The sequence below is a fragment of the Sabethes cyaneus genome, chromosome 2 (assembly GCF_943734655.1).
Source record: "Sabethes cyaneus chromosome 2, idSabCyanKW18_F2, whole genome shotgun sequence".
In the NCBI taxonomy this organism is placed as follows: Eukaryota; Metazoa; Arthropoda; class Insecta; order Diptera; family Culicidae; genus Sabethes; species Sabethes cyaneus.
Window position 1 is genome coordinate 215,292,596 of NC_071354.1, and position 72,089 is coordinate 215,364,684.

General features: G+C 41.2%; 3 protein-coding genes across 5 annotated transcripts; 1 reads left to right on the top strand and 2 right to left on the bottom strand.

The window, feature by feature from the left end:
• Positions 1 to 4,098: 4,098 nt before the first annotated feature.
• Positions 4,099 to 9,835, top strand: LOC128734132 (mediator of RNA polymerase II transcription subunit 24). Of its 2 annotated transcripts, none has more exons than XM_053828163.1 (7): positions 4,099 to 4,212; positions 4,277 to 4,430; positions 6,078 to 6,164; positions 6,236 to 8,353; positions 8,417 to 8,529; positions 9,139 to 9,630; positions 9,691 to 9,835. In XM_053828163.1, the coding sequence occupies exons 2-7, from the start codon at positions 4,317 to 4,319 to the stop codon at positions 9,788 to 9,790; spliced, it is 3,024 nt and encodes a 1,007-aa protein (XP_053684138.1). In that variant the 5' UTR covers positions 4,099 to 4,212; positions 4,277 to 4,316; the 3' UTR covers positions 9,791 to 9,835. The 2 variants fall into 2 exon arrangements, with proteins under 2 accessions (XP_053684138.1, XP_053684139.1); XM_053828164.1 differs by having other exon boundaries at positions 4,282 to 4,430.
• Positions 9,836 to 9,877: 42 nt separating this feature from the next.
• LOC128736636 (uncharacterized) lies at positions 9,878 to 17,428 on the bottom strand. The gene is made up of 4 exons (XM_053831123.1): positions 17,383 to 17,428; positions 17,122 to 17,308; positions 16,682 to 17,085; positions 9,878 to 11,118 (listed from the first exon to the last, which is right to left on the bottom strand). The coding sequence occupies exons 1-4, from the start codon at positions 17,426 to 17,428 to the stop codon at positions 9,878 to 9,880; spliced, it is 1,878 nt and encodes a 625-aa protein (XP_053687098.1).
• Positions 17,429 to 17,708: 280 nt separating this feature from the next.
• LOC128738373 (G protein alpha i subunit) lies at positions 17,709 to 40,144 on the bottom strand. Of its 2 annotated transcripts, XM_053833440.1 has the most exons (6): positions 39,598 to 40,141; positions 29,411 to 29,595; positions 29,061 to 29,347; positions 28,891 to 28,985; positions 28,633 to 28,821; positions 17,709 to 19,927 (listed from the first exon to the last, which is right to left on the bottom strand). In XM_053833440.1, the coding sequence occupies exons 1-6, from the start codon at positions 39,710 to 39,712 to the stop codon at positions 19,737 to 19,739; spliced, it is 1,062 nt and encodes a 353-aa protein (XP_053689415.1). In that variant the 5' UTR covers positions 39,713 to 40,141; the 3' UTR covers positions 17,709 to 19,736. The 2 variants fall into 2 exon arrangements, with proteins under 2 accessions (XP_053689415.1, XP_053689414.1); XM_053833439.1 differs by having other exon boundaries at positions 29,061 to 29,595; positions 39,598 to 40,144.
• Positions 40,145 to 72,089: the final 31,945 nt, after the last annotated feature.

The window sequence follows — 72,089 nt, forward strand, 5'->3', positions numbered from 1 at the left end:
CTAATACATGACACGTTTTTTCCGCGCGTTTACAGTAAAATTAAAAGAATGTAGGGAAAGAAAACGAGCGATGTAGGGAAATGTCATAAATGTTGCTCATATATTACGAACACGTCCGCCATTATGGCTCGTAAAAAGCTGGATAGAAAAATCAACTCTCACTTGGTTTGTTTACGCTTGCGACACTCGTCCTTTTGTTAGTTCTAGATGTACTAGCGTGTTTAAGCAGTTTCACATTTCGTTTCCCAACGATTACGATAGAAATTCGATCGGAGAATAAAATATTCGCTGCTTGCAACTGGCAACCAAATCAAACCACCAAACCCAAGTAACAACGTTATCTGAATTGCAAGATGGCTATTCACAGGTTGGTTTAAGACAATCAAAGCTGCATAAAGTAAGCACTCAAATGGTGTTTAAATAACAAGTTTAAATAAACAAGCTTAATAGCCAAGTTAATAGCGGATTTTTCTGCTAAAGAATCTGATTCTAAACAGCCATAAACATCAAACCGTTTTACGGCTGCTTAAAGGTGTTAAAGTGTAGAGTGGAAGCTTTCCTTAGGCTCACAGCTTTCAAACTACTTTAATGCTGCTTAAGTGTGTTAAAGTGGCTTTACAAACTTCTACCAAGTTTTCTTTCGGTCGAGTTTTCGGCTTACAGCACACATACATAGAATTTCGCATTCGGCTGGCAGCAGTTATCGACATTATCGACTGCTTCACGCTAGGCGGGCTAGGCTTCAAGTGTACCGTGGACCCCCCGTTCGTTTGACCGTTTTTAATCTGAACATTTTTTAATTTGTACCCCGCTGATTTGCACGACGTGCAAATTAAAAATGTTTCAAATGTCATTTTCAACATGGCATAATTTTCTTTCGCAGACAATGCAGTTAAACACGATTTGTTTGTACTGATCTAGCGTGTTTAATCTGTTTCACATTTCGTTTCCCAACGATTACGATAGAAATCCGATCGGAGAATAAAATATTCGCTGCTTGCAACTACCAACTAAATCAAACCACCAAAACAATAACAAAGAGCAGGGCGGCCAGTTCATACAAGTTTCAGCATATTTAGGGCTACTAGTTGTTCAAATGAAAAACTAACCCCGTTAGTTTGCATGAGGAATCGTTCAAACGAACGGGGGTCCACTGTATAGATATTCTCACTGTCTGTTCTGCAGATGTAAATGGGGCGGATCATTCGGTGAGATCTATGGATCAAAAGATGGTGGGTTCAATTCCTGGAAAAACATGCATTTTTAATTAGCTAGCTTTACTTATCCAGCTTTTTACGAGCCATAATGGCGGACGTGTTCGCAATACAGCCTGAATTCGTTAATTGGGCCACGACTGCACTCCAGCTGATTCGCTAATTGGGCCGACTGACAGTTGTTAGAAATTTCTAAACTCGAAAATTCCATACAATTTTGACATTCAAGTTGTCACATAGCCCAATTAGCGAGCACCCAATTAACGAACCGCCCAATTAACGAACCACCAATTAACGAAACTTTGCTGTACAGTGGACCCCCGTTCGTTTGAACGATTCCTCACGCAAACTAACGGGGTTACTTTTTAATTTGAACAACTGGTAACCCGAAATATGCTGAATCCTGTGTGAACTGGCCGCCCTGCTCTTTGTTATTGTTTTGGTGGTTTGTTTTAGTTGGCAGTTGCAAGTGCGAATATTGCATTTTCCGATCGGATTTCTATCTTAATCGTTAGCAAAACGAAATGTGAAACCGATTAAACACGCTAGGCCAGTACAAACAAATCGTGTTTATGTGCAGTGTCTGCATACATAAATGATGTCATGTTGAGAATGACATTTGAACTATTTTTAATTTGCACGTCGTGCAAACCAACGGGGTTCAAATTAAAAAGTGTTCAGATTAAAAACGGTCAAACGAACGGGGGTCCACGGTATTTGAACAGCATTTTTGACATTTCCCTAATACATCGCACGTTTTCTTTCCGTGCATTCCTTTAGCTGGATACGAATTAATGTTATTCGAAATTAAAAATATCGCGTTCGATAATGTTCACGGCAAAATAAAAATGGCGCGCTTTATTTTTTTAAATTTAAAAATAGATTTTTTTGGCTGCATAAACGTTGGTGAGGCGTTGATTAAGCGACTGGAAAAGCAGATTGCAAAACTATTTCTTGTTCTAAAAATAGAATTGACAGCATTGCGCAAATTGGCTATTTAAAAGTGCAAAAAAGCTTCTATTAAGCTTTATTGCAGCTTCGAAAGCAGATATTAACCTGAAGTTTGATAAAATCACCAGATTTAGATGTTTAGGAGCTGAAACCTAAACCTAAACGATCGTTCAGCCACATGTTGAATAAAATCAGCTATAAAAGCGTTTGATCAGCCTGAAATTGTTACTTGGAAAACAATAACAAAGAGTAGGGCGGGCAGTTCATACAAGTTTCAGTATATTTAGGGTTGCTAGTTGTTCAAATTAAAAAAATTGTTTGCACGAGGAATCGTTCAAACGAACGGGGTCCCTGTATTTATTTTGCAGAAAGGTGACCAGTATTATATCCGGCTTTTTACGAGCCATAATGGTGAACGTGTTCGTAATATTTGAACAGCATTTTTGACATTTCTCTAATACATCGCACGTTTTCTTGCCGTACATTCCTTTAGTTTTACCGTAAACGCGCGGAAAGAAAACGTGCAATGTATTAAGGGCCAAACAGAATGCTGCGTCAACGCGTCCGTCATCGTTATTCTGACAGTTTTCCCATGGGTTTACTGTCAAATTGACGCTGACGGACACGTTGATGCAGCATTCTGTTTGGGCCTTTAGAGAAATGTCAAAAATGCTGTTCAAATATTACGAACACGTCCGTCATTATGGCTCGTAAAAAGCTGGATATTATCATCAGTTATTCGCAATATGGTCTTCGGTGAAATGTTATCCAGCTTTTTACGAGCCATAAAGGCGGATGTGTTCGTAATATTTGAACAGCATTTTTGACATTTCCCGAATACATCGCACGTTTTCTTTCCACACATTCCTTTAGTTTTACCGTGAACGCTCGGAAAGAAAACGTGCGATGTATTGGGGAAATGTCAAAAATGCTGTTCAAATATTACGAACACGTCCGCCATTATGGCTCGTAAAAAGCTGGACACAAAAACATTATTTTCTCGTATATCCGGCTTTTTTTTGAGCCATAATGGTGGATGTGTTCGTGATATTTGAACGGAATTTTTGACATTTCCCTAATACATCGCACATTCCTTTAGTTTTTACCGTGAATGCGCGGAAAGAAAACGTATGGTGTATTGGAAACACCCCTCTGGCAGACAACGATGTTTTCGCCGCCAACGAGTGTGTGCGAAAATGAGATAGCATGTCAGCACTGCGTTTCATTCAACTGCCAGCAGCCTGATTTGGGCCCGCTGTCAAATTTTGAGCCCCCGACATGCTGTCGCTGACGTTTACTGCAGTTCGATATAGAGATGTCGATGGGGTGATTGGAAATGTATAAAATGCTGTTCAAATATTACGAACACGGATTATTCCGACCGCCATTATGGCTCGTAAAAAGCTGGATAGGATCGCATAAAGAAATCAATATTTTAAAAATTCATTTGCTTATTTTTCCAGAATATTTTGAAGCTAAATCACAGAGAAAAATCTCTGTGGCAAAATGTCTGATTTGCCCCGACATCGCTTATTTTAAACACTCATAATTTTTGAACCACGGAGAAAAAAATTTGGTTAAAAATATGTAACCGTTCTGGATGTTTGGGTGTATGATGTCGGTAGCAGCTAACTGGCACCTTTATCTCATTTGCTTTGCGTTGATGAGAGCTAACATCAGGCGGGCTCAGGAGTCGTGGGCCCCACTGACAGCTGAAAAGCTAACTGGCGTGAAGAGTAGCGAATATATGATTTCTCGTTTATACGCTAACGCTAACATGTTGGCATCGAAAACATGGCTGCCTGCCAGCTACTTGGTCGGTAGTCGGTGCGATGTTTACCTGTTTCAACTACCGAAATATTTCGAGTACCGGACAGTCGGTAAGTCCTTTCTAAATATTATTCTAGCATATAGCTAATCGCCGATTTATTTTGTTTGAATGTTGCTCTCCAATTTTTGACAAATTTTTCCAGATTTTCAGTGAAATTGCTTTTTAAACTGGAGCCGTTTTCATTCAAAACGTGAATTTGCAGAAACGAAAATAAAGGTAATACCAAATGACTGTTACTTTATTACTAGAATTTGTGCTAAACCGTTATTTATATGTACAGTTTAGATTCTCAGGTTTAGTTTCACCAAAGACGTTTCAGCATGATTATCGATGGCCAGAAATCCACTAGCAAAACTACGCTGCTCAAGTTGATGTTGATGCGTGCCTGGAAAGAACGCTGGACCGATTGTCAGTGGGGGATCAACGTAAAAACGGTGAGTCTAGTGTTCATCGTCACTTGTTTCCCGTAGAGAGGCTTCTAGTTCCTTCAGCAAATGACGCTGCCGTGGTGTCACCACGGTGGGAATGCAAATTTTTACCTTTACAATGTGATGCCCGTGCTCTTGCGTGGATGTGTCGCGGATGCCTTTCCCGGCGATTCGAAACTCCGCATTGGGTTGCGTCCCGGGTGTGATGTGTACGTTGAACATTCCGTTGATACCTTTGATGGGAATGTTAGCGCCTAGAATTGCTTGGGCGAGAGAAATTTTTTCGGTTGTGTAGATGTCCAGGCCATTTCGTTGAAAGCGTTCAGCGTCCTGTATGTTGAGAACAATGTTGATCGAACGCTGGTGACCAGGTATTCGAGTTTTTATGACGTCCCGATTGGACGATCCTTTCGGTATGTTTATCATTAGCGATTGGGGCTTCAGAATGATTCCTTTACCGTGGCATTTCGGGCAGATGAGCTTCTGGGTGGAGACGGTTCGTGATCCCTTACAAAACTTGCAGGTCGTATAAAGTTGGCCATTTTCTGTTTGTATCGCTTGCTTGCCGGTACCTTGACAGACGCTGCACGATCCTTCAGTGTCCTTTGGTGGAAACGTGCCCCAAGCGCAACACTTGTCACACTTGGTACCGATGGGAAGTTTGATTTCCCGTCTACTGCCTTCGGCAGCCTCTTTGTACGAGATACTAAGGACAACGTCTTCATAATTCAATTCGTTCACATTCTTCAAGGCTGTGGTAATTGATTGACGCCGGTTCTGAGTAACATTTCTAAAATGATGCCGGTAGTTTTGTTTACCAATGGCGAGACATTATTGTAGGTTGTAATTTACCGATAAAGTTCCGGGTTCAGTGCAATTACGCTGTCGCCTTTCTTGTATTCATTCATTAGTGCCTCGTATGCTTCGGTAATTTCTTTGAACTTTGTTTCATCCTCGGGTCGGTTCAGGTCGGGATGAAACTCCTTCGCTAGTGAGTAGTAGGCATTTTTTATATCTTTAAAACTGGCCGATCGTTGAACACCAAGAATACTGTAATAATCTTTGACTATTGCTTTCGATTCCTGGGGTCGCGCCGTAGGAGCTGTCGGCGGGCGAATGTACTTGAACTGGGGCTTAGAAGGAGCGGCAGCCGCTCCACGAATGTACCGTATTAGTCCGGAACCGAGCTTAAATTTGTCGATCATTGTGCGATAAAAAGGGTATTATTGAACCGGTCCAAGCCTTCCGAAAAAATTTAACATTGGATGACGTTGCTTCGCAGATGGCAGTGCTTGCTGGGATTTAAGAGCTTAGAGATAATTCAGAGTATTGCATTGCAATTAAAACAATTTAAACGAATATTTTTAATTTAAATTATCAATGGAATGCCAAACAAATGTTCTTTTCCAAAACCCTTGAAAAAATACGACAATCCCCAAAACATTCTTTTTAGCACTGTTTGAAATTAAGTAGGCACCATATTTTTTCCCGCCTTACCATATGTAAGATATAGGAGTTGTAAATTTTCAGCTGAAAATTTGAAATAAAATAAAAATTACTAAGTACGGTACCTATTAGATGCCCAAGCGTTGTTCGTAAATTTATTAAACAATGTTTCCTTTTTCTTTTTGATATTTTATCGTTGTAATACAGGTGCTGACGCGTGGTGTCAGCGGTGATGTCTACAACCTAGCGGATTGTATCGTACAGCAGGCCGTCGTGGGATCTGGCGCAAATACGGTTGGTCCTAATATGATCTCACAACTTATTGTATATGCGTCTCTAACACGCTCGTCCTATTTACATTCCAGCTGTTCCTGTCCTATTTGAAGCACTCGCTGTGCGCCCACCTCATCTCCTATGCAGCCGTTTTAAAGCGTATCTCAAAGTATGAACATTTTGAGATGTCTCACTGTTTGATCGCATTGCTTGAATTTCTCGAATCCATTATCGGAGGCGTTACCTGCCGTGGCAAGCAGGAGGAAAACCTACTGACCAATGCGATGGTTTCGTTGGTCTTTTGGTTGATGCAAATCTACGAGCACACGATCGAAACATTCAGCGAGAACCGCACATTGACGGCCGAACAGCAGGAAGTGGTCGAAAAAATGGCTCACGTCCTGGAGCGAATTGTTCAGAGTCAGTTTCTGCTGGGAGTTGTGTATGTTGGTCGGTTTGAAGATCCCGATATGTTTAGCAAGCTGGAAAAGAAGTGTGCTGGCATCGACAATATTACGGTTGCTTCTGGGTTCGTTCCCTTACCGGTCAGTCAGAAGAATACCACCGTTAACGATTACATCCGTAAGTTGGCTTGCATCGATTGCGAGACCTTAGATATGAAAGAATTTGATAGCAAGAGTGTTGAGGCGATTTCCTACTGTTTACAACCGCTAATAGCGATTGATTTCATCCTCAGTCCAAATTGCGACAACCAAACTTATGTGTCGAAATTTGTTGCAATTCAACGGTTGAAGGGATACTCACTGTCCCGGTTGTACTACGAAGTCATCCGTGCCTGTTTGGTATGCCTCAACAACGTGAATGGAACTTCCCGGGAGCTGTTTGTCTGTGCTTTCACATTCATCAAAGTTCCGCACATTTTGCGGCAAATTCATTTTCAATCGCGCCTATTGAATCCAAACGAGTTCGAAGATGCCAAACTTGATTATTCACCGGAAATTGTCGAAGCATTTGAACTGTTGCTGCAGGATGCTCCAATTTTAGATTTTGTGGACGCTAGATGCGTGTGTAACACGATCGAGTGTCTCCTGAATGAGATGCTGAAGCACCATCTGGTCAACGAACACTATCTGAAGATGATTGTTGAAAAAAGGGGCATGATTACTGCCGGACTGCAGAAGCTAGAGTTGACCACCAATCAGCATTCGATTGTGAAGTACGTTTATAGAGCAGAACCGCCTCTGGTGGGTATCCTGAAAACACTCAATGCCGATTATAACAAAAAGCAGGAAGCAATGCTGGGAGTTTTATGCCAAGTGTTGTCTGGTAACAGCCTTGAACTGATCCTGTCGGTGGCCACCATGGAAGGGAAACTAAAAACGTTCGTTTCCGGACTGATTAAGTGCAACGAAAACTCCAAGCAAGTGCCGGGAGAAATGGGCAAACCGGCTATGACTCGTGCCGCTCTGTTCGATGTAACATTCCTGATGTTGACCTTCATTGTGCAGCACTACGGATCGGAGGTGGTCCTGAATGAAAATAGTGAATCCTTCTTCGAAGATTGGGTCCGCAAGTGCATGATTGAGAAGCACAAATCCAAATCACCCATGGCAATGGTTAGGTTGTGCGACCAGAACAAGGTTGACGAGCTGATTGTGAGTCTCAATTCGCCGGAAGGACTGAAAGCGACTACGCTGAAGTGGCAAGATATTTGTGCTAACATTCCGGGATTGCTGTATCAGGTTCTGCTAGCGTGGGAAAACGAAACTCTTTCCACTGGAGAAATCAAGAAATTTTTGGATAGTCTGAAGTCTCGGTTCTGTTGTTTTTCAATCTGTGCAGCTTCTTGGCTGTGCGCTTACATGCAAATCGTCCGCCAGGACGAGCTGCTGAAGCCAATGAACATGGTACAGCAGTTTCAGACGGCCGTTAATAGCGAGGACATGTTGCAGCAGGAAAACCTCAAGGAACGGCTAGTATTGACCGTACAGATAGTGCGTAAAATGCAGCAGGACTTTCAACGTTTACCGGGAGCTAGTTTGAAGTTAAGAAGTATGTTCCAGTCACAAAACCTGGTATCGCAAGCTCCATTGGAGGAGCAATTTGAGGAGGTTTGGAAAAATGTGGTGGAGCTAGGCTGGTTGCCGATCGATTCAACATTGATTTTAGAGAATCTGCTCCAATCCTGTGGACCTTTTTGGTTGGTCGATAAGCTTGTGCAGCAGATTTACCACTGCAAGTATGTCAGGGTAAGTTGCGCTATGGTCTAAATATTGAGATCCTATGTAATATTATATTCTTATTACCTCAAGGATATGAAAAAAACTATGGACATCGTTTTTGCTATCATGCATCTGGATATCGAAAGATGCACCATTGCTTTACTGTCGCAGCTTGTGCCTATGATGTTGCTGAATAAACTTCAGTAAGTATAAACCGTTTGCTTTTGAACAATTTGAATGGACAAGAATAATCAATACAATCAATTGCATACAAGACAGACCGATATATAAGACAGACCGATGAACACGAAACACGCTAGACTGATGAACAAGACCGGACGATGGAGATTTCAGCGCACACCTGATGATCGAGGTGATGGGTCTAAGAATTAACAACATTACCACCTCCAGGAACATGGCCTAGTACCTTCCAGTAAACCTGGAGGTCATCAAATCAGACAGAAAAACAGATCGACCACGTTTTGATCGACTGTCGGCACTTCTCAGACATCATTGACGTCAGATTCTATCAAAGCGCTAACATTGACTCGAACCACTACCTAGCGATGGTTAAGATGCGCTCGAAACTCTCTGCTGTAGATAACCTCTGGTACCGAGACCAGCCTCGGCTAAATCTCGCGCGGTTTGACATCGTTACTTACTTACTTACTTTACTTATGTACTGTAGTCAAATGAGCATCTACTGAGTTAAAAAATTGAAAATGAAGCCTGGTTTCCAGTTTTGTCTGTTCACAAAAACAGCTCATATAGCATTTTTCATCAAAAACACCCGCCTCGCTTTTACTTTTCAGAATCTCAGAAATCATCGACCCGTTTTCTCGTGTGCTGGCGAAACTGTGCGTCTACTGCATCATTGCCACAATGGAAATTCCGGTACCACTGACGAAAAAACGGTCCCGTACGGCACTGATCGCCTCCGGCGAATCGGATGAACTTGACGCGCTCTGTCCGAATGCGAAAATGCGCAAAATTGGTTCCGAATCGTGTGATTCCAGCTCGAGCGACTTCATGCTGGAAAGTGCCCTGGCTGCCCGGGATGGGCCCGGCAACCTGAAGGAACCACTGCAGAGTTGCCTTCAGGCACTGTTCAAAACGTTCGCGCAGTACATTGTTTCGGACGAACTTTCGCCGAAGATTTTCTTTATGTTCCAGTTTCTCTCGCTGCTAGTCGAGGTAGGCAGCGAAAGAATCAAACCGGTTCTGAAGTTGATCCCGAACGGATTGATTCAAAACATGTTGAAGATTAACGCCACCGATGATATGACGGTTGGGTTTATCTTGAGGTTTGTATTTGTTTTCTATATTCCCCCTCAATAAATTAAATATGCCGTTTTATTCAACAGATTATATGACCTCAATACAGCATCGGGCCGACAATTTGCAATGTCAGATTTATGTTTATTCCGAAACATTCATATGCGCAAGGACAGTATAAAATTGTAAGTACCTACTTATTTATTTTCAGTTTATTTTTACAACTGGACAAAATAAAACATGTTAACAATACTAGAAAATTGCGATGATTCTGCTTCACCCAGTTCGTAGTTGATTATCACTCCTTTGACTGTGCTGGCTGGATCTGCTCGACCTGCTACTGCCTCCTGCACTGGCAATTTCCTGTACTGCCTCTTCCCGTCGTCGCTCTTGCATTTCGATCTCCCGATTAACCGTTTCTACTTGTCTTCTAAGTCTACGACGGTAGTTATAGAACCCTATACCAACGACTATTACCAGAATTGCCAAGCTGCCTAAAGCCATACCAACGATTGAAGCCACCGTAAGCTCAGCTGCATCGTTTTGGCTGACCACTGCCTCTATCGTTGTGTAGTGTTCCATGGTATGTCCCGCTATTTTCCCCGCACAAATCCATTGTCCCACATCCGAGTTACTGACAGTTTTCACAATCAACGAACAAAATCCATTCTTAGGATCATGGCTAGGGTTGGAGTAGTATTTACCTAGAATAGCATTATCGGAAGCAACACTTTCCTCGAGGCTAAAGGCTTCACCACTTGGCGGTACAAATCTACAGTACTGTAGAGGAGTATGTTTTGGAATCGAGGAGCATTCAATGAGCATCGCTGTTTCCAAAGTGGCATGCACGTAATCCTCCGTTCCAATCATCTGCGAAAGACTTACTCTAACGTTTATGTACTCCGACACTTCCAACGCCGAAAAGTTGCTACTACCAACGTGGCAACTCCACCGTCCTGCCATTTCAGTTGTTATCGGTTTCAATTTAATGCCGCAATCGCCCATTGCCAGTGAAATGCCACTGTACCAGTAGTAACCATCTTCGTTTGTCATTGAGCTTTCCGATACGGAATAGATCATTCCAGTGGGGTCTTTAAACCAACAATAATCGAGTGGCTTATTGGCATTGCACTGTAAAATCATGTCCGTCCCATTCAAAACATTCACATCTTCCACCGCTATAATAGCTAGTCCCACTTCAATCTCTCTGTTGTCAACGATGGCACCGGAAACCTTTATCGTTGCTTCATCCCCAAATCCAACTATACACTTCCACAGTCCGCGATCGATGGCGGCTGGTTCTTCGATCTCCAGTCCGCAGTCTCCGGCGGCGAATCCATTCCCACTGTAGCGATAGCGGTCCCAGCCAACTCCCTCCAGCATGTTTAGTCCCAAGCTGTCGGCCAGCCGCAGAAAGCGGCAAAATTTGATCATCTGTTTGCTGCTTACGTAGCGAAGGTTACACGTCAACACTTCGTACTCGGCTGCCCGGTGAATCGAGGTTACTATTTGCTCCTCTGAAAGAAAAAAGGACACTTGGGTTAGGGTTGGCCATAAGAACATTGCAAGAGGAAGAAAAATGGCAATTAAAGGCGTTATTCAATTCCTGAGAGGTTTTTGACAGAAAGTTTTGGTTTTGGACAATTATAAAATGTTAAGAAAACCATACATCTTATAGGAAATGAGCTATAATTCTTCCATGTCTTCATTGGAGTTAATGCAGCAAGGCCAGTGACGTGACATGGCAAATCTTAATTCACTGCTATTCGCGTTGAGACTCAAGTCGACAAGACTGTAAACTCAAATCGAGACATGTAACTCGAGCAGTCGTCTCCATTCCACTCGATCTTGGGTCACTCGTTACTAATTTGTCAGATGGCTCAGAAGCCGCGAATCGATTTCGACTTGGTCGAGCCATCTTGCACGTCAAGTCCCTCTTCTCCTGGTGCTGACGAAGTTGTTGAAGAGAACCGTTTTCGTCGCACTGCCATCCAGCAACATTACGACGTGCTTGGCCCACCGTAGCCTACCGAGTTTCACCAGACGTACCATGGGAATCTTTTCCAGGCAGTGCCTGTAGTTCGTGATTCATACCCCTTCGTAATTCTCCGCTTTCAGTTTTTACTTCGCCAAATGTCGTCCGCGCAAATATGCGTTTTGTATATTATCAGCTTCATACGCCGGTGTATGCTTCTTGTTCGTAGCGTTTGGGTAAAGTAGGCCCGATTTCCCGCTTGAATGCGCCGCTGGATCTCTTTTAACTAGTGTTGTTGTACGCGGATCTAAGTGTTTCCAAATACACGAGCTCATCTACCACTTCTAGGTCGTCGCCGTCGACGATTACCGTCCGTGAGAGAAGCTCAATTTTATGCAGGCATATCCATGTATTACCCTTTCTTTTTTGCCATAAGATTTAGGTCATCCTTTCCAACGTTGATCAGTACCGGAGTTCTCATGCTTTCGCACGAAATAAATAATGCCTTAACGTTCAGTTTTTCAGGTCAATCGGCACGTTTTTGCACACAAGTAATCAACGTATCCAACGTAAGATTTGCCTAGTTTGTTTTTGGGTGCCGTAACTAACGTGTCATACGAAGCTTAGCTAGTTCTGCACCAGCCATTAACTTCCTGCCAAATCAGATTCTGGATATCAGCTCGGCTATAGACTTGCTAGCGGCGGTAGACGGCGAAAGATGATCTAAGAAAGCACTTTATAGGCGGCGTTGAGAATGGTGATCGCTCGATAGTTCTCTCATTCCAACTTGTCGCCCTTCTTGTATATTGGTCATATTACTCCCTCCTTCCACTCCTCCGGTAGCTGCTCTGTTTCCCAGATCATGACTATCAGCCGATTCAGACAGCAAGCCAAGCTATCCGGGCCCATCTTGATAAGCTCCGCTGCGATGCCATCCTTGCCAGTTCCTTTGTTCTTGATCTGCTCTTTGATAACTTCAGCTATTGTGGGGGTCGGTACATCAACATCATCCGCCGTATTGATGTAGCCATTCTCCCTGCTGTCTTGATATTCCGTCTCGGCGTCATTTAGGTGCTCATTGTAGTACTGGTTCCGCCGTTCGATCACCTCACGTTCATCCGAAAGATCCTTCCGTCTTTACCTCGACATGTTTCGGTTCGCGGCATTAACGCGGTTTCCTGAGAGCGATACAGCTGTTCCACGTCCTCGTACTCCATTTCTTCCAGGCGGTGCTTCTTATCCTGGAAAAAGTGGGTTTGTTGTCTTCGTTTCTGTCTATATCGTTCTACGTTTTGACGGGTCCGCTGCTGCAGCATCGACGCCAGCACCTCATTTTTCTCATATAACATTCTCTGGCATTCCTCGTCGACTCCTCTCAGCGAAACCAATGGCAGCTTTGCCTTGCGCCGGTGATGGCTGCTTTAACCCTATCCCAGCAGTTCTCGAGTGAGGCTTCATTTAGCTCTCCTTCACCTGGTAGCGCAGTGCCTTGCACGTACTCAGGAGCGAGCTCAGGTAACTTGAGTCGTTCCAGATTGTACCGTGGCCATAAGCATGGACAAGTTCTTAAAAACGACGACGGAGGAAACGAATGTGGGTGCTGCTGGAGGCAAAAAGGATACCTTTGCCAAGAGTAGTAAGCTGGCGAGATCGCCGCCAGCGAAGACAGGTAGCCCCCTGTTACCAGGGGCGCAACCCAAGAAAGGAAATCGGGGGCACAGCCCAAAAAGGGAAGCCCTCCGAGAATGGGAGCAATACCGAAGAACAAGTCGACTCCACCAAAGTCTGACACTCCAGTTAGAACGCCGGTGGCTACTGCTGCTAGCTCAACCAAGACAGCGGTAGGAAAAAGTCAACTGAGGAGTTGGTGCACCCTCTTGCAGCGAGAGTTGGGCTCCCTCCAGCCAGTAGGAAGCTGAAGGAAGCCAAAAGGTTGGTGGAAGAGTTGTCAAACGTCCACCTCTACATTAAAAAGCTGGCGGTGAGCCTCCGTTCTACCGTCATAGCTGCCGAGGTGGAGAGGCAGGAGCTTCTGCAGCGATGCGAGATTGCCGAAGCTCTGGTCATAGCCGCTAAGGCTGTGGCCATGCCTAGTCAGGCGCGTATGCCGCTTGCCAAGCGCAAGGTGGCTACGCCCGACCATCGAATAACGCTGGTGGCCAAGAGGCAGCGGACTTCGGACCGCGCCTCTTCCGGCGAACACGCGGAGGCGGTCCCGGATGGTGCTGCCAGGACCGGGGATGACAACTGGCGGGTGGTTATAGGCGTAAACCGGCTAAGCCGAAACCGAGCGAGGCTGCGACTGAAAGGCAAAGCCAAGGCGGGCCCATAAGCGCGACGCCTTAGTAGTGAAGCTGACAGGTAAACTGTCGTACGCTGACCTACTCCGCAAGGTTAGAGTGGACTCCAAGCTGCAGGAGCTTGTGGCCAACGGGGTGAAGATCCGCCGAACCCAGGCTGGGGATATGTTCTTCGAGCTCAAAAAGGACCCAACGATCCAGAGCTCGAACTACAGGGAACTGGTTGAGTAGTTAGTCCCTGGGCGAAGCGGGCCAGGTCAAGGCGCTGTCGCAGCGTGTTCTTGTCGAGTGTAAAAACCTCGACGAGATTATGACGGCAGTTGACCTGAAGGATGCTCTGTGGGATCAGCTTAATGTTGATGTGGCACCCGTAGACATCCGGTTGCGGCGAAGGCATATGGCGATATGCAAACCGTAACCTTAAACGTGCCAGAGGTCATCGCCAACAAAATGGTAGGCTAATGGTAGGTAGGCTGGTCAGTCCGTACACGTGCGCCCAAACGGCGTATCGAACGCTGTTTCAGGTGTATGGGCTTCGGCCATCGGGCAGGCAAGTGCAAGGTCCTTGGTCGGTCTAAGTTGTGCAGGCGGTGCGGCGTAGACGGCCATTTCGCCAGGAGATGTACCAACTCCCTGGTGCTTGCTCTGTACAGCCGAAGCAGGAAATAAGCATGACACAGGTGGCCCACTGTGTGCGGCTTATAGGAGGGCTTTGCAACGATAATGGTGCAGGTTATACAGATTAACCTGAACCACTGTGGCACGGCACAGGAGTTGCTTTGGCACACGGCAGCCGAAGCGCGGTGCGATATTGCCATTATCGCGGACCCCTACCGGGTCCCCCGGGGCGGCGATAATTGGGTATTCGACAACGGTCGGATGGCAGCGGTTGCTGTGATGGGTAGATACCCCATTCAGGAGGTGGTTTCGTCCGACCAAGAAGGGTTCGTGATTGCTGTGGTCGATGGCGTCTGCATCTGTAGCTGGTACGCTCCACCTAGGTGGTCACCGGAGCAGTTTGACCTGATGCTAGACGTGCTCACCGACGAGCTCACGGGCCACAAGCCCGTTGTCATTGGAGGAGACTTCAATGCTTGGGCTATCGAATGGGGTATCAGGTGCACAACCCCTAGGGGACAAACCTTACTGGAAGCTCTGTCCAACCTGGACGTAAGTCTGGCTAACGTGAGAACCGTCAGTACCTTTTCTAGGGAGGTACAACTATCGATCATCGATATCACCTTCTGCAGCCCAACGTTGCGTGCCAACATGGGCTGGAGGGTGTCGTGATACCACTATGCCCAGGACGGGGCATCCAACGAACGGTTGTCGCTTCGTATACTGGTGGAGTGATACCATTGCTCAGCTCCGCTCCAGATGCCACAGAGCGAGAAGGCTAGCGCAGAGGGTCCGGACCGATGCAGATGCTGAAGCTCGGGGAGTCGAACTTAGAGTGGCCAGGCTGGCGCTCAACAAGGAGGATAGGCGTAGCAAGAAATCCTGTTTTCAGGAGCTATGCCGCGATGCGGAATCAAACCCCTGGGGTGGTGCATATCAGGTGGTGATGAGAAAGATGACGGGTGCATCCGCTCCGCTCGTAACCTGCCCCCAAAAGCAGAAAGGCATCGTGGAAGGGCTCTTTCCGCAACACGATCCAGTTTGGTGGCCTTCGACCCCGTACGGTCAATCGAATGATGTTCTCATTCCGGTCACGAATGAGAAACTCATCGTAGGATAACCAACGTATTTTGGACCCCATCAGCAACTGTACATAATTTGGACACTTACAGCAAAATCAAATGGAAGCGTCCAAATTATGCACAGCTGTTGATGGGGTCCATAATACATTGATTACCCTAATTGCCAGGGTTTATTAGCTTTCGAAAAGCGAAATAAGGCGCTATAGCCTTGGCTTATTGCGGCCGGACTTTTGGTCTAAATGGCATAAGTTCACATAAGTATAATTTCTCAGAGACGGGTTGGTACGGGACGTCTTCGTTTCTTCATCCCCTGCGGGCTTAGAAATGCATCTATGTATGAATAACTTATTCACACAAGATTCACTTCGTGTAATCGTCTTTGTGATAATACTTCACAGTTGGCCTGACCCGTTAAATGTTTGTAATATCTCCGATATTTTGCAAATGTCAATACAGGCAAGAAAAAAAACTAACAAGGGGTAGGTTCAAAAACGTAAAAAAGGCTTTTACGTAAAACGTAAAAGTGGCTAAGAGAATACAGGAGGGGAACTGACAAAGGGAGATGACACATTCAAATGAAGAAAAAGGGGTTTGTTTCTTGCATTATGAGAATTTTACTATAACAGATGTACAAGTGACTGTGTGATAATGGGGCCCCGATTTTAGATATGGATTGAACTAACATGGGAGAAAATTATTATTTTGTTATTTTGGGCATAGAAATGAAGCAACAATAGGATGTTTTTAATAATTTTGCTTAAAAGCGTGATGAGAACACGAACCGAAAATGTGCATATGTAAAAGTATTACTTTAATACATGCATTTATCACCCTCATTCTGTATTCCGGTGGATTTCGATTGACTTATTTCGAACGAATTGTTTCGCCCATTCGATTTTGTTGACCCATTAGCATTTAAACCAATAATTACTCCATCGATTTTTACAGTGCTCATCTGGTTCCATCCACTCTTTTCTAATTTTAACGAGATGCAGATTAACCCAATCCGTCACTGCTGTGGGTGGCTTATCTCTGCGTAGGAGTGCAATATGCAATAAATATAACTTTGACGAAAAATAATTTCTTATCGATTTAGCCAACCTACCTTTGTGCTGTATATCGACACCGAAATGCATCTCCCGCATGTACCCTTGAACCCCAACGATCACGTTCCATCGACCGCTACCGGTCGGGTCCATTTCGTTTGCATCCAACGAACAGGTTTCGTACGACGGAACGTCTCGGGTTTGCGTTTCGGTATTTCTCAGCATGTAGCAGTAGTCAGTTCCTTCCGGGGTAATCTCTTCCAACCCATCGATCGAATCCCTGAAACCCGGATCCGGTACGACCGGCGCATCGATAACGCTGATCATCGATACACCCCGTACGAGGGTGGTACCGCGCACCAACGTTAGTCGCCAGAATCCGGCATCCGCGCGGGTGATTTTCGATATTTTTATACCACACTCGTTGGGATCGACATTTAGCTGTCTGCTGTTTTGATAGGTGCTGTAGTTTAACGGCTTAATTCGAGTTTCCCGGTACTGCCTGAAAGTGGCATGAACGTCGACGTCTTCTGTGGAACCGGGTTCGCGGTACAAGCAACGATCGTCGTCATTCATCGAGAGCAGTATCTTCAGGTGGACACTCTCGTCCACTGCCACCGTTACGTTCGTTGGGAAAACGTAACCATTTATGATCACGTTGCTCATGAGCAAATTGTCGGATGCAACTGCAGATGATTTAAACATTTGTTGGTTCGATTTAGTTGAGTTGCAAGCAACGGGTCACACATTTGAAGCTCACCAGAGGTTACCGCAAAAATGTAGAAGACGAGAATTTTCCAACTCATAATCGGTTGAGCTCGTGTCCTTCGCCACAGTCTGTACTGCACTGCCTGTCGATAGACGAGGTAACTATTGAGATTTTCCAACTAATCTTTTTATCTGTCTGTACATACGGTTATCGCTGTCTGGCAATCGACAGATTTAAGAGTGGTTCAATTATTTACGGATTCGGTTTAGGGAAGCATGGGGTAGATTAATCTCAGTCTTAGCCAGTCCAGTCAGTTATTTTCGGATTGCTTGAAGGAAGTAAGAAAGCATACTTTTAAATATATATCTTATCAAAACATGATATTCGGCCTTTATTTCTTAGACATCGGGGAGCAATAGAGTGGCGAAAAATCAATTCCTATGTTGATCGCAAAAACTGAGTGCCTATAGTTTGACCGGTTTTTTGTGTCCTGGGTAGGTTTTTTTTATTATTTAGTTGTTCACATATAAGCAAAAAACATCCATATAAAAATACACATTTTTTCCTCCTGTTGTGGGAGTGTTTGCTTTAGCTTTAGCTAGCGCATAATATTCTGCTTAATGCTGCGCGATCGTTCAAGATTATTTCTCGTTGCATTTTGTTTATAGCCTGTAATTTTCACTTTATTTTTGTCACATCAGGGGGAAGGTCGCACGCAGTTTGTTTTAGTAGTTGTAAATTCTACTGTTTCAAATGAAAAAAAAGGTTTGCAACCTGCGATTTGAGTGTTTATTGTTTGTGTGAATCGTTCCAACAATTGTGCGAATAACCTGCTAAACCAATTTCTAATTGTATCGTTTCGTTTTTCTCGATGTAAATAATTGGCTCATTAGTTTCAGCTCAAATTTTTTTATGGTTGGATAGGTACAACGCAAATTTGTTCAGGACGGGCAGCAGCAATTTTTTTTATCATTGTAGATACACGTGTTGGTATATGACGAATGTAATAGTGGATTGGATATTAGTTTATTTTTCATTGTATCTGCGTAAATTCATATCACCTAAGGAAACATTTGGCTCTCTTTCTCGTTTTGTGTGTCCTAACATGCCATACACATAAATCAAAGGGTTGTTTCTCTTCTTGCAGGATAAGGTTGGCTGCGCTGTTGATATTAGCGAAAGAATCTAAAATGCACTTGTTTTTGATGATGAGAAAGAGTTTCAGTCTTAGGGAAAGGATACCGTAATATATGCTTGCACGGAAAAGCTTCCAATGTGCACTTTATCTAAGTCCTAGGTTAATAGATAATTAAATTAAAAAAATAGTACAGTAGTACAGTGAAGTGAAATGCTTCGATTGGAATGACAGACTTTAGAGACGATTTTGCTTGGAGCAGTTCAGGTGATTTGGTTTAGTTTCAATGAAATATCTAGCGATAGTTAGAAAACCTATGCACTCTAAAAAAGTAGCTACACCGTGAGTGGGTGAGTGGATATGCTTTGATTCGTATTAACAAAATAGCTTCCGTTCTATTGTGACACAACCGAACGTTGAATGAGGAGGATGCACGCTGCTGTATGGCGAGAGCTTTGCCGTTCTTTTAAATTCGTCTCTTTTGTTTGCTTTCGTCTTAGCTAGAACACATCTAACAGTAAGGTATAAATATTATTTTAAAGGTTTTTTTTTCTTATTTTGTATGCACTTTTTTCCCACTGGTAGGAGAATGTTGCATCGATTGATTTAGTAACAATTACATCATACACGTGCTTTTTTTGCTTTACTTCGCATTAACAAGGCGGACACCGTTTATATATCATTAATTGAACAACGTACAATGAATTTTAATTATTTTTTCCTATAAAATATAAAAAATATATTTACTGGTTTCGTTTATCATGGATTTGTTTTTCAATCATGATTATCAATCTTAATTGTTACCATCAAATTTTTTTTTATTATATGCCTTCTGAAGATAATTGATTTTGTTTTGAAAAATTGTTCGTTAAGTTATTCAGTTATAAGTTAGGCGTGATTTAACATAATTATTACATAAGCGTTTTTCCAATGTTCTAAAATGTTTGTGCCACCATTACGTTATTTGTCATGCAGTAATTTAGTGTTGGCTCGAACCAAAAATGTGTTGGTAGGTACTGCGGATTCATGGAAATTATCAGCATCAGCTCAACTTTAAGAGTGTTTGTTACTATCGAAAACATAAACATAATCCTTAGCAATCATTTGTTGTTTTTTACGTTTTAGTTTTACACGGAAGAAGGGAAAATAAAATGTTTCTCTCTGTGTGGGAGGTGCGTGTGCGTTTTAGCCAGAAAACTGTGCGCGTTCTGTAAGTTTCGGTTTACATCTTCGGGTGGTGTGGGATATAAACTTTACAACTGCTGCCGATTTAAAACAGACCGCAGTCTTTAAGATTATTTTTGATAATCACGTCCGATACGGCATCGAACACGAACTGGATGTTGCTGGTGTCCGTTGCGCAGGTCAGGTGCGTGTAGATTTCCTTTTGATCTTTTCGTTTGTTCAAATTTTCGAACTTCATTCGAATGTAGCTGGAAGCTTCTTCGTAGGTATTGGATCCTGTAAAAAATTGCAATAGTTATCGTATTTGCTCACTGACATTTGTCGGGAATTTCGGATTTGCAAACATATAGGCACATTTACTTTGCAAAATAAAGATCCCCCAGCTTGGACAAAAAGTAGCGGTGCGCAACTTCTTAACCGTTGCTTCAATGACCCTCCTTTATCTCATTTTTCCGCCTCTTCCCAATAACTCGAATGGAACCACTGTTTGGATCCTATCAACATCTTTGTTACAGTAGCTTTCACCGACAGATCACACAATCAATTAAGATGGATCGTGATCTAGTTCCCCTTCTACTACACAACAATTCCGTTTCTGAAAGGCTTGTGAAGATGCAGAGGGTTCCCTGGTCTTTAAGAATCATGCTAGCAATCATGCTTATGCTTATAGAAAAGGTGACAGGAGATTCCCCATTGGGGCTCCCTTCATTTGCTTATACAGGGTGTCGACTCAAATCCAAAAATAAAATTCCCTGACTTTCCCTGATTTTCCCTGATGCTTCAAATATTTTTCCCTGACCCTCAAAACTCAAATATCAAGCTTATTTGGGTGATTTCTGGCTTAAGTTTTTAATCCTTTAGCATAGCTTATGCGAGCTGCTGAAAACTAAAGCTAGATTTCTTCATGTTTTACGAACACATATCAAAGATTCTTAACCTATTTCTTACCAACGTTTCGAAAACGCCCTCTTCTATCGAGTATCGAGGGACAGTTATGTTTGAGGTATCAACTTGAATCCAAAGAAACAAAGATTGAGATATAATCTAATCGACCTGTTTTTGCACAAAGCTTAGATGTTACATACAAAAAAATTACAGCCGTGTAAACATAACAAATCTTGCTAATTTTCAGTCAGCTCAAACTAGTAACTTTACCGCTGGAAGGTGGACACATGTCTGCGAGTTTTCAGTTAAACTAAAACAAAACTTTCCTGGAAGTTCCAGCTTGTTATCTTTGCTGCAAAAAGCATGGGGTTAAGGAGATGATTCCCCAAAGATTTTTGGTACAAAAATGTGCGTTTTGCTGGCTTCGAGGTACGGCAAAACTTTAGCTAGATATATTATTGGAAAATGTCCAAATGGCAAATATTTTAACCCTCAATGGTGGACAGTTAAGATTAAAGCTGTGTGTCATGATTTCGGATTGCAACTATCGAGGCTTGAAAGCAACATTGACTCGAAGGTAGTTCGGTGGCCGGCCGTTCGGTCCGATGACCGTATATGGGTGTTGAGAATTAAGGCAAATTCTTCAACTACAGCTTAATCAACGTACAGTCACCAACAAATCATAAATTCGATGGTACTAGGGACGAATTGAACCGCCCAGTTAGCTTCGAGGTACGATGCTGTTCTAACAAGCCAGTAGTGTTCGAATCTCGGCTAGCTGGTTTTTGTTAGACGGAATCAGTAGGATCATTGCACTGACCCCGTAATTTTCCTGTACTCTAACAGTAGGCTGCGAAGTCTGTCGATAAAGAAGGATAATGTCTAGTGACGGTTAATGCTCAAGACTTTGCTTTGCTTTGCTAGGGACGAATTCTATGACAGGTTCGAAATGATTTATGGGGTGCGCACGACTTGAAAATTCAAGACTCTAGCTCCCAGATCGATCGTGTTTAACGGTCAAAACCACTATCTCGACGTAAGATTCACGCAAGGTTATCGAAATCGGCGAAGGCTCGCACTGAGAGGATGTTGCATTTCAACATCTAGCGGCTTACGGCATATGACGTTGCAGTGGAGTACACCAGAAAGCTTGATCAACGAATCGCAGAACAGCAGGACGAAAAGGAATAAGACGTAAGTAGGCTGTGGAGGATCCGCCATAGCGCCAACAACTACGAGGGAAGTGATAGGCACGACGTGGGGAAGACAATCACCCTTATTCCGCGAGTCACGTGACTCAATACGACAATTGTCACTCGCCGTGACTCGCCACGGCGAGTCGAATTGAGTGCTGTCACCTAGGTGACAACCGTGTCACCTAGGTAACAACCCCGTGTCACCTAAGTGACAAACCGTGTCACCTAGGCGACAATTGTCACCTCATTTGCGATGACTCCAAATTAGTTACGTCACTCGTCTCGCAGAGTAAGGGTGAGTGTAACAGCTTGTTTGATGTCGAATGCCAGAAAATGACAAATGAGAAGAACCAGGCCAAGAGTCGCATGCTCACTGCGGATCACGTCAGAACAGAGAAACATGTAAGCTTTCTGCGTATTACGTAACCAGCTGAACCAGTCCCGAAGGTTGCCAACTCGCATAAACGCAAATTCTACAGAACGTTAATGCTCCCGGTAACCCTTAACGGACATGAATCATGGACACTGAAGGAAGATGATCAATGCTTGGGACTTCTGAGTGTAAAATTCTGCAATTGGTGAAAACGCTGTAGATCGCGTGTAAATAACAGTATGTATCCCGCTTTGTGCTCTTGATGTCTGCACCGTGAAGTGCGTGAGACCTGCCATTGCCGATTTCGAGCACTACAACGAGTGAAGTCTGACAATTGTACGGCGCAAAACAAATAAAAAATTTACGGCAAACTGAAAGATAATCGAATCGCCATTAGACATGTAACAAGTTTTAATTCAACCGATCAATCTGCGTATATTTGACATGAAAATTGATTTGATTCGAAAGTTGATCAACAATATTGCCGGGTAAACAAAATTTCCCTGATTGAATTTCGAAATTCCCTGATATTCCCTGATTTCCCTGATCCAAAAATGAATTCCCTGATATTCCCTGATTTTCCAGGTTTTTCCAGGAAATCGACACCCTGTTATAAAAGTTGCCTCGAAATTTTATTTTGATTTTAATTTTATTACTTGACAAAGAGCATTGATGTATGGGTACCACATTAAGAACATAATGATTGTTCGGGTTTTGATCACAAATCATGTGATTTTGATTATTTGAATGACGTGTTCGTCAATATTAACTGCCAAAACATACCGGACAGAGAGCATTTGAACGAATCGTTACGCAAATTTTACGCCAAGCTCAACGCTCGCAAGCGCTTTTTCCTCACAAAATCTAATGACTATCGCGAATTGCTCCAAAGAGCTTAAGCAATCTACCGTGAACGGGTAAAATAATCCTACGACAGCTATATCCTGAGGATCCAGTCTAACGTTAAACAGAATCCAGCACGCTTTCGGGACTTCGTTGGGAAACTTAAACTGCATTCCAATATCTTCTCGGATTTCTTTGAACGTGTGCACAGCAGAGTCGCACCGATTCAAAAAAGAAACTTGCTAGATTACATACCATCTCACGATTTCAATCCCCACGTTATTCAGTTCTCCACGCAAGAGGTTCGTACAGTTCTCGAGGCCGTCGACGTGAGCAAAGGATCACGCACAGACAACATCCCTTCGATGCTTTTAAAAAACTGTGCTGTTAGTCTTCCGTTGCCGATTTCACTAATTTTCAATCGCTCACTACGAGAGAGATTCCTCAGCTGCCTCAGTAGTGTTAGAAAAAATCATGGATTCATGAAATGTCGTTCAACTACTAGTAATCTAATGTGAATTGAGGTAAGAAAGCAAGTCGACTCAGTGTGCCTAGACTCTTCTGCATAATATAATCATAGCAAAGTTAGCGCATATAGGCTTCCTGGTGTGGCTCGTGGAATGGCAGTCCTGATTGATCGCTCAGCATATGTATTGGCGAATTCTACACAAACAGATAGATTCTAAATTTTTTCTGGTGTACCGCAAGGCAGTGCGCTAGGCCCGTCTGTTGATTTCCTCTGTTAATGTCCTCTTTTTTATCCTTTGCTATCGATCTGAAGATCTTTCGCGTTGTATCATCCAACATCGATTACGAGGTTCTGCAGATGCATTTGGAAGCTATGCTAATCTGTTGCAGTAACAACGAAATGCGCGTCAATAGCAAAAAAGTCAAATATCTTTTATTCGCGGCAATAATCCAGTGCACCATCGATATTCGCTGGGCCCTGACATCCTCGGTAGCGTGTGGAGTCGATCTGCGATCTTGGTGTTACTATCGACTCTAAAGTGAGATTACAAAGCCCAGTTAGCTTCGGGCTACGATGCTGACCTAACAAGGCAGTTATCGTATGTTCGAATCTCGATTGTGCGGTGCCGCTACAGTGTTAATAGGATCTTTGCACTAGCCCCGTAATTTTCCTGTACTCTTATAACCGGCTGCGATGAATAAGGTTAAACTAAACTTAATTTAATATATTCAGTCTCTATTCCTGGTGTCGGTGGGGTTCTTGAAGAGAACGGATTTCACTTCACAGTCGTTTGGCATCCTTGCGACGTGGCCGCCCACGTCGGCCGTGTAGTCTCCCATTTTTCGTCAGGTGCACGATGGGAATCTCTCCAAGTACAGCCTGCAACTCGTGGTTCATACACCTATGCTACTATCCGCTATCCTTTTGTACTCTGCCAAAAATAGTCCTCAACACCTTTTGTTCCGGAAGCAATGTTACAGTCTTAAGTCCCTAAAGGACTACCGGTTTGATTAGCGTTTTGTACATCGTCAGCTTTGTGCGGCGGCGAATGCTCCTTGATTGGAGCATCTTGCGGAAAGAAAAGTAGGTTCGATTTCTACCTTGAATGTTGGATCTCCTTACTCGTATTATTGTAGGCGGTGACCAGCGATCCCAAATACACGAACTCCTCTACCACTTCTAATTCGTCGCCGTCAACGGTTACCGTCCGTGGGAGGCGCGCGTTTGTTTCCTTTGAGCCTCTTCCTTTCATGTATTTGGTCTTCGACGCATTTATTTTTAGCCCAATTCTCCTAGACTCCACTTTCAGTCTGGCGTAGATTGCCTCCGCCGTCACAAAGTCCCTGGCAATGATATCGAAGTCATCTGCAAAGCCTAGAAGTTGGCTACTCTTGGTAAAACTCGTGCCTCACGTTTCGATGCCCGCTCGTCGGATCACCCCCTCAAGAGCGATGTTGTACAGCATGCATGATAGAGCGTCACCTTGTCTCAACCCTCGCCGCGTCTCGAAGGGACTCGAGAGTGACCCAGAGATGCGTACGAAACACATCACTCGATCCACTGTAGCTCTGATCAGTCGCGTCAGTTTGTCCGGAAAACCGTATTCGTGCATTATCTGCCATAGCTTGTCTCGATCGACTGTATCGTATGCTGCTTTGAAATCAATAAAGATATGATGCGTGGGCACGTTGTACTCCCATTTCTGCAAGATCTGTCGGATAGTAAAAATTTGGTCCATAGTTCTGCGAGTCCCCATGAAACCCGCCTGATAATTCCCTACGAAACCTTGTGCTATCGGTGACAACCGGCGTAACAGGATCTGGGAGAGTACCTTGTAGGCGGCGTTTACCAGCGTAATACCGCGATAGTTGCAGCAGTCTAACCGATCACCCTTTTTGTAGATGGGACAAACCACTCCTTCCATCCATTCCTCCGGTAGCTTTTCCTCCTCCCAAATCCTCGAAATAACCCAGTGCAGAGCCTTTGCTAGCGTTTCTTCGCCATGTTTATAAAGCTCTGCTGGTAGGCGGTCCTTCCCAGCGGCTTGATTGGTCTTCAGCAGCCCGATTTCTCGTTTGACTTCTTGGAGATCAGGTGCTAGGACATTACTATCTTCCATGGGCGCTCCTAGGTTAATTTCCATTTTGCCTCCTTCTGCGACTTCGCCATTGAGGTGTTCATCGAAGAACTGCTTCCACCTGTCGACCACCTCGCGCTCGTTTGTAGTTAGATTCCCTCCCTCGTCCCTGCACATGTCAGGTTTCGGTGTGTAGCCCTTCCGAGTTTGGTTCACCTTCTCATAAAATTTGCGCGTGTCATTAGCTCGGAATAATTGCTCTAATTCTTCACGATCTCTGTTCTCCTTTTGGCGCTTTTTCTTCCTCAGGATCGTGGTCAACTGGTTCCTAGCTCGTCGGTATTTGGCCAGGTTCTCTCTAGTGGCAATACTTAGATAATTTTTCCAAGCATGTTTTTCTCCTCCACCGCTTGTTGGCATTCCCCATCAAACCAATCATTTTGTGTACTCCGAGGCTGAATACCTAGTGCCGCGATAGCGGCCTCTCCGATGGCCGAGCGTATTCTGCCCCAACCGTCTTCGAGGTTTGAAGCACCTAACTCCTCGGAAGAAGGCAGTTACTCATTCAGTATTCGCGCGAAGTTCTCGTCGTGGTCAGGTGATCTCCAGGTGGCTTTGTGGATATCCTTGTGCGGGAAAAAGGTGCTTCACCAGGCCTCGGGAAGCTGCGAAGTTTATACATCTTTGGCCGTTATCGTTTGTGTTGGTGTGCAGGTTATGGGGTCCTATCACCGGTCTAAATATTTCTTCCCTACCGACCTGGGCGTTCATATCTCCGATGACGATCTTGATGTCCCGTGACGAGCAGCTGTCGTACGTTGCCTCCAGCCTCGCGTAGAACGCTTCTTTCTCATCGTCGGGTCTACCTTCGTGTGGGTAGTGCACGTTAATGATGCTATAATTGAAGAAACGGCCCTTTATCCTCAATACACACATTCTCTCGTTGATCGCCTTCCAATCTATCACGCGATCCTGGATTCCGCCCAGCACTACAAAGCCCGTTCCCAGTTCGTTGGTAGCGCCACCGCTCTGGTAAAACTGGGCCTCTCCGCAACGGATCTTCCATACCTTCTCTCCTTCGCGACAGATTTCCTGCAGAGCTACGATGCCGAGTTTGCGAGGTTCAAGTTGTTCAATCAGCACCCGCTCGCAACCTGCGAAATTTAACGATCTGCAGTTCCAAGTACCGAGTCTCCATTCGTCGTCCTAGTTCCGTCGCCTAGGTCGATGCCGAATATTCCGCTCGGGTAACCAACCCCGGTGGAAACTAAGGTCGTATACTAACCGGGAAGGAGGTATAGTGAGTCTCGGCACTATAAGATGGCAGCCCCATCGCGAGACTCGGTAGTGTTGCCCCAGTACGGCTACACACCTAAATAAACTTAAACTAACAACATTCAAGCATATTCGGAGCGGAATATTCGGCGCTCGTCGATACTCGGCCAAATGCTCTCTCTCGTGGGTATGCTTAGATAGTTTCTTGTTGGCATTCCCCAACAAGAAAATGATTTCGTGCACTCGGGGTTTCCAAACCTAGCCCCGCGGTTGCGGCCTCGTTGACGGCCGATTGTATCATACTCCATCCGTTTTCGACGGTCGAAGCATCCAACTCCACAGAGGAAGGCAGAGCTTCATTCAGTACGCGCGCGTAGTTTTTGGCAGGTTGGTTGGCCTGGCGGGTTGTTTAATTGTTGAATGATAACCGAGGAGGGCAGCTATGTCGCGAGGTATAAACCGTCGATCTTTATGAGCGCACATGTACTGCTACTAGGTAATGGTCCGAGTCGATATTCCTACCATGTAGGAAACATACGTTGGTAATGTTCTAGAAAAACCGGCCCTCGATGAGAATATGATCGATTTGGTGCAAGGTTCGTTAGTTCAGAGGATCTCTAGTAGGATATCTTTGTGCAGAAAGAGTGCTTCTGCCGATCGTCAACCATTATGCCTAAATGTTTGACGTTCCGCTTCAACATAATTGTGTGACATCTGGGGGTGATTTTAGCCCGCTGGATTGTTTTGTGGTTACTGATAAGTATTACTTCCGTTTTTTGATGCGCAATATTCAGTTTCATCTCGTGCGTACAGTGTTCTTCTAACACTCTTAGCCTCCGTTGCTAGCATCCAGCCTCTTCCCATGCATCGCCGATTACTAGCAATAGTACAGCGTCGGTAAACTCCACAGTTTCAACTTTTTTGGGCAGTCTTAGAGATAGAACGCGTCTATCACGTTTCATAGTGTTGGGCCCAGAATAGAGCCTTTTGGCACGCCAGCGGTCGTCCTTATTTGTCCATGTGGTAGATTAAGATTCGATCCTGGAAATAGGTGGATAACCGATTGTCCCTCCTTTTCTGCTTAAATACCGTTTCGGCTTTCTCTGCCAGCTTCCGAACGGCATCGACTGTGGATTTTTCCGAACGAAACTCAAACTGCATTTCTGACAGTCCCTTTTCACTTTCCGGGAATTTTCAGAGTCTGTTTAGGACGATTGCTTCGAGTAATTCCCCGAGTGGGTTGAGCAGGCATATACTGCCCGTAGAAGTATAACTGTTCCATGTTACATTAAGTCATTTTTGATATTTTGTTGTCAGTCGTTGTAATTCGATATGTATTTTTAAAATATGAATTGAAAACATGGTGTTTGTACTAGAAAAACTCGAAAAATTTTCCCGCTGAAAAAATGGACGCATATTTGTCTCATTGCATAAATCATTGCATATAAAATGTTTTTGAGAAAGTTTTTCAACATTTACTCAAAGAAGGACAAATAGTAACATGAAAATTTAAATAATTTTAGAAAAAACAGTTTTTCAATTTTCGTGTTTTGTAATATGCGACAGATGCGCTTCTAGCAGCCGTAACAGGCCTGTATGACTAGGGATTATCTAAAGGTTTGCCTGATTTCGGCAGCAAAATCAGAACCCTTTTTCCAGGCATTTCTGGAGAATCGTCCGAAACATATCAAACGTTTGCGATTTGCGATCCAAGCTTGTTTGGCGTGTAGTCTCAAAATAGTTTAGATCTTGTAGAGAAGCTTACATTCTTATAAAGCTTAGAAAACCCCGTGCCTAATCTGATAAAAAAGTGAGAGGAAAACCGGTTTACAAAATCCTGTCTGTTAGTGAGTTATTATTTACCTTTATACTCGGGAAAGCAGATGGTGAGGGGCGATCGTGTGATTTTCTCTTCGAAAAGATCTTTCTTGTTCAGGAAAAGAATGATGGAAGTGTCCACAAACCACTTCGAGTTACATATCGAATCAAACAGCTTCATTGATTCGATCATCCGATTCATTTCCTCGTCCTCTGCCAGAACTAGATCATATCCTAAAAAAACACAAATGACATTGTTTGTTAGTCTGATGTTTACTGGAAAGTTTTCGGAAAAGTTCCAACCTGACAAAGCTACGCAAAAGATGATTGCGGTTACTCCCTCGAAGCAATGTATCCACTTTTTCCGCTCGGACCTCTGGCCGCCCACGTCAAACATTCTACAAATCAAGAGAGCAAACAAAACCAATTAGTCTCCGCATGCTACCGGTTATCCATTATTGGCGAACACTTACTTGAAGTGTATACCCTTAAAGCTAAAGTGTGTTTCGACAATGCCGGTCGTCTTAACGCGCGTCCGCAGCACATCTTGCTGGGTGGGGATATAGTTTGGCTGCGAGATCCGATCCAGCGAGTTCAAATAGTAGGCAGCGGAGTCGTTTAATTGGTATTCGCGTGACCGGGAGAAGCACAGCTGCACGCCCGGATCGGTCCAGAGTTTCTTCATCAGCGATACCAGCTCGGGCGTCAGTTCGCCCTCCTCGGTGGCCGAGGCGTATGTGAAAAATTGGCGGGCGATGTCCTGTGTAATGGAACGAAAATGAGAAATTTGGCACCTTCTTGAATTGTTCATTAGAATACTTACTGTCTTGCTAGGGTCAGCAAAATCGATCCGAAGCTGTCCCATTGCGCGTATGATTGCCATCAGGCTCTGAATCGTGTTACTGTAGACCACCGGTCGATACTGTTCGCATTCTTCTTGTGAGTAACCCGTTTCGTGGATGATTTTCATCTGTTTGACAATGGTTGACTTTCCTGATTCGCCCGCTCCTGAAAAAGAGTGAGCAACGGAAGTTTGACAATTAGTTGCTGTTGTTCCCATTTAAGGTTACACTAATTTACGATTCAAGGTTAAGAGACGATATTGGAAATGTTATCGATAATTATGATGATTGTAGCAATTGACTCCAGTTTGATGCGTGAAAGCCGCACATGCGGAAATGTGGTCGTTTTGAATTTCTAAATCATTCGTATTGTTTGATATTGACCCGGTACACAAGCGTAAAATTGTTCATCACCCCGCGCGCAACCGGTAGTAAAACTCTGATCCATTCATAAAGACGAACGCGCGCGGGGAAGTGGAGGCCGAGTTTATAATTGAGTGCATGTGTGTGACACATTCATTCGTTACTCAATTGAAGCTGTGTATATCAGCGAACAAACCGGCAGCGCACTTATCGTGTCTAAATTGACACCGCGTTTGACCTGTCAGAATCGCAAATAAAGTTTGCGATCTCTCCCCTTGGTGCCGGCACCTACCTACTTGTGATTGTGAGCTTTTTGATTTGATAATCATTATGTCCATAATCGTTGCTGTTTGTGATTTTTTGCAAGGTATTGAGAGCACGTTTTGTTTGGTGCACCAAATGGCGTTCATATGCAACACGCAAAAATGTTGTCAATCTTTTCCTTTAAATGTAGTTCGAAAACAGTTTTTATAAGAAACCAAAATTGAAAAAGTCGTATTGGAAATTGGTTGTATCGGTATTGTTCTTTACGCTATTTTATTTTTTTTTTTTATATTGTAGCAAATGCCTTAAAATATAATATTTCATAGGAAAACTTCCACTTCTAAAGGAATTTTGGAAACCTAAATACATCGTTACAAAGGTCTAAAATGCCGATGGATATTATTATCTGAAGTGCATTGAAGGTATACCGTGTAACGTAAAGTTGGTTTATTCTGTGAGTAGTTTTTGGTCCGCAACGGTGGCTCGAAGTTCTCCTTCGTCGAAGCGAGACTGGGCTGTCGTTCAGTACTAATCGGCTGGAAAGAGCTTGACTGACAGTTCGTTCTGCAAGGATTGTGCACGTTCGTGAAGAATAAGATATGTGCTATCCTATGCCTTGAGTGGAACGAGTCGAGGTCAACCAAACAACACAGGTTGGAGCTGTTATCCGTTCCATCCGGGATTTTTGAGAGCAATTCTAACAAATCTTTTCTCGGTTACTTCTACTCGCTGAATGTGAGAAACGTAATGTGGACGTGTCCTAAGTCGAGCTGTAATTTCAGGTAATCATCCATGAACCTGATAGATAAAAATATTTTTACATCTTCAGCGTAAATTAGAATACTTGAGTGGGCGATATCATCAGGCAATTTGATCATTAGAATCACGACCAACAACGGTCCTAAGCGACTGCCTTGCAGTACTCCAGAGTATACAGTAAATGAGCAAGATTTGTTGCCACGAATTTTAACAAATTGTATTCTCTGCTTCAAATACGACACTAACCAGTTGTACAGTGAACCTCTAAATAACTCATCATATCATGATCCAACAATCAAATTTGGCACACATATTCTTTGACATAAAAGAATCAGCGCAGGGGGCAAAAAGGCTGGACGGTGTCTCTTACAACAAGGGGATGGGGATCAAATGAGTAAACGAGTGCGTTTCTCTTGCATTTAGACCGATAGCATGTGTACAAGTGGTTGGATGATATGAGGGGGTTTCTGAAAGGGGGGATGTAGTAGCCATTGAAGGGGGAGATTCAAAAATGTAATAAGCTTTGTAGGGCTTACCGAAAAGCAGACAGATTTAAATACAGAAAAGGAATTTTGTTTCTTACATTCTAAGAATTTCCGCTACAATAACAGATGTACAAGTCGCTGAGAGACAAAGGGGACAAAGTTTATAAAGTAGCACAAATCTTATATATCGCACTGCATCATTTATTAATCTTCAACTGTTTGTGCATATATAATTTAGGCCATTACAAATATTTTATAAAGTTTTTGTCCTTCCGGTGTTCGGCCACTTAAGAGGGGTGGGGGGGGGGCGAAAAAAATATACGAAAAAAGACAAAAACGAAGGAAAATTTTTTGGACGATTTTCGGAAATTACATTGTTCGAAAGCCCATTTCTGTTTCGTGCTAGAAGCGTTAATACAACTCGGATACTCATTTTTCGAGTTTTTCAGACTGTAAAGCTCACAGACAATTGCTTTTATAAAAAGAAATTTGACTCACATCCTACAAATTATTTTTTTGTCCCCCGATTTTTCAAGCCAATTTCCAAGGGGGGGGGGGGGGTGACAAAAGCTTTAAATATGATTTGCAATGACCTTATTTTGTGGATAGTCTAAGCCCGTGAATTAGAGATTTTCTTTTTCCTGAAGAGTAGCTCTATCATTTTCCGGATTGGGAGAATAAGAAACAATTTAATTTTTTAGTTGTACCTCTTCAATTGGCTGATTAGACCCATTATTCTGAATCGATTTAGAATAAGTCCTAAAAAATAATTTTTTTGCTGTAACTTTTTAAGAGCGAAATTTTCGCAAAGGTTGTCTTTAGACGACTTTTAAAATTCTTTAAGACAAATTAAGGCTGCATAGAGGCTGTTTATACAATAAGCCAAGCATGAGTAATGAACATTTTTCTTTATAAAATATGCCCTTTTCAAATGTTGATATCTTTAGTTGGGACAAACATAAAAATATCTTTTGACGTAGGACTATGTCTTTGATTTCTATATTGGGGCGCACTTAGAAAATCGAAAAGGAAACATGTCACGAAAAGTGGTTATGATTTGCTTGCTTGTAGCACAATCATCCCTCAAGACACTCTAGAGATATTAGTATCAATCGATGAGAAATTTTTCTTGGAATTCATTGCAATTCAGTAGATTACATGTTTCCCTAACGAACTTTTAAATAGTTGAAAAATGTCAAACTAAAAATCTACGCTCTCTGATTGGTCGGAATAAGTAGTGCTGTTTTGCCGTAGCGATAATGATGTTTCCATACCATAAGCAGCACGGTTGTATAAAACCTAACAAATCTTACAAAATTACTAATTACTGGACCTAGCCCAATTTGATATCTGTGTTAGGGAAGTGTGCCGGAAAATGTGATAAGTCTTCTCATCCCAGCAAGATTTCTTAGGACCGCGATAAACTAACTTTGACGTCCTGAAAGTGAACGGTTATAAAAAAGTGAGCGACCAACCCTATCTTTCGGCCGACTGTATCCATATACTGAAAGAATTTATACAAAACTGATGTCTTATATGAAAAAGAGGTCGACGGAATATTCATGCATGTGACGTGATGCAGCAATTTTCAAAGCGGGGAACAATCAGCGGCTGTCTGATCCGAAAATAAGGTTTGGGCGTTTAATGTTGTTTTAACTGATGACATTTTAATTGTCATCAACAAGTCACAGGTTTTCAAAGTGCGATATTGTCCCCAATCACCATAAGAAGTGTGATTGTGGTCTGATGAAACTCTATGAAACGGATAAAACTGATATACAAAGCGCGGGCATTTAGAAAATTCAAACTTGTTTTCTTGTATCAAATGTATCCATTCCTATATATTCAGAGCATTATAGTTAAGACATATTGGCAATATAATTAAACTTTAAAAAATATTTGTGATGGCCTAAATTAAATTTGAAACGATCAAGTTTTACTTATAATTGAATGCTTTTGAATCTAAATTTGAATGCAAGCATGAACTAGCAAAAAGATGGGTGTCGTGGTTTAAACATCATTCCAGTATGATAAAATATTTGCCATTTTTAGTAATTATTTTATTGAAAACGTCTTCAATGTTTCGTTTTTCTTTACTAGTTTGGTCCAAGTTTATAATAATATTTTTTTGAAACGTTGGTTTTACAATTGATGGGGAGAAACCACCGACCGAGAAGTTTTGATCTAACTTGTTTTTACTTTCAGGACGACGACACTATGCAGGCCCTGCATAGTCGTATAAGTGGACAATTAAGTATTTTTCCAGATCGCAGGCAAATGTAACATTTTTAGGAATGTGTTTTAGTTATATCATTTATGTCAACTATGACGAAGCACAATTTTGTAGTATCCGACACGGCACCATTTTTTTTGGCGTCGACTCTTCGATTTCCGCATTCATTTTCGAAATCACTACATTTGTGAGTTGTGTACTCTCCTTCTCAAATGCTAAGGCTTTCGTTTGATAAAGGCAAATTGATGACGGATAAGCCCATTTCCATATGGTTTGCTTGACACCATATGCTTCTTTCGTTAAGCGTAATGGAACCATTGATGCTGCGGAAATATTCGAATCACTGTATTCTCGGAGCTCGCTATTTAATTGCTCAGTTAAGGCGTAGGCTTTAAGCCCGTTTTCCAATAAATTATTACTGTAGTATCATATCCCACGCACTCCAAAATTCGCCTAATAGTATGGTCAACCAAATCCTGTAATACAACTCTTGCTTCCGTTGGCTCAATAGAAATGCCTTAAGTCCATTCTCTACTTCTTAGTTGTCATCCGCACATCCACATATTGAGATTTGGAGAAGTTATTTCGGCAAATAAAGCCAATCGCTTCTTCTGGAGTTAGTGGTTCCACTTTCATAGATGATTCCGACCCAGGTGTTTTCGAAAGTTTTTCTAATATTCTTCTGGCACAATAACAACCAGCAGCTCTAGCGTTGGAATCTGCGGCAAAACCCAGCTCTTCAGTAAAAAATTCTTTTTGAACAACCCAAATACAGTTAAGCTTTATCTTTCGAGTACAATCAGAGGATGGCTTAAGTTTTCGAGTTTTAGTTTTATTAGACGTTTTTTTTTTGTTAAAAACATTAATGATTCATCGAGCAATTTTATGTTCCTTCTTTCAAAACGGTTGCGCGTGTTCGGGCACATTTCGTCAAACGTTACGAGTTTTTGTAATTTTCCCCTGTTTAAACATTTCCGGTCACTCGTGACGCAAATATGTTGAATTTTTTCACGTAATTAAAATTGGTCGATTAAAAAATTTACTGTTTTTTTTCGCCCACCCCCCCCCCCCCCCCTTAAGTGGCCGAACACCGGAAGGACAAAAACTTTATAAAATATTTGTAATGGCCTTACCTGTGGGTTTTACAGCCTAAAGAACTCGAAAAAAGAGTGTACGAAGTGTTAACGCGTGCTAGAAGCGTGGCATAAAAGGGGAAGTACAAATAACGTAATTTCCGAAAATTGGTAAAAAAAAATTTTTCGATTTTGACTCCATTTTGGAAGGTTTTTGCATAGAAAATAATAACGTATACATGAAAAGCAGGAATAGGTTCGGGTTTCAAGATTAAATTTCAAAATCTCATTTTTTTGCGTGATTAAAGAAATCTTTTTTTTTTCGCCCCCCCCATCAGTTGTCCAGCATCGGAAGGACAAAAACTTCAAAACATATTTGTAATGACCTTATCAGGAGGAGATGATTCCAAACCAGGTGTTTTTGAGTGTTTCTAATATTCTTCTGGCACTGTGAAAACTACGACAAAACCCAGTTCTTCAGCAGAAAATTCTGTTTGAACTACCCGAATACGGTTAAGCTTTATCCTTCGGGTACATGCATAGAATAGCTTAGGTTTTCGAGTTTTAGTTTTATTAGAAACGTTTTTAGTTGAAAACACTTCGGACACATTTCGTCAAACGCGTACAAAAACTCATTTTTTCATGTTTAAACATTTCCGGTCACTCAACTGCCACACAAATATGTTGAACTTTTTTCTACATTTCGTGCTTCAATGCAAAAACGGACAATATGTTTTCTCGAAACCTCCATTATGGATGACTGGTAAAGTGAACCGATTACGTAATTTGCTGTTTTCTACGCCTACTTGGACCATATATTTGCGATTTAGGTTTAGCTTCACGCTTGCATTCAAATTTAGATTTAAAAGCATTCAATTATATTATATTTGAGATAAAAAATAACATCTCTAACTCGTATATGTAGTAAAGAGTGGCTTCAAAATGCCATCAAGAGATATTTTTCATGCTTGCCCCAACTAGAGATATCAGCATTTGGCGTAAAACGGTTAAGCACTGAAAATATTCAAAAGAAAAATAGAATCACAACCTTTCAAACTCCTGGTATTGTGTTGTATGTAATTTATTAGATAGATTCTGAATGAGTCAAATCCAGCGTGCTAAGTCACCACAATAAAATGCTTCTAATGGTATGCGCAGATAAATCAGTAATCATTACAATCGTTTTTTTACTATACTAAGAAATTTATGTGTGTATAAAATCGAACGACACTTTGTTGAAACGGAGCACGAATGCTGAACACTCGTCCATTCATAATAACGAAACCTGAACAACCATTTGAAGCTCGACAGGCTTAGTGTTGATTATGTGAGCATAGGACGATTCGACCCATAATTTTACTCCGAAGGTGTATGTGTGTTTATCGAATCTTTATTCATTCGAGCTAACACAATATACCTAATCATAATCACATTCGAATTCAGAAATCAGTTTCTGTAATAAAAAGTTACGCGGAAACAGTTGTTAGCGTTGTATTTTTATTGCGAAGATATAGTGGTGTTTTTTATAAGTTAACTAAAATCTGGAAAATTTAAATGAAAACTACCGGCTGAATCTCATCCGGAGAAAACAAACTGATAGTAAATCAGTCGATGAAAAGGATTCAGTATAGGGTACGGGAGGGTATTTTCAGCCTAGTTCTAAATTCACCCTATTGTTTCATTAAATCAATACTTAACCGATATACAACTTTAAAATAATAATCGCTAAATAGGGTGTCAGATATCGGGCATCAGCATTCGTGGCTCTAGCAGCATGTTCTTATGGGTGTCAGGGTCAGGTAATAAATAGTTGACTAATGGATTTAGGTAGAACATAATTTGCTACTTCAGAGAAGAGAGTTTAATAGTCCACCCTTGAGCTAGTTTTAAAATTTCGATCTCTTACTGTGTCAGGTTCTATCAGAAACTGTAACTAATAACAATCAAACGGGTTTTCTTTGAACTAGTCTAATCAGCGGCGCTTAGTTTTGCGCAGCACTTCAGATTAAATGGCCGATCGTGAATCATTTCGTTCTTCTGAGCATGTACTGGCAATATTTCCTTAATGCGAATGTTGACATTATATTCCAAGCCGTGTATGATGGTCGAATGATTCATATGCATTGAAATGATGGAAGATATCTTTCTTATTCGAGCTAATATAAAAAATAGATCAATATAATATACTTCTGCTTATTATTATAGTTGATATAAGCTGTATTCAAATGATACAAAAATTCAAAGATCCACATTCTTATCAGTTTATTCAGAGATCTACACGAAATAGCATAATCCAACGGAATTCCTACCGGACGAAGGGGTTCGTTAATTGCAGCGGAAGCGAGACAAGATTCTCCCCCCCCCTCTCGAACAACTGACGCGTTATTTCGGTTGTTATGCGTTTTGCACTCGCTGTCAGTCAGCACCTACCGTCTGGATTCTGCAGATGTGTGGGTAGACGTGAATGCTTATGTTTACGTATATAGCGCGTGCTGCAACAGAGTTGCCAAGCAGGATTGGACACGGCATGATTATTTTCTTTTTTGAGAATTTGCATTTGTATGTTGGCGTATATAAAATACTGTCGAAAGTCCATTGAGCTCACAGTCTCATTAGTGTATTCTGGCTACTATGAGCGATCATAATTAGACCGTGATAAAAATTTCATTCCGGTCAGAGTAGTTTACTAACGGGATTTCATGTCCGTTGATCAAATTTGCCGCACTGCAAAGCCTTGGGCTTAAACGTCTTTCTAGGACTCAACCCTTCTTTATCGACAGATTTCGCGGCTGGCTGTTAGAGTACAGGACAGTTACGGGGCTAGCGAAAAAATCCACCGACTCTATTTAGCAGCACAGCCTAGTCGAGATTCGAACATACGACTAGCTAATTAGACCAGCATCGTACCTCGAAGCTCACTGGGCGGCACTGCAGCAAGGCATAATAAGTTTGGTTACTGTTATATTCAATTGTTGAATGCTACTTAGTAACAAATACGTCAGTTCTGCCAGTGTGCTTTACAGCCGCTGAGCAAGATCACTCATCACCTACATTTTTGGTTCTTGGATTCAGTGGTTCATCACAGTAGTAAGGGGCCCAGCATAGAAGCTTGTAGCTTCCGAGAATGTATTCTCGCCCAAATTGTCAAAAGGTCCAGTCTAACAATAAAAGATTCTGTTCAATGTCCCTCTCTTTTGATTATCACGGCAGCATAAACGCATTTCATCGCAAGATTTCTTAAGGATTAGTTGGCTAATGATACCAGAAACTGATTCATGCAATGCAGATGCATACAAGTGCATTTGTATTTCCGTAATAAGCTGAAGAAAGCAGAGGCGAAGAGAATCTCATTGTTACATAGGGCTTTTGCTGTACACACATGCCATTACATGTCCAATGAGCACATGATGTTTTCCTATTCGATGGAGCAAACATATTTATCCATTCAAAACAATTATTAGTTAAAGCAACTAGCAAATGTACTTAGAAGTATGTATATAAAAAATTCAGAGGGGTTGTGTACAAGACATGACCGCATATGCAGGTGACGCAGGACTACGCATGTAAGTCTCTTTGTAGTGATAGTAGCATGTATTCATGCTTGTAATCATTCGATTCTTCATGTATACATGCTATATGCAACATATATGCATGCTATATGCGTTGTATGTAACATTTATCAAAGTAGTAACATTGCATACGTTCAATTCTCGAAAGATTTCAGAGTTATTTGTATGTGCTTTTGGAAACAATTTAATAAAATCAAGAACACAAACTATTGCTTTCCTGCTACCTTACAGAAATTAAAGTTTGTTTTTATTCCCCATGGTTCCCCACGTTGAAGGGATTTTACCAATTCAATCTTATTTTATCAACAGCACATCTTTTCACACTTCTAATGAAACGGCAAGCATGCGTGTTCATACACAGTCATATTATAACGAAACTCTACAGCTGTCCTGTAGCACATTTTTCCAACACAGATATCAAATTCGCCTTGATTTAATCGTCTCGCAGTCGCAGTAAAGAATTTGCGATCTGTTGGGACGACAAACTTGTCATTGTTTCTGGCACACTTCCCTAACACAGACATCAAATTGGACTAGGTTTAATTGCGTTCGTAAGAAATCTGTTGGCACGAGAGGGCTTTGACACTCTTTTTTTATAAATTTTAATCTGTAATTTAATATTTGTTTACCATGTTTTATAAATGTACTTTCCTTGACTTGAGTAAAAGCGATGTAGCTGACGGGTTTTCGTCATATTAGTGATAATAAATTACAATTACAAATTACAAATCTTTGGCGTATTTTCCAAGCAAGGACATCAAAATGGTATAGGTTTAATCGCGGTGTTAAGAAATCTTGTTGAAATGAGGAAACTGTCACTTGTTTTGGCTTACTTCCCAAGCACAGATATCAAATTGGTATAGGCTTAGATCATCGTAGAATCTTCCAACTAATCACGAAGCGAGAATTCTGGTAAAACATAGGTTCATTATTTTAAATTTTTCAATAGTTCAACATCAAGAATCCATACTTTGCCGGATAGTCCAAGTTCGAAATAACTAAATATAATTGATTTTAGCATATTTGCTTTCTGGGTTGAAAGCAACTGTTTGTTATCGATATTTCTGGCTTTAGTTTTCAAAAGGTCGCATAATGCATGTAAAAGGGTTGATTATGCGACCTTCTGAAAACTAAAGCCAGATTTGTTTAGTTTAGTTCTGAAATTTTTTTACTGGGAAGTAGCAAAACAGGAAATGCACAGAGTAAGTCGGCAGCACTGCTAATTCAACCGTGATTCTGCCCGCATGTTTGTGTGAGTGCTGTCGGCTGTCAGTTCATGGGTGTGTATCAGTGTTCAGCAAAGTTGAATCCGATACGATAGCCAAAAGCCAACAAATCGGTTAACATGACATGTTATGCAGCGAGTTTCTCCGGGGTCTCGCCGTTTCAAGGATCTAAAAGTACGATATCAATAATGTTTACCTAACAGGAGCAGTTTTACTTCGCTGGCCGCCCGTTCCCCATCCGCTCGCAGTGCACGGTCAATGTTTTTCGAACGTTCGATGGCTTCCTTATCTCGACTCACAGCACAACCCATTTTTCTTCTTTCACTGACTGAGCTTCTTTCGCTTTGTTGGATTCTTCTTCACCACCTTCTCCAAAACCGACTTGAATCAGAGCCACACCACCGCACACACTCCCAGATTGGTGGCAGCACCTACGAAATTTCACTCACTTTTCATGCAACTTTTTTTCACAGAATTCCCCAAAGATTATTTAAGAAACTTTCTTGCTTTTATCGCGTGGGACGCGTGGACACTTGTTGAACAAATTCACTTAACCCGAGAAACGTTTTGCACGATATCCGATCTAGTGCGCGGCGGGGAAAAACGGAACCAATTCCCCGGGAAACGAACAAGAAAAGGGCACAAACCGACGACGCATCGAACGAACAGTGTGCGGATTAAAAAAGCATACGCTCTCACTAGTGGGACTCGTTTTCTACTACTGTACGTACTGCGTCTGCCAGCAAAACCGTCTGCTGAACTGCTGCTGCGGTGATGCGGCGATCGATGTGTGAGTCACAGTTTCTTTTGGCTATCTCTCTTGTACAGTGGTTTTCACTCAGTTCGAAAACCGCTGTTAGGTGCAAGGCTGTTTATTTAACACATGCTCATAAATGACGTCATGGGATAAAATTGTGCGTATAAAAACACGGCAGTAGTGCAAGTGGTGATGTGCGCACACAGATGCAGTCAAGGAAATTTCATGCCTATATGTGCTGACATTTGGGATTTTTTGACAGCTTTTATTGTTAAGCTATGTGCGGTATGGTAAGAGGAAATTTTACTTTTCGTTCGAAAGAGGGATGTTTTTGAAATTTCTTTAACAGCCAACTTTTCCACCAGGTGGCGAACATCGTTTACATAGGGTACTTGATATTTTCGTCACCGTAGCATTTTAGATAAAACAATTACAGTCAACTTTCGTTCGTTGGGCTATCTTTAACTTGGCTACGTTTTAATCGGGCTCCCGTTAATTGGGCTATAGCCCATCTAAAACGAAGTCAAACGTCATTTCTGGCAGCGTATTTTTTCTTCCGAGGGGCTCTTGAATGTAGTTCATTCAAGTGTGGAAAATAATTTATATAGAAAATATTAAAATTAATTGAATGAAACACAATTGCATCATATCGTTTTCCGATCCCTTATGAACTTGACCCTCCTATTTTTAGCATCACGATGAAACAGTTAAAAATGCCAATATATATTAATATTGTAGCATGAAATTCTAGATTGTTGTTAAACAATCTAGAACCAAATTTCAACAAAGAAAAGATTAGGTTCCACTTTGATTCTGTATTTAATATAAGTGTATATTTTTATAAACCTTTCTGCGACGATTTCGACAAAAACAATTGATATATCCCTCGGTTTTGACATCTCAGCCCAATTAACGAAAGTCTTTCACTAAACGGGCTAAGAGCTTAGTGCAATTAGCGAAAGTTGACTGTACATTCATTATATAAAACAGGTTTTTAGAAGTATTGGTAGTTAGATCACACCATTTAAAATTAAAGCATTAGGTTACTTGATCCAATAGTTGTGGTAGTACCAATAGTTGCGCTACTATTCATTATTAATGCACATTTTCGTCACCGTAGCATTTTAGATAAAACAATTACATTCATTATATAAAACAGGTTTTCAGAAGTATTGATAGTTAGACTACACCATTTAAAATTAAAGCATTATTTGCTAAAATGCCAATTTTCCAAATTTCAACGCGCAGTTGGAGCGCACAACTATAGGCGCTCATCTATAGTTTTGCTACGATGTTTTTTCACTTGGCAACCTAGCTATGCATATGGAATTAAAGAAACATCAAACTTAATTAAGGAAACATTAGCGCAACTGTTGGTACAATATAATTGGATCGGAAAATTCATTTTTTCTTTATAAAGCTTCTCGTACAAAGAAAGCAATTGTCTTGCCTTGTGACAAATACCTTGTATTTGATAAATTTATATCCCACAAGCATTAATTGAAGCATATACTTCAATAAACAAGCAAAATGAAGTTATATTGTGCTTAGTAGCGCAACTAATGGATCATCTACCCTACTAGGAATTGCAAAAAAAAATTATTGCGACATTTGCCCCTATTTAGACTACTCCGATTTACACGATTTACACGATTATTACAATCGAATCTCGCGCACGATTTTGCTCAAAGAAAATGAAGTGAAAAAGAAGGGGAAGAAGGAAAAAACTCAAACTCATTAGTAGATCAATCTAAAAGCCACTCTAGTGTCAGGTTAACAGTGCAAAATGCGGTACGTTGCATTAAATGATTATCACAGCAGTCTAAATAGTCATAAAAGGGGCAATATTAGGCGACGCGATTTCGATGAATAAAACTGAGATGACCACTAAAAAGTTAGTGTCTCAGTTGTCAGCAAATGAGTTTGTTTTATTTTGATCGGTGGGAAAAGAGAGAAAAAAGGGCAAGAAAAGGAGGAAAAGAACGGAGAAAATACGAGAGTAATGTAGAAGTTATAACAGAAAAAGAGGAAAAATCAGACTGAATAAAAAGAGAAAAAATAAAACAAAAGCCAAAAAGGACGAAACAGTAAAGAAAAACAAAACGTGACAGAAAAGGTGGAAATGGAGAGTGTAATTTGAGAGAAAATAGAACAGACCAACGAAAAACAAGATAGAAATTGAGTTAAAAAGTGAAAAAAGGTTAAAACCGAGTCCAAAACAAAGAGAAAAGTAAAACGGAATGGAAAATAGTGGGCAGATAAATTGAAAAACGAGATAGAAAAAGGGGAAACTAGACTAGAAAGTAGACAAGAAAGGGAATACGGAACAGAAAACATGATAAACCAAATGGTAAAAGAAGAATGATAATACAGAAATAAGAAAACCGATAGAGGAAACGAAAAAAACGAGAAAAGAGGTAAAATGGGATTTAAAAGGAGCAATATGGCACAAAAAGAGACAGAAAAAGAAGTAAAGCATAAGTATAAGCATAAGCATAGGATACTGTCCGTGTGCTGCTACTCCGTTATTGATCAGGACCGATGAAAATTGCAAAATGATGGCTGGAAAAAGCATGCTTGGGACAGCACACTGTTCCTCATTGTGCAACCTTATCAGGTTCCTGTATGCTGATCAATACCGACGCTGGAATGCCGGACGTCCGAATGCGGGTTCTGATGGGATAGGAAGCTAGTTGCTACTTAAGAACAGGGAATCCTCTGTACCTTTACAAGCATTTCGGGAAAGGAATTGTTGTTAGTAGAAGGGGGAGCTAGACAGAGATCCAATTTAATGGATAATGTAGTTTATCGAAAACTTCACGCGGTTTCAAAGTGAAATAATGCAACAAACGAGGCACAAAAACAAACGATGCTAAATTGCCATACGAAACGATACTCGTTATGTAAACACCATTATTTGAGACCCGAATTTTTTTTTGTAGTCAGTAAGGCCATTACAAATATTGGCCACTGAAGGTGGGGAGGGGGGTCAAAAAAAAAGACAGAATTTTTTAATCGAGCAAAACAATATGGATTTTAGGCATTTTTATTTTAAGTTTAAACGTGAAAGCCAAATCTATTCTTGCTTTTAATATATACGTTGTTAATTTCCCTGCAAAAATCTACGAAAAAAGACAAAAACAAAAGAAAATTTTTTTGGCCGATTTTCGGAAATTCCGCTGTTTGAATTTCCATTTCTATTTCATGCTAGAAGCGTTAACTCAACTCGTACACTCATTTTTCAAGTTTTTCAGGCTGTAGAGCCCATAGATAATTGATTTTATAAAAAAAATTAACTCAAATCCTACAAATAACTTTTTGCCCCCCGATTTTTCAAGCAATTTCCAAGGGGGGGAGGGGGTGTACAAAAACTTTTAATATGATTTGCAATGACCTAATTGCAAAAAAAATGAGAGGGGTTGTGTACAAGACACGACCGCATATATAGGTGACGCAGGACTACGTAAGTCTCTTTGTAGTGATAGCAGCATTTATTCATGCTTGTAATCAATCGATTCTTCATGTATACATGCTATATGCAACATATATACAAACTACATGCGTTGTATGTAACGTTTATCAAAGTAGTAACATTGCATACGTTCAATTCTCAAAAGATTGTGCATTTGAAAACAATTTAACAAAATCAAGAACACAAACTATTACTTTCCTGCTACCTTACTGAAATTAAAGATTGTTTTTATTATCCATGGTTTCCCACGTTGAAGGGATTTTACCAATTCAATCCTATTTTATCAACAGCATATCTTTTCACTACACTTCTAATGAAACGGCAAGCATGCGTATTCATACAGAGCCGTATTATAACCGAACACTGCAGCTGTAGCACATTTTTCCAACACAGATATCAAATTCGCCGAGGTTTAATCGTCTCGCAGTAAAGAATTTGCGATCTGTTGGGACAACGAACTTGTGTCATTTTTTCTGGCACACTTCCCTAACACAGACATCAGATTGGACTAGGTTTAATCGCGTTCGTAAGAAATCTGTTGGCACGAGGGGGCTTTGTCACTCTCTCTGGCGTACTTCCCAAGCAAGGACATCAAAATGGTCTAGGTTGAACCGCGGTGTTAAAAAATCTTGTTGAAACGAGGTAACTTTGTCACTTGTTTTGGCTTACTTCCCAAGCACAGATATCGAATTGGTATATGTTTAGATCATCGTTAAGAATCTTCCAACCAATCACGAAGCGAGAATTCTGATAAAACATAGGTTCATTATTTTCAATATTTCAATAGGTCACCATCAAGAATCCATACTTTTCTTCAGTTGGGTCAATTCTTAGAAGATTTTCCGATCGATTGATGTAAGAATATTGAAAATCGATCGGAAAACCGCTGAGCTATTAGCGCTCAAAACCTTTCATTTTTCGTGACGCTCGCATTTTTCGATTTTGTGGAATGACACCCTATCTCAAAACTTGCCGTAAGACGTAGTCCTACGTCAAAATAAGATCACAAATACACCTTTTTTATAAATTTAATAAAATTAACTAATTACGGATGTTTATGTAGTACCATTATATTTAATGTAATGGTACTGTTAGGTTTATGATTTACTTTATTACTTTGTTTACCCTATATTTTATAATTTGGAAATTGCGATGGCAGAAGTAGAATCCAACTCCGAACGTAGATTGTGAATCTACCCTAATTATTGCGATAGGATCGCACCTTTGCTACCTTCCGTTGTAACTTATTATCAGCTTAAAGAAATGAAATACAGTTCTCTTCCAATCCAACCTTCGACCAGATCGGTCATAATTTCGGTTTGTTAATAAAAGTTAAAGTAGTGAAATACAAAGTTTTTGGTTAAGTTAATCCCTACACAACGCAAGTGGTTTAATTCGGAAAATATTACATCCCATCACTTCATCACCTGTGATTTACCCCGTCGTGAAACATATTGGTGCCGTGACCAGGATCACAGGTGATCCTGAGTGTCAACAAAGCTAACCTCGCCGGACGAACGGAGTTCCGGATCGATTGCTGCATTATTAAATATACAAGGCCTACTGCAAAATAGGTACATGTGAGTACCTGTCCAACTGGAATACATTTCGCGAACGGTACTTTTTTGGTTATTTTGGTTCCCACAGAAAGGTTAACTCCCGTACATCACGGTCGCCCGACACGTGGTTTTGGTTTGTCCCAACCGGTAATATCCCCAAAGTGCAAAAGTAGTGCTTATTCTCCAATAAAAGTGGAAGCAAAATTAGTGCACACCGAAGGACGTGCATGATCAAGAAGAACCCCAATTATACATCCGGAATTTTATCACCCACTCGCTACACATACTTGTAGCTAACCTATCCCATTTGTCGTATCGGTATCATCCAGCAACACCCAGCATAAGTTGCTATCATTTGGTTTCATCGGAGGTTCCTGCTAATAATTAAAATACAAGGCCTGCTTTCAGACAGGCACAGGTGAGTGTCTGTCCAAATATTTTATTCCAATAAATCGGTGCTTCCTGGGTCTTCTCGCTTGTTACAGCCTACCGTGCACGAAATATTGCCATCATGTCGGAGAAGAAGCTCAAGCAAAAGGAATTGAAACGTCGTAATATCATGGATTCCGTATCCCGCATCGACGATTATCTGCAAAATTTCAATCACGATCGAGACCAACACGAATTAGCGATACGGTTAGATAAATTGGATACCCTAATCGACGCCTTCGAGGCAATCCAAAGTGAATATGAAACTTTTGACGATTCAGAATCATTTGTGGCTGCTAATATGAATCTAAGGGCTAATATGGAAGAGAAGTTTTTTCGGATTAAAGGTGGATTACTTTCTAAATTGCCTCCCCCTCCCGCGATTCCCGTGCAACCGCAAAATAGTGCTTCGGTAATCTTACCCCACACTTCTACTGTGAAACTTCCAACTATTGCATTACCTGAGTTTGATGGTGATCTAAATGAGTGGCTTACCTTCCATGATTCATTCTCTTCGCTTATTCATACGTCCGCTGAAATTCCCAACGTTCAGAAATTTCAGTACCTTCGATCTGCATTGAAAGGAGAAGCGCTAAAGTTAATCGAATCCTTAACAATAACCGCGAACAATTGTATAGTTGCTTGGGAAGCACTACTTAATCGGTACTCTAATAAGTATCTGCTAAAGAAGAAACATTTGCAGTCATTGATGTGTCCTGCAAAGGTTTATAGCAAATCTCCACACGCACTACGCACTGTAATCGAAGAGTTTGAACGACACGTCAAGATACTTTCCCAGCTAGGTGAACCCACACAACATTGGAGTAGTTTACTGGTTCAACTACTTTGTGGCCGGTTAGATGATCGTACGCTTAAAGATTGGGAGGAGTATATATCCAACGATGGTGAACCTACTTACACAAACTTGATAAATTTCCTGACGAAAAAATCCAGAGCGATGGAATCGCTTTCTATGGGTGCTGAATCGGTAATGTCATCACATCACAAGCAATTTCCCGCTTCGAAACAGCCAAAGCCAACGTATATTCCCCCCGCCACTCGTGTTAACTCCTATGCAGCAGCAAATGGTTCCCAACCCCACTGCCTGGCCTGCAATCAATATCATCTTTTAGTGAAGTGTCCTGTTTTTGGGAAAATGCCACTGAGAGAACGCTTACACCTAATCAACACTAGAAAGGTTTGCAGTAATTGCTTTAGAAGTGATCATTTTGTAAGAGAATGCAACTCAGATTATTCTTGTCGTATTTGTCGAAAACGACATCACTCTTTATTGCATCCTGGCTTTGAAACTGCACACTCCAATAATGAGACCTCGGCTCGTAATTTTTCGCAGCAAAATTTCCGTCAGCAGCCTGTAAGTTCTAATTTTATTGAACTCGTTGAGGAAAATCCAGTGCCCAAGCCAAATACGTGTAATGCAGCAGCAGATTCTCGATCGGATAACGTTCTTCTCTCGACTGTGGTACTAGTGATTCTCGATAGCTACGGTAGGGGACATTTGGCGCGCGCACTGTTAGATTCGGGATCCCAATGCAACGTAATGAGTGAACGGCTTTGTCAACAGCTTCGTTTACCTAGACATCGTATCAACCAATCCGTCGTTGGTGTGGGTGAATCGAAAGCCAAAGTAACTGCATCGGTAACAACTGAGATCCAATCGAGAATAGGAAATTTCTCATTTACGTTCAACGGTTTCGTTTTGCGTAAGATTACATCGTATCTGCCACCATACACCCTCACCACTAGTAAATGCACCATCCCTTCTGAGCTACCTCTAGCCGATCCCGAATTCAATATATCTCGAAAGGTGGATCTCATCATTGGCGCCGAGCATTTTTTCACATTGGTCAAAGGTGGCCGGATGAATTTGGGTGATCCATCGCCAACACTCGTGGAGAGTGAGTTTGGTTGGATTGTTTCGGGAAAGGTTGATACTGAAACTGATGCTCAACCATGGGTCTGTTGTCTCTCCACATCTGAAACATTAGAATCCATCGATCGTAATTTAAAACAATTTTGGGAAATTGAGGAGGTAAATATCCCAACCACAACCCCAACTGAACAATATTGTGAGGAATTTTATAAACACACGGTGAAAAGAGATACCACTGGTCGGTATATAGTCAAATACCCTAAAAAGGACAACTTCTCAAAAATGCTTGGGCATTCATTCGAAACTGCTTATCGTCGCTTAGAAAGTTTGGAGCGCAAATTGGAAAGGGATGAAACCCTAAAGCAAAATTATCATGCTTTTCTTAAGGAATTCCTAGTTTTAGGGCATATGAGGGAAATATTCATTGATGAGCATGAACCTCCCGCTGCATTTTATCTCCCACATCATGCAGTAATAAAAAGTGCTAGTTCAACCACTAAAGTTCGAAGCGTTTTTGATGCTTCAGCAAAATCTAGTTCTGGTTACTCATTAAATGATGCACTTTTCGTCGGACCAGTCATCCAAGATGATTTACTGACACTGGTTATACGCTTTCGGAAATACAAGGTGGCACTGCTGGCGGATATTGAGAAAATGTACCGCCAGGTTTCTATTGATACTGAGGACCAACCCCTACAGCGAATATTGTGGAGGTTCAACAAAGAAGATCCAATCAGAAAATATCAGCTTACCACGGTTACCTATGGCCTAGCACCGTCATCGTTCCTCGCAACTAGGACACTGAAGCAGTTGGCTGAAGATGAAGGGCACTCATTCCCGGTAGCAGCGGTACATTTGCAAAATAATTTTTATATGGATGATTTTATTGGTGGTGCATCGAGTGTCGATAAAGCGATCCAATTACGCACACAGATGACTGAGCTGCTTAATTTGGGTGGCTTTCGATTGAGGAAATGGTGCAGTAACTTACCCGAAGCTCTGACAGACGTTCCTTTAGACGATTTAACCCTGCAATCTAGCAAAACGTTTGACGCGGAGGAGGCTGTGAAAACATTGGGGATCAGTTGGGAACCTTCATCGGATTTATTTCGTTTTGACTTCAACACAAACACAATAGTAGAACCGATTACCAAACGAGTAATTTTATCAGCGATAGCTCGTTTATACGATCCACTCGGACTGATTGCACCGATCGTAGTCCGAGCGAAAGTACTTCTTCAGCATTTATGGACGTTAGCACTGGATTGGGATGCGGTGGTTCCAGAAGAAGTGGAGGTAAAGTGGAAGAATTTTCTCTCAGAATTACCCGGTTTGGCATCCTTTCGTATTAACCGATATGCATTTTGTGAAGGGGAAATTCAGCTGCATTGCTTTGCGGATGCATCCGAGACAGCGTACGGTGCTGTTATATACGCTCGATCAATTGGTGATAATGGGAAAATAAAGGTTGAGCTGCTGGCATCAAAATCTCGTGTCAGTCCGTTAAAACGACGCAGTGTTCCTCGATTAGAACTTTGCGCAGCGCAAATTGCTGCTCACCTCTACAAAAAGGTAAACCTGGCATTGGATTTGCAGTTTTCGTCAGTTTTCTTCTGGTCCGACTCGATGGTTGTGCTTCATTGGCTGCGTATGTCACCTCACACCTGTAAGACCTTCATAGCGAACAGAATAGCGGACATTCAAGAAATAACTCATGGTGCAAAATGGTTGCACGTTCCGGGGACGAGTAACCCGGCGGACTTGGTATCCCGCGGCTCAACAGTAGAGCAACTAGTAAATAGCAAGCTGTGGAAATATGGACCAGATTGGTTGCACGGGGGGGAGGTCACCTGGCCTACTCAAAATTTAGAAGTATCCACTATTCCATTGGAAGAAGACCTTGAACGAAAACCGACTATTTTTGTAATTCATAATTCACCTTCGTGTGAAATCTTGAACCGATTCTCTTCCTTCCATCGTATGATACGAACAATAGCCTATTGTTTACGTTTTATCCGCAACACTAAAAAGGAAAAACGCCCTAATTCTTTGGTTCTTTCTGTCGACGAAATTAATTCTGCTAAAATCGTATTGGTAAAATTGGTTCAAATGGACTCCTTTGGAGAAGAAATTAAGCACCTGGTGAAAGGAAAACGAATTTCCCAGCACTCCACCTTAAAACTTTTAAATCCCTTTCTGGATGCTTCTGGTGTTATACGAGTTGGTGGCCGGCTCAGACTATCCGATGAGGATTATGAGTCAAAACACCCAATACTACTACCTGGTTTTCATCGTTTTACCCGTCTATTGATTATGTCAATACATCTAAAGACCATGCACGGCGGAATTTCGCTCACTCTTGCAGTCACTCGCAATGAATTTTGGCCCACCAACGGTAGGCGAGCTGTCCGTAATACGATCCGAAAATGCTACCGTTGTATTCGCGCAAATCCACAACCAATTACACAACCTATGGGACAATTGCCACATGCTCGAGTTACCCCCAGTCGGGCTTTTCAGAACACCGGCATTGATTATTGCGGACCAGTTTTCGTTAAGCTGCCTGGTCGAAAAATGACTCCTATCAAGGCATACATAGCGATATTTGTGTGCTTCAGTACTAAAGCTGTGCACATCGAACTAGTGGGTGATTTAAGCACAGCAGCCTTTATGTCTGCCCTTAGACGATTTGTTGCCAGACGTGGTATTCCGCAAAACATTTATTCCGACAACGCCACGAATTTCGCTGGAGCGAAAAATGAGCTTCATGACCTGTATAAAATGTTTGCTGATCGAATCGAAATGAACCGTATCGCTAATCGTCTCGCAACGGAGGGAATCAAATGGCACACCATACCGCCTCGCGCACCGAACTTCGGTGGCTTATGGGAAGCTGCTGTAAAGGTAGCGAAAACACATCTTCATCGTCAGCTGGGAAATACAGTGCTGTTTCATGAGGATCTCGTGACTCTACTAACTCAAATAGAGGGTTGCATGAACTCCCGCCCCTTAACACCATTGTCTGAGGACCCGAACGACATGAAAGCCATTACACCGGGTCACTTTCTCGTCGGCTCGTCATTACAAGCCCTGCCTGATCCTGATTGGAAAGATGTACCGATGAACAGACTCAACCGTTTCCAGCTAGTACAACAGAAGCTTCAAAATTTTTGGTGCCAATGGAGAGGCGAATATTTGAAGGAGCTTCAGCGTCAGTCCACTATGAATCCCGAAAAGGTTCAACTAAAAGTTGGCCAATTAGTAATCCTGAAAGATCAACTTCTGCCACCCACTCAGTGGTCTTTAGCACGGATCGAGGAGCTTCATCCTGGTGAAGATGGAGTATGTCGAGTAGTAGTCCTGCGAACATCATCCGGAATCTTCAAGCGTCCTGTAAGCAAGGTGTGCCCGTTACCTTGCGCTCTTGATGAGGAAGACGAAATCAGCGCAACCCCCAACCAGGCTGATGTCATCGCGGATTCAGCAAATAATTAGCTTTAAGTAAACTTGTGAAATTATGCATTTCAGGTGGCCGGTCATGTTAGGTTTATGATTTACTTTATTACTTTGTTTACCCTATATTTTATAATTTGGAAATTGCGATGGCAGAAGTAGAATCCAACTCCGAACGTAGATTGTGAATCTACCCTAATTATTGCGATAGGATCGCACCTTTGCTACCTTCCGTTGTAACTTATTATCAGCTTAAAGAAATGAAATACAGTTCTCTTCCAATCCAACCTTCGACCAGATCGGTCATAATTTCGGTTTGTTAATAAAAGTTAAAGTAGTGAAATACAAAGTTTTTGGTTAAGTTAATCCCTACACAACGCAAGTGGTTTAATTCGGAAAATATTACATCCCATCACTTCATCACCTGTGATTTACCCCGTCGTGAAACAGGTACTACATAAATAATTTGTTAATTTATACATACAAGATTCACGGTGGCTCGAAATCAACCTAAAAATAAAAATCAGGCACAATAAAACGAGCCAATATAGTCTCTAAGTTGATAAGCATTTCCTTTTACCAACGCTAATATTCCGAGATATAGCGGCCTACACGCCTCAAAAAGAGACAGAAAAAGAAGTGAAGAAAGACAGGAACAAATAGACAAAAAAAGTAAAAAAGAAAAAAAAATAAGAATAGCATATGAAAGGAAAATAGATATGTATTATGAAATAAACTGAACTAAACTAAAAATGAAAAGAAAATGGGAAGGAAAAGAGGAGCCAAAATGTGATAGAAAATACGGAAAACTGGGCATCAAAAAGAGGAAAAATGAAACAGATGAAGACGAAAAACGAGAAGCAAAGCAAATAAAAACAGTTAGAAGAAGTCGAAAACTGGAAACGAAAAAGGGAGAAAGACGGAAAACGGGAAAGAAAATAATAAGGAAAACCAGGAATGAAAATAAGAAAACATGGAACAATGAACAGGTTGTTTCCTGGGCAGAAAAAAATGGAAACCAAAGAAAAAGACGAAAAACGGAAGAAATGTGAGAGCACAAAAGGAGATAAATCGGAACAAAAAATGAAAGAACGGTACTGGAAAAACAAACATTAGAACAGAAAAGAGGTAAAGCGTGTGGAAGAATAAGACGAAAAATGTTATTTGTAATTCAAGTAAAACTTCGTTTCTATTTCCTTGTTGCCCGGCTTGAAGTAATGCAGAAATTAATTCAAATTCAAGTCTAATTTAATGTCCACTCCAATATCACACGTTCAATTTCAAGCTCAATTCAATTTTTATTTCCAATATTATTAATTTTAAGTCAAACTCAAACTCAGATTGACCAATTTCAAGTATAATTTGAATTCCAATTTCAAGTATTATTTTAACCGTTATGTGTGCGAAAGGGGACCCGGGTACCTTTTCAGTTTTAAAATAGTTATAACTCATTCAATTTAAAACATACGTCATTGAAATTTTGCAACATCGTAAAACTCGTTGATCTTAAGTAATTGAGGTTTTTTTGGTGCATATCCATAAAGGGGTTTAGCAATGAGAGTCACTTGAATTTTTTTATTACGTAGGAGGGCGACAAGGGTACCCGGGTACCCATGATTTGCAATGCTCATAACTTTGGGTATCTTGAACCGATTTGGCTGAAACCAGTGGCATTTGATTCGTACATTTATCTAGTTTTGATTAGATAAAGCATTTGGCCATCAAATGACATGTAGTTCCCGGGAATCGGTAATTCCGGAGCAACGTCCGGTAAAACGTGGAAAGCCGCTTGTTTTGAAAGAATATCAGCCTTCAGTAAAGCTATTAGTTTTGAGCTTGACATTGTGGACCCTTTTTTCATCTTATTATATAAATTGGTGACTTTAGATCGCATTGGTCATTCCAGAATTGGGTCCCTGTAGGATTACAGATGGCCAGTTGGGTGCCTAATCCAATATTAGAATTGGTTTAGCGGATCTTTTAGATGTTTTGAACGGATATGGCCAGTTTAGTACTGATTAATAATTTCGGAACTGGTACCAAATGTATAATGGATGGTTCTACGTTTTGAACGGTTCTGATAATGCTAAGCATTATCTTGAATCCTGCGGTATCATCTGTGACCCCGTAGAAACCATTTTCGAAATAACCAATCAAAATACATCGAAATGTAAAAAATATCACCTACCGAACTAATTCCAAGAACTTTGATACCCATATTGCTAGGTTTTACCTCCAATCCTGGACTGGCCACCCATGACCCCACAGGAACCTACTTCGGAATGGCCAACCTGATTCATCTCATTATATGAAATAGTACATTGTACGAATCTTTAGAGTTTTTATATCCGCATGACTGATTTTGCTGCAATACAATCATTTCTCTTCCTCACAGCGGACACTCTGTCGGAATTCCGGATTTTCGGGCTCCGTATGTCTTTTAGTGGCCAAATGGCCAAATGATTCAAAACTAGATAAATAAACGATTCAAATGACACCTATTTCGTCGAAATCGGTTTAAAATTGTTGATGTTATAACAATATCAATTTTGGGTACCCGGGTACCCTTGTCGCCCTGCTAAAGGTGTTTTTTTTGTCGCACACATAACGGTTAAATGTAATTTTAAGTCTCATCCCGAATTTAAATTTATTTTATGTCCAATTTCAAGTACAATTTCAATTCCAATTTTATGTTCAATTTCGATCTGAATTTCAAATCCAATTCCACATCTTTGACGTGGCCGGATGGGTTTTCATGCAGGGAGCAGTGACAACCATCACTTAAGCGCCAAGCAAATAGTAGCCAGCCGTAAAGGAGCGTGTCTAGAAATCAATCCCGGTCCGACTAGGAAACCGGGACGAGGGCAGGTCCATTAAACGCTCAACTAAAACTTTCGAACGAAATGTCAACGAGCTTAACCTCGGTTGAATCCGTTCGGCTGATAAGGGTACAAGTGCAACGCCCAGTATCCTCTAGGCGTCCTACACTAACCTACCAGGGGCTAAATCGCGAACCGATATCAGGGAAATGAGCATATTCGGGGACTTACACCTTTCGTGAGCACACATCCCGGCAAATACCGTTTAGAGGGTTAACAAAATTTCATTCACAAATGCTTTCGTAATGTAGTGGTTAATGCTCCTTGATCAAAATGTCTTGCGGAGGGAAAAGCAGGTCCGAATTCCTTGAATGCCTTTGAATCTCCTTTTTTACTCATATCATTGTCGACGGTGGCCAGAGATTCTCAAAAAAATATATGAACTACCTTTTTTCGGTTGTCAAAAACTTGGAGTTGAAAATTAAGAATACTTCAGATTATGAGAATATATTTTAAAAACTGTTTTCGAGATGTGTATATAGTTTTCAAATTGCATGTTTTCCAATTTTAGCGCTATATAATCGTTTGGTTTCGAGCAAATACTTCGTCTTTCTGATCATAAAAATCTCCTATTTCAACACAAAACGTTAAAAAATTATTGCAATCTATACTAATTGCTTGGCGGGGCGATCGGTTTTCAAAGGATATGCAGTCCAATATGTAGAGCAGTTCAACGTCGGCCCGGTCGACCGGCCGGCCGGCTCGAAACGCTTAACACTATCTGAAATTTCATAGTGCTAATCACTTGCCGCTGCTGATGTCGGGAACTTTTTTTTGAAGTGAAGCTATTTTGAATGTTGTTCGAACGGTCTCGTGGCCTCGCATCTCATGGTGTTGCCAATGCACAATGAATATAGTGTAATTCGATTTGAAATCTTGTCACTCTTTCGCTCTCTGTGAAACCAATCCCAATCATTTCGCTGTCCGCTGATATTCCACAATTGGACATTGAGTTTATTTACTCAAGTTGGTTGCGGTACCGAAGGGAACGGGATCTGTTTATTTATTGTCATGATGCCACTTTTTCAAGCCGGTCCGATTGCCCCTATTGCTCGAATAAACATGTTCCGTTGCAGTACGGTTTTCGGTCAGGAGGACCACACAAATCTGACGACGACTGCGGCGCAATGCACTGGCTCATCACTCGGATATATATATTTTTGTAACCTTTTAAACAAGCAAAACAAAAACCTTCGGAACTGTAACAGTCAAATGATAAACTTCCGGAGTCCGGACTTGACGCTGCTGGCTTGGGAAGACATTTCAAAGACAGCTTTTGTTGTTTTTTGTTCAATGAAGCTATTTTCACATTAATGCCTACAACAGCAATAACTCTTTTTTCTTCATCAAACAATAGTAAGTTTACTACAGAAAATAATTGTTTGATGCTTAGATTTATTTGCATGGTACATTCTATAGTTCTTTAAGACTAGTAAAAAGATTCCAAAGCCAAGAATGAATTCACAAAAGAGTAATTGCCTTGATGATCCATTCCGACTGATGCATCTGCAGATGCAGGCGAACGGGAAGTATGGAACTGGTGGGTGGTGTAAGGCTAGAAGTCAGTTGAAGCAGCGCACAGTGAAAATTTATGTAACATGTGTTTTTCTTTATGTGCCCTTTGTCTGGTACGGAGCAGAGGCCATCAACAACTACTGTTTATCTGTTTTACACCCGAAATAAGGTAATAAAGTTCCTCTTTTACCTCTCCATTCCTGCGAAGCATTGAAGCGCACTTGTAATGGCCCTTGAAATTGTTGCTAAGGAAGGAAGGTATGGTTATTCACTAATGTTGCTGCCCTGTTGAGATGATGGACTGAATCCAATTGAGAAGGTACAAATTTGACAAATTTTCTTCTCCACTTGAACTACTTGAATTCCGTTGAGTCGGTGCATGCCGATGTGGCGACAAGGATTGTTCTTTAGGAGGTCCTTCCAGGCAAAAATATTCGTCAACGCCTTGACTTATCTTCGGTAAAACAAGCAACAGAAGGAGAGTGTCGGCTATCATGGTGGTGTTAGGTCGTGCGGTCTGGGAGAAAACCTCACCGTATCGTGCCGGGTCATGAGAGCGAACGAGTTTCTCGGATTATGAATTATTAAACTTGGCGATAATCTAAATATTTACGTTACCGGCTTTCGACGCGTATGTACGAACCGTTTGGGCCCGTGTCTGGTCTGATCTTGTCTGGTGTGTTTCACTGTCTGCTGGTGAACCGCGCGCGCACAGGCAGGAACACGGTCGGCCATCACCGACGGATGCATCCGCAGAACCAGCGTGAGGATTATTATTGGGGCTAAGGAGATGAAACACATCTTGATGAGCCAGCGTTTCGTCGACCGACGTGGGAAGATTGCTGCTGAAGGGAGCCAACCCAACCATCCATCGTTGATTTGTAATTGATCGAGGTGCTGAATGAACACTAACGAGCATCGGTTTGACAGTCTTTTCAGTCTGAAATTCAAGTGAACAATCTAAAGTCCAGCTTGTACTTTTTGCCGATCGTTTGCAGATCAAGAAATTACAAGAAATATTGATGATTCAATGTTTTATATAAAAAATAAAAATTACGATTAGCTGCCTGATTTAGAGACCTAGGCTGAGCTGACATTACTGAGAATATACATGTCACTTAATCAATAAACATGGGCCTGACTCAATGGTTACTCTGATGAAGGATAGCAAATATCAGAATTTGCGCATACCAGAACAGGCAAAGTATGAGCATTAATTTTAGTAACAGCATTCCTAGAAAACTAGAAGAATTAAAATCCGAGAATGGTTACCCGGTTGGTAACAGAAAAAGAAAGCTTCCTCTTTAGGACACCCACTTCGCAAAGGCGAAAACACACACTATTCATGGTTGAATTATGTGACACCAACTGACGACAATAAGTGGCCTTCTGTCGTCTCGACTCGATCCTCAAGCATGCGACCCATAACCAAACCACCACAGCCGAGTTTGGTGGCCAACCGAGCAAACAATTTGTTTTGCCTTCGTAGGCAAAACAAGGAAATCTTCGAACGCGGTGTTTTTTTCAGGACGTCCAGTCGAAACAGATGGCAGGATTAGTTTTTGGCTGCGCTCGTTTGCGAAACAACGATTCTGATCATTATAGTTTTCTCTAATTAGAAATAGAAATTTCGACTGAGCCGTAGTAAAACATTGAGGTGTAGCGAAAACCGCACATGGCCACAAGAAATTTGCCCAACTAAAAGCACGTCGGGTATACAGACACAAAATTGGTGTTCCTTCCCATTTCGCACCGTACGATGCTCGGTATGTGTGCATGTTTTATTTCCCAACAACACCAGCAGCGGCTTCAAGTATGGCGCCAGCCCAGCCAGCGGCCAAAAGTTGAACACATGGTCGGCGGAAAAACAATTGCTGCACTGATCTCCCGACTTTGACCCGGCTGCTTGATTCCATTTTTACACTTGTCTCGGGCGCGTGAAATCCGATATTCAATTGATTTTATCCCGTCCATCAGTAATAGAGATCATGTTCGAATGTTCACTCTTTGGCGGCATCCATTATATGGAACTAACTGAACTGATGCTTGATGGGTTGGTTCAGCAAATGTACACTGTTTGAACTATGGAGTCATTCGTTTCAAATCAACCGCCACTGTTATTTCGGAGGGAACGCTTTGTAAATGGGAGCTGAATCTCTTATTAGTGCAATAGAAATGCTTTTTAAGTTTTTTTTTCGCCTGTTACATTTAGATAACTGGGCAGGAAAAATTATCGTGGGCCGAAGAGTCAAACAATTTTCCTTGTCATCCCTACGTAGGTCAGGTTTCGATGTGTATGAAAAGGTATGAAGGGGTATAAGATTCTGAGGAAAAAGGTAGGTCGGCGAATACCAAGCTTGTTTCGTAAGGGTCACTCCACGTACGGACTCTGCCCCAGTTACTATGTAGGTGCCAGGATTACAACTTGCAGACTCGTCACCTGTTTGTGGATTTTAAGGCGGCGTACTATTCAGTTAAATGAAATGAGCTGTGGCAGATAATGCTATAATATGGTTTGCGTCAAAATAGCGGGATAGACCTCAGCCGTATTCATGACGTTTTCTGTGACGCAGACGCAAGAACAAAGAGTTGTATCCTGTATACAAATTTGTTGATATAGTGGAGGTAGTACAATTTGGCAGGCTGAGGTGGGTTGGGCACGCCGGATAGCAGATGGATGTGCGCAGTCGAGGACGATGCACGTTCAGCAGGTTTTCGAGGGGATCGGAGAATAGCAGCTCAGGACTGACAGTACTGAAGGATTTTAATTCGGACCCCAGGTATCTAGGGAATCAGAATCAGAATCAGGCACAAATTTCCTTATAAGTATGGGGAGCGTGCCGTTTGAGCCCAAATATTCTGATTCCAGGTTGCTAGGGAAGAAATATATAGACTGGTGATAGGACCCCATAGCCTGCTCACTGGCACAAACTACAAAGGCCAACGATGTATACGCTTCGCAGCTTCCTGAGGCCTAATAGCATTACCGAGTAGCAGTATAGCCGTCTTCCTCGGCTGAACATCAAGTGGCTTGATAACCCGCAATCTACTGAGAACTACACGCGAATACTGGATGAGGCACTGCCTTCTTCCATGGAGTTAGGCGTTTCAAACCTCGAAAACAGTTGGGATAGAATCCATAGTTGTTTTGCCAACTATTGTCTATTCTGTCTTGTGTGGTTTTTAGAACTCGCAACTTAATACTCCTGGTTATATGATTAAGATATAAATTTAACCCTTTATAAGACAGTGGCAATTATATTGCTGTTTTTTGAAACGATGGTTCTACAATTGACGGAGGGACAGTAGAGGAAAGTAATGAAATTTTTTTGGAAAAAGAGAGGAAAGAGTGGAAATGAAGGGGGGTGGAAAATAATAGGTAGCTACGCTTAACAAGTTGTCGTTGTGACTCCTATCTTTTGTCCAATACTGGAAGGTGCGTGGGTCGAACCAAGCTATAATCAGAGATTATAACTGGATTTGAACCCACAACACCTGCCAGGACGTGTGGCTCGCTGGTACTCGTGTACCTTTAAACCATAGAGGCGCTGGACGAAAGGAGACTGCGCAACCCCCCTTATTAATGTAGCGACGTATCTGGTTTTTGGGGTATTTTTAGACACACAAATTGTGCTTCTTCCTCCGTCAACTGTAGAAACCACCGACCGAGAAGTTTTAATCTAACTTGTTTTTACTTTCAGGACGACGACACTATGCAGGCCCTTACGACTTGCAAGGTACTGCGTGTGACGTTGTTTGTCCGTAAGCGTGTTAGTCCGCGATTCTCAGCGCGGGTTTTCGGAGAAAGGCTCCGTTCGTATGATATAGACCAAACTCGTGTTTTTAGTCTTTGACCTTCAAATGCGGTCAGGTATTAATATTAGCGTAGCTACCTATTACCCCCCTTCTTTTCCACTCTTTCCTCTCCTTTCCCAAAAAATTTTCATGAGCGATTTAGACAATTTTTGCATGACTTCTAGTCCTAGTCAACTTTAAGTAACTGGCTTGAAACTGGTATGGAGTTGACGAAGTTAGCTTACTTAAGGAGCTTGCTTACAACTACGATTAAACCGAAAAAATAAATAACTATTCTGGGTTATCATTTTCAACACTGATTCACATTCGTCAATTTCCACGAAATTGTTGATAGCACCAGATTGATTAATTTGCAGTAACTATAATTATCATAAAACTAACATGGACTAACAGGAGGTCACTTTTCTATAACGTTTCACTTTCCCCGACATACACCGAAGCTGAATTGAAATACTACTGGTTTGGTCACAGCTGATTTAACTCTGAATACAGGTGGTAGACACTGAATAAATTGAAGTAAAGGCCTCTGTATTCTATAAGTGATTAAGCACCCAACGAATGCGCTGTAAATCAGCTGCTCCACATAATAGTGTCACAAGCAGATTGGGCGCATCTTCAACCTCTCAATAACCCGTCAATATTCTCAATAATTGTGCTATTCTAGCTGAATAAACAATTTGTCATCTTAATAAACAACCCTCCCACGAAACATTTATGCGTTGATTAAATATTTTAGCAACCATTGTTATTCAGCCATAGCTGAATATGCAACGAATAATATTTAAGTAAACAATTCTACAATACTTATTCAGCCGAAATTGGAGAACTTATAAAACCTATTTCGTTTGAGGCAGAAAAAACACTTGTTAAACAATTATATCGCCCTTTATATAACCTCCGTGCGCCTTGTTTCCAGCTTTGCGCAAATTGGTTATTTAAAAACGAGCAAAAGCCTCTATTAAGCTCCATTGCAGCTTCGAAAGCAGCTATTAGCAAGCCCGAAGCTTGATAAAATCACTAAATATATGTTTAAGAGCTGAAAAAAGGTTTTTATTTCTAAAACTAAACCAAAGTTCAGCCACAGATAGAATAAATTCAGCTATAAAAGCGTTTGATCAGCCTGAAATTGTTACTTGGGTAGCTGCTTTCAAAGCTGCAATGGAGCTTAATAGAGGCTTTTGCGTGTTTTGAAATAACCAATTTGCGCAATGCTGTCAATTCTATTTTTAGAACGAGAAATAGTTTTGCAATGCTTTTTCAGTCGCTTAATCAACGTCTCATCAACCTTTATGCAGCGAAAAAATAATCTATTTTTAAATTTCAAAAATGGAACGCGTCAAATTTATTTTGCTTTGACGACATGCAATTTTAATTAGCTTGCATATACGAATTCAAGTTATTCTAAATTTAAAACATAGCATACGACGCCATAGCAAAATAAATATGACGCGTTTATTCTGTTTTAAATTTAAAAATAGATCATTTTTTTGGCTGCATATAGGTTGATAAGACGTTGGTTAAGCGACTGAAAAAGCATTGCAAAACTATTTCTTGTTCTAAAAATAGAATTGACTGCATTGCGCAAATTGGTTATTTAAAAACACGTAAAAGCCTCTATTAAGCTCCATTGCAGCTTTGAAAGCAGCTACCCAAGTAACAATTCAGGCTGATCAAATATTTTTTAGCTGAATTTATTCAACCTGTGGCTGAACTATTGTTTAGTATTAGAGATAAAAACCTTTTTTCAGCTCTTAAACATCTAAGTCAAGCTTCGGGCTTGCTAATAGCTGCTTTGAAGCTGTAATGTAGCTTAATAGAGGCTTTTGCGCGTGTTTAAATAACCAAAAAAGCAAAGCAAAGCCGTGGGTTTATACCGTCTTTAGACATTACCCTTCTTTATCGACAGACTTCGCAGCCGGCTGTTAGAGTACAGGAAAATTACGGGGCCAGTGCAACAATCCTACTGACTCTAACTAGCAAGCACCGCCTAGCCGAGATTCGAACATACGACGACTGGTTTGTTAGACCAGCATCGTACCTCGATGCTAGCTGGGCGGTTCGTTTAAATAACCAATTTGCGCAAAGCTGGAAACAAGGCGCACAGAGGCGATATAACTGCTGCACAAGTGTTTTTCCGCCTCGAATAAAATAGGTTGTATGAGTTCTCCAATTTCGGCTGAATAAGTATTGTACAGTTGTTTACATAAATTTTATTCGATGCATATTCAGCTATGGCTGCTAAAATGTTTATTTAGCGCATAAATGTTTCTTGGGTCAGGACATCAAATTGAGCTAGATTCAATGTTTAAAGATAAGGTTGGTTAAAAAAGAGGGATGATTTTACAAATACCGACAAGCGGGAATTAGTTGACTACGATTATGAGGAGTAATAACCACCAGAAGGAGAACAGTGACCGTGAAGAATTAGAACAATTATTCCGAGCTAATGACACGTGCAAGTTTCACGAGAAGGTGAACCAAACTCGTAAGGGTTACACTTCGCCTGAAGCCTGATATGTGTAGGGACGAAGAAGGGAATCTAATCACTAACGAGCGCGAGGTGGTCGATATGTGGAAGCAGTTTTTGGATGAGTACCTCAATGAAGTCAACCTAGGAGTGCCTATGGAAGATGATTACATGTCAGCACCTGATCTCTAAGAAGTCAAACGAGAGATCGGGTTGCTGAAGGCTAACAAATCCGCTGGTAAGGACCTAACTGGTAGAGATTTTTGAACATGGCCGAGAAACGCTGGCAACGGCTCTACACATGGTTATTTCCAAGATTTGGTTGGGAGGAGTAGAATCTACCGGAGAAATGGATGGAAGAAGTGGTTTGTCCCATCTACAAAAAGGGTGATCCGCTCGACTGCTGCAACTATCGCGGTATAACGCTGGTAAATGCTCCTGCAAGGTACTCTTCCAGCTCCTGTTAAGTTAAGCCAGTTGTTGCCGATAGCACAAAGTTTCATAGGGAATTACCAAGCTAATTACTAATCAAAGCTACATCGGATTGAGTGATGTGTTTCTTATGCATTTCGGGGACACTCTCAAGGCGACGGCAGACTGTTCAACATCGCTCTTGAGGAAGTGATCCGATTAGCGGGCATCGAAACGAAAGGCACGATTTCTACCAAGGGTAGTTAACTTTTAGGCCTTGTAGATGATTTTGATATCATAGACAGGAATCTTGTGATGGTGGAGGTAATCTACGCCAGACTGAAAGCCGAGTCTAGGAGGATTGGGGTAAAAATATATGCGTCGAAGACCAAATAATGAAAGGAAGAGGCTCAACGGAAACAAACGCGTTCCTCTCCCGCATGGTTACCGGTTAACGCGACGAACTAGATGTAGATGAGTTGACTGCGGACAACAACACTAGTAAAGACCATTTGACATTTGACCTATGCCAAATGTCACTATATGTTGTGCATTACGGTCAAAAGGTTTAGGTGTATATATTATTTTCTCACGGAACCAATGATTTGGAGCCGATGAAATTTAAACTTCTGTGCGTTGGCAATCAACGATTAGACAAGAACGCGTAATCATATTTCCTCTGAAAAAGACCAAAACCGAAGGCCGAAACGTCAGGCAGTATAAAAAAGCCGCTTTCGATAATTAACCGACTGTACAGCCGAAAATTCTCAAAAAAATAATAACAATAATATTTTTTCTGAATTGCTGAGAAAATTTATTTACTCAGACTTTGAAAACCTATCTTCTCTGTGACACTTGGTTCCTGAGATATAAATTTTTGAATTACTTATTACAGTATAATCTATACTGCTGTATTGTATGGTTTACTTTGATGAGTTTTTCAACCAAACTAAAAATTATGTTCTTGAAAATATATTCCGTTTTAATTCTTTTGTAATACCGCATTAGTTGAAATAGTTCTTTTATAACTGTATGCAGCCAAGCGCATTATAATTATTATCACGTCCGTGCCAAATAACCATTTAGCCACCATTTTAACTCGCATTTCGGTGTTTCGTGAAACACACCGTCCTGTTAATGTTCAGTGTAAAGTGCGAGGCATCAAGACGGTGTGTAGGTTTCTACACGTCTGTTATAACTCCTCTTAGCTTAGCTCGAGATGCCAGCAGCTGCCGAACTGCTGTTGAACTATGCATGTAAATCCAGTTCGGCTCAGTCGGGTGCTGCTGATGCTGGTAGGTAGCAATGAGCAATTAATTTTCCTCTCGGCTTGACTCAAGGCAGACAAATTGAGACTAATTGAATTAAATGGGAGGAAAATAAATCGTTTCCAATAGGTTCAGACCAGACTGGAAAGGGTATCGATCGTCTCGGTTGTGTTGCTTGTTTTGTTAAAAACATATTTTTCAATTCATGGCCAAATAAATTGTTCAGGTTAGTTTTTTTTCTGCGAATAAAGGAGTGATTGAGAGTTGAAGCTCCTGACGAAGTGCGATATTAGAAATAAATCGTTTTGCAAGCTTGCGATTTTACACATTTTATTCTGGGAAGAAATTGAACTAACCATAAAATAAAAGTATATATTCCAAATTAGTTCAATGTAGGTTCAAAACAAAAGAACCGTTTATTTTCAAAGTTTCCGTTATAAACTCTGCTTTGGCTGATTGATTTGAATACATAAATTTTGTAATTCGAACGCGCGGAAATATCAGATTTCTGAGAATAAATATCAGATTCCCGAACGTTTGATAAAATGTTGAATTTTGATGACGTCGGTCAAAATTTGCTGTCACGTCACAAAAGCTGGTTGGCATTTGTTTAAAATCATATTACCAAGTAAAACCTCAGTTTCAGCTCAGGAGCTGAACCAGCACCATTGCGGGAACGGGTGCCTATGTAGTATTACAGTTTGCTTATTGCCCTTGAATGTCCACACATACGATCCGCACCGTAGACCAGCTCGTCATCGACAAACTATCAATGTTCGTTTTCCTCTTGACGGCTAGCTCTACTTTTATGACTTTTCCTGGGAAGATCGTTCACGTTTGCATTGTTTACAGGATCCCCGAACCGTGAGCGCGTTCCCAGCGTAAATAAAGCTTATAATTAGCCGTAATGTAAACACGGTTTGGAATTATGACATTTGGATGCTTTTACGTTGATTAATTCATAGATCGTGCAGTATACCTCACCAAGCTGCACCTAGTGCTTCAGCCAGTCACTGCACCATGGCTCTGAAATTTACATCCCGCGTAAAAGAAATGTGACTTTGATTCTTGAATGCATTTGCTCCCGTCCTGCTGCCCACCACGACCACACCGATCAGTTATGGTCGATCAAAAATCTATTTTACACGTCGGAAAACCGCCCGATTTCAGAAGCGGATGTATCAACAACATCTCCGTCCTGCCGCGGGCCTTTGAAAGTTGATGTGTGAAGAAAATTCATTTTTCATTTCGATGCTATTCGAGCAGCCAGCCAGCAGCGCGGTTAGTGCTGGTGCGGCAAATTCTGCCTTTTTTCATCGCAACATCATCAACCCGGAGCTCTCTAGTGCGTTTCATGTTTCACTTTGGGGCGAAGATTAAAGTGAAGTCCAGTTTTGCTGGTTAACCGTGCTAACTACTAAGGCATTATTAAATGATCATCGAATCCATTTTGAAATAGATCTGGCCGCTTTACAAAATGCCAGTTAGTTTATTGCAGAAACCCTAATATTTTGGGTGGAATGACATCAACACTAATCATCAAGCTGAAGTCGTGGTTTAGCATGGAAGTCGTTGATTATCATCTGCTGAAATGTATGCTCCGATTTTCAAAAATAACGCACGAAATGGGTTGAAGGTCCTTAGAATTTCATACAATTTTGTACTCGGGCAAAGTTAATAGACTTATGCACGAGAACTAAATTTTAAAAATTTGTGTTCTCCTGTTTCACCAGATAACCCCAAGGGAAATTTTTCGCTTTTTTCGGACATCGCTTGTTTCAAAAACTCATAACTCTTGAACCAAGCATCGCAGGACAGAGCCATGGTGCAAGTGTGGTGTGGAGGCCAATGTATGCAACATACATGAACAAATTGGAAGCGGTACAGAAAAAATTCGTTAAATTTGCCGTGAGAAATTTGGGATGGAGAGGAAATCTTCCGGAATATAAAGATTTGTGCTGTCTGCTGGATATGGATACTCTGGAAAATAGATACCAGATTGTGGACGTTAGCTTTTTTCTCAATTTGCAGAGAGGACGATACGACAGCGATTATTTGAAATCCAGGATAACTGCTAACCAGGGTACAGTAGTTCTGAGGAGACCAAGGCCATTCACTCTAGAACACCGTCGAGCTAACTACGCGCGCAATGAACCAGCCTATCGCTTTATGCAGCTAATGAACAATTTTAGAAATGTACTAAATTTAAATATGTCGACTGATACTATTAAGGAAAAACTTAGGCTATTTCTGAGAGGTCAATTACATGTACACTAAAACCTCTGCATTTTATATTATTTTGTATTTGTTATTATATTTTAAATTTGTATCCTATATTAGATGAAGGGCAAAGCCCATATATCTTGACAATAAATACCTGATAAAGAAATCTCGCTTTCTCTGGACTCCAGTTATGCTGATGAAAACTCCCATACATCCTACCGATCGGTCGCGCCGACCTACTGCTGCTAGTTCGAGGAATCTGCTCGCACCGGCTCCGGGGGAATGATGTGTGAACAACAGTTAGCTAATCGTCTGTTTATCCTCACTCAAACCGCATGCCTGCTTCTGCTTGATAATCTTTCGGACTCCGTTGTTCGTAGAAAATCGAAAGAAAAAAAAATCGAAATGGTAACCGATCAAAAAAATAATTTTTCGTTTAACTAAATCAGGTCTCATTTCCGACACGTTTTGGTTTTCCGAACGATCAAGGTTAGCTTTTCCAAAGCTGCTCATTTTGACACCATCTGTGCCGCTTAGGAGGTGGTGTTGATTTTCCTACGTGTTTTTCTGCCGCCGCTGCCATTAGAGTGTTGTCTAGGACAAAGCGTCGATGCCGCCAGATTGGTTGCCTCTGATGAACGTTTCCTGCGATTTGAAAGACATCACACTGGAAGATCAAAGCATCGATGATGATTTATTTTTTATTCATCGATGAGGTTTCGATTTTTTTGTTCAATTACAGTTGAGTTCGACGCAGTGTTTATGTTGGGGATTAGTTCAATTTTATTCGGTTGCTTACCTCGTGAAATAGTTTTCTGGATGAAACTAACTAATAATTCTTGTAGAGGTATTTACGACCGATCAGGCGTTTAGCAAAACATTTACATATATCTAAGTCTTTCACTTCACTATCATTCAAAGTTTTCAAATGATAACAGTCCTACCGTTGTTTCTGTAGCTATTATTGTCAAACGTTTGTTTTAACAAAAAGTCTGATTACATTACGAACAAGGTTATTTACATGACTTGCAATCTTCAGAGAGAGAGAAATCATGACCTGCTGTAATATTTCTGGTCAAAATACCTATAGAAAAAGTAATCGCACTTGAAATGCAAAGCATCACGAAGATAAATATTTTTCTCAATTTGTTTTGATGAATGAAAACTCTCCAGTATTTGTTAGTAAACAGTTTCAAGCAGTGGCGAACCGACGACTAGTTCGGGCAACGACGGCCTTTAGTTTATCTCAATTACATATATCATAAGTTACACGTCCACATATTGTTGACATTACTTCAGCATAGTCCAGAACCTAGCGTTCGGACCTTGGTCACCAAACGACGCACCCACTCTTCCAACTGATTCAAGATAATAATATTTAATACTACCGATATTGTAAATGTTTATGATAGCCGGATTCCCCGATCCGGTTCGCACGGATCGCGCACGCGAGTGCGTCGCTCTCCAGCGAGGGCTTTCCCGAGCTATTTGATAAACAGTTTTATAATTTATAACAAAATACAAATTGTTTATACCCTCGGGTGAATGATTTTGTACACAAAATCTCAATGTTTGGCTAGAGGGCTCGGACCCGTGTGTGTATTCCATTCATGAGATATGTAATGTTGGTTTTGCTTATTTTTACACAGATACTATCGCGTGCCACCACTTGCAATTGGTTTACCCTGTGCAAGATGAGGTCTTTGTTTAGTACAAACATAGGCTAGTAGTTTGTATTTCTATAGGAGTAAACAATGTTTCGTTGTTTGTAAACAGGGCCCGAGAGTTCAATCACTGCGACCTTCGTCAACGCAGGCGAACGGGTGGGAACAACAGGTTTTAGCTCGGAAGGCTCGCTCGTCTAGTCTGCTGACGCGTGCAGGTCTGTAATTGGAAAAAAATAGTTTTACCAAAGGCTAGGTGACACCTGGTGACGCTACTACGATAGTTTGTTAAGGACAAGAGCGCAGAGAGGAGGGCTGGTAGTCAAAGTAACCAATAACTTTGTTGGTTCACTTTCAATTTCTTTAACGGGAAATGAGCAGTCATTAACTTTTCGTGACAGCGAATATATTTTCATGAACAACATGTTTCAAACAAAAAAAAAACAGTTTGAAATCGATGACGGCTAATTTCACCTTAAAGTTTTAATTTTTTTTTAATTTTAATTTTTCTGGTTTGCAAGATTTTATAGCGATCGCTGCGATTACGTATTTTTGATCGATAAAATAATATAACAAGCATTTCGGTTAACAAAAATTATATACGAATAACCTGAGAGACAGCATTTTGAAAATCTTAAATTTTTCTTAAATAACGCTACAACATCGTTTTTCAAATACATTTCAAATACAAATATGTACAACACATTCAATTTTGCTGAAGAGAAATCCGTAGTTTTACTTCGTCGGTGGTTTTACCATCTGTGTTTTAATCACAGAGGAAAGGGTTATAAATTACAAAATTTAATCAAAATTTAAATCAAACTTATAATTTAAATGGAAGTTTGACCGACATTTGTTCTTCTTATAAAGTGTTTCTCAGTTTTACTAAACAGTGACATTTTTTATCGCATAGGTATTCTTGATTGCATTTGAAACAAATTAATACTTTTTTAAATCGAATCAGTTCATGATACATTTCATATTTCCTCTATATTATTCAAGAATGCGTAATCTTGACTTTCGTCATTCGCTTTTTGCCTTTATTTTTCCAAATTCTTTCATTTTTCATTGTTTAGTTAGGCAAAATACAAGCCTTTAAATTTTCTTTTTTGCGTTGCTTAGTGTCAACTTTTCTGCCGTTCCTGTCTTCTTGTCGTTTTTTGTTTGTTTTAATTTGATTATAGTCACTTTAACAGCTTAGGTCATTCGTGGTTTCTGTGGGACTGGAATTTGAACCCGAGTCCTCGGCGTAAGAGATGTGAATGCAAACCACTACACCGTGTTGACCCCTCGTTTTTTGTTGTCTTTTAACGTTTGTTGGTCGTTTTTCGTTATTTATAACAACTGGAATTCTGTCATCGTCTTTTTGTCTCTTTTCAGTGATTTGTTGGTTATTTTATATTGCTTTTTGTGGCGTTTTTGGCATCGTCCTTAGTGTCTTTTTTTGGCATAACCTGTCACTGTCTTGCTGACTTTTAATTATTTCTCCAATACCTTTATCCTATATATCTATTTATAGTCTTTTCGTCGTTTTGTATGGCTTTTTTTTTGTCATTTTTGTCGCTATTTGTTACGTTTTTTTGACGTCCATTAACCGTATTTTTGTCGTTTTTCGATTTTTCGCCTACTTGTCTTCACTTCTTCGTCATATCTTTTCGCAAGCATTTCATTGCCTGTTTGTCGATTATTTACCGTCGTTTCATCGTCTTTTCGCTACCTTGCATCTTGCCATCTTTCCATCGTATTTTCATGGAACAACAAAAATTACAACAAAATTGTCGTATTTTTCTTGTCTATTCGTTGTTCTTCCGCCGTCACGGTGTTCAAAATACCGTTATTAAAAAATAAAATAGGCCATTTAAACGGAAAATGCCAGTTGGTTTGTATTGCCATCCTACACCTCTGAGCCAATTTAAAAAAAAATCGATCGACGAATGTTTGAGTTACGCCCTTTTGAAGTTTTAAAGAACAGATTGCTCATATGAAGTAAATGAAAATCTTCAATGACACTTCTCAAATGAACGTAAATCACAGCCGGTATTGATTTTTTATGCAACATATGCTCATTGCCGACCATTTTAAAGGTTTTACGCTGTATTAGGATTAACCGGAAATGTTCCGGATTAAGTTATTGCTGTGGAAAATAGCCAGTATCGAACATGAACAAATACTTATCATGCGACACCGCAAATTACGCCAGAATTTAAAAACTAGATCACTGACAGTCAGATCAACTACCTAGCACTACGTTGGTTATATCTGGACAAGTTTCGGGGACTTCCGGGAACACCCAGACGAGTGGCCAATTTCGTCACTAACACCCTCTGTTATGCATGTTGCGGAGTAGCTTGCATTTGCAGGGTTTTATACTGTAGGTTTTTTACACTTGCAGGGTCTTATGCTGTAGGTATTTTATATTTGTATGGTTTTATACTGAAAACTCGAAGCAACACTCGTGCGCCGCAGTGTGGCAACCCTAGCTGGATCTATTTTTTCACAATAAATTTACTTATCGTAAAAATACCGGATTAGGGTACGGTACGTGTCTCATTATTTCCCATTGTGAGCATGCCAGTAGTGAAACTCCTGTCATTTTTGTCACGTCTCTCGATGACAACTTCAAGTTCCGTTCGAAAAGGACCACAACTGCCAGCTGAGATTCAGAATCAATTGCATTTGATTTTCTACTGGTTTCCTGTCGATAGTCGGTCATGCTCCGAGTTGTTTCACGACACTACACACCGTGAATTTGGAACAGTTCAAAAGTCCAGCCTATTCATGAGAGAATAACCCAGGATTTTCAATGCAGTTGATGCAGCATTGTTGCGGTGACACCATGATGGAAACGAATTAACTTATCCTGACAACAAATGCCTATTATAATTCTATATACTCAATGTGATTCAATGAAATTTGGAATATTTGTACTTATTAAATAAATAAATGGCAACATTTTTCGTATGTCCGATCTTTAATATTACTTTTTTTTTTCTCGCGTAATTTTTCGAAAGGATCTAAGTAACAATTAGCGATTCTCGTCGTGTGTCACATCTTTCGCTTACTACGGGGATGCAAACGCACTTTAACTCATCAACTTTGCATGAGTCGGTTGATGGCATAACTAGCTAGCTACTCGTTAAGAAAACTTTCGCTGAGATACATTTACATCGCCGTAATAATCGGAAGAGAGCGACATCAAAGGAGAGTCTCTCAATGTAACTTAGGTCCTTTGAAAAGTTTCGGTCTGTGACGGATCAGAGTTCCCACGCAAACTTATTTCGTTGATTTCAAGCTGCGTATGATACCATCGACCGCAAAGAGTTATGGAAAATCATGACCGATAATGGCATTACCGGAAAGCTGATCAGGCCAATTAAGGCTACGTTGAGTGGTAAGCAGTGCTGTGTGCGAATTTCGGGTGGATTGTGGACTTCATTAGAACGTTTGTCAACGTGATGGTCTCTCATGCTTGCTGTTTAAGTTGCAAGCAGCGCTAGCATCAAACAGCGTTGGTGTCAACGAGAAAGATGGCATTTTGAAAATCTTGAATATTTCTTAAATAACGCTACAACATAGTTTTTCGAAAATATCATTGTATGTAAAACCCGTACTTGATATGATATGCCAAACCATCTAATGAAAGCGCACTTTCATTGAAAATTTTGCTTCGTTTTTTTATCTTTCTAGTGTGCTGCTCAGTCCGTAGCAATTTTCAGCAAATCTAACTAATTAGTCTGCTTTGCCGATGATTAGGATATTGTAGATAAAACAACTTCTGTGGCGATGTCTGAGCAGACTAAGGCGTGAAGTAGTGAAGATTGGGCTAAAGCTCCCCTTCCCCCTCCCCTACACGTACGTACATGTTGACCGAAAATGTTGGTGAATTCATGTTCGTCCAACACGTTCGCCTGTGTGTGAGTACCACGAACCAAACTGACAGAAAAAAATGTTCGGCTCGGCGCTGCGGAATGACTCTCCAACATTTTGTTCATTTGCAACCCAACATATGCATTCATGCATGAGGGCCTTAAAGAAAAATATGTTCTAACCAAATTACATGCTAACCGACGGAGTCGAGACCGAACGATGCCGTGTCGGCACTAGTGTAACGATCAAAGGTCATGAATTTAGGGTAGGTAACGAATTTGTCTACCTTGGAGATTCGGAGGCATATTATCAGCGGAAGTCGTGCTTACTTTAGGGTTCAATAGACGTGCATTATATCGATTATTCTCCAGAGCGCGATCTGGCGGCATCCATCTGGGGTGTCCAAGAAATTGAACCACATTGGAGCACATTGAAGCCGGGGTAATTGGAGTAATTATGTTCAATAGGCTACCCAAGCAACAATGTGAGTTTTATTGTACTCTTATGGCGGTTTTCATGATTAATTTTGGTCTTGAATAGCATTTTAAGAGTGTAATAAAATCCAAATTGTTACTTCGGTATGTAGCTATGGTTTAGGACAGAAAGTAAATTACATAAAGCTTACAAGGAAGGACAGACGTGCACGTGCCGTTTTTGAACGAAAGGTGTTGCGTACTATTTTTGGCGAAGTACAAACGGAAAACGGAAAGTGGCGGAGACGTATGAATCATCAGCTACAACCACAACTTAGAAAGATTTGCATCGTGCACCTGGCGAAAGTTGGGAGACTACGGTGGGCCGGTCACGTCACAAGGATGCCAAGCGACTGTGTAGTGAAATCCGTTCTCTTCAAGAACCCCACCGGCACCAGGAATAGAGGGGATCAACGTGCTAGATGGCTCGACCAGGTTGAAGCCGACTTGCGTGTGTTGAAACGCGCAACGAATTGGCGACGAGTTGTCCAGGACCGAGTACAATGGAGAGGAATTCTTGATACGGCAAGAGCCATCCAGG

Excerpts from the sequence above, each read along its gene's own strand:
- LOC128734132 (XM_053828163.1), top strand. The coding sequence starts at position 4,317 with ATGATTATCGATGGCCAGAAATCCACTAGCAAAACTACGCTGCTCAAG. Across the intron at positions 4,431-6,077 it reads GGGGGATCAACGTAAAAACG|GTGCTGACGCGTGGTGTCAG; the intron begins GTGAGTCTAGTG and ends GTTGTAATACAG. Across the intron at positions 8,530-9,138 it reads ATGTTGCTGAATAAACTTCA|AATCTCAGAAATCATCGACC; the intron begins GTAAGTATAAAC and ends TTTACTTTTCAG.
- LOC128736636 (XM_053831123.1), bottom strand. The coding sequence starts at position 17,428 with ATGAGTTGGAAAATTCTCGTCTTCTACATTTTTGCGGTAACCTCTG. Across the intron at positions 17,309-17,382 it reads CATTTTTGCGGTAACCTCTG|TTGCATCCGACAATTTGCTC; the intron begins GTGAGCTTCAAA and ends AATCATCTGCAG. Across the intron at positions 11,119-16,681 it reads TGTCGATATACAGCACAAAG|AGGAGCAAATAGTAACCTCG; the intron begins GTAGGTTGGCTA and ends TTTTTCTTTCAG.
- LOC128738373 (XM_053833439.1), bottom strand. The coding sequence starts at position 39,712 with ATGGGTTGTGCTGTGAGTCGAGATAAGGAAGCCATCGAACGTTCGAAA. Across the intron at positions 28,822-28,890 it reads CTTTTGCGTAGCTTTGTCAG|GATATGATCTAGTTCTGGCA; the intron begins GTTGGAACTTTT and ends GTGTTTTTTTAG. Across the intron at positions 19,928-28,632 it reads CTGCTTTCCCGAGTATAAAG|GATCCAATACCTACGAAGAA; the intron begins GTAAATAATAAC and ends AATTTTTTACAG.